The sequence below is a fragment of the Lolium rigidum genome, chromosome 7, assembly GCF_022539505.1.
Source record: "Lolium rigidum isolate FL_2022 chromosome 7, APGP_CSIRO_Lrig_0.1, whole genome shotgun sequence".
Classification (NCBI taxonomy): Eukaryota; Viridiplantae; Streptophyta; class Magnoliopsida; order Poales; family Poaceae; genus Lolium; species Lolium rigidum.
Window position 1 is genome coordinate 61,836,986 of NC_061514.1, and position 52,981 is coordinate 61,889,966.

The following is a 52,981-nucleotide window of genomic DNA, read 5'->3' on the forward strand; positions in this document are numbered from 1 at the left end:
ATACTCCGTTACATTTGACTTACATTGTGCCCTCATTGGCAACGCCTTGTCCTGTTTCCATTTACACAAGCGTATTTAGATATTTGTTTAGTCCTAACAAGTGAGCTGAAAACTGTGTTAAAAAAGTGTAATCAAGTCACACGTTGAAGCAGACAAGAGCAGCACGGGGCCACGGGGTCATGCTACTACTATATGGATGACAGCCGCCTATGCACGAATCGAAGAAGGCAGGTCCCAGCAGAAAACTCCACAATGTCGACACTCTGCATTTGGCACCTTTTCCTGAGGTGAACGTGAATCTCTGCACTCGTGACAGCACCGCCAATACGAACGAGGCAACAGTGAAATCATCAAAGAAAAAAAGGATTAAACGACACGCCCACGGTACTGCGTGTTGCGCCCACTGGTGCTCCGTCAGACACGGCTGAAAACGACTGGCAGCAAAATATGTTTCCGTCAAGCTTGGCGATGAAAATGATAGCACCACCGATGTCTCTTTCGCCCCATACAAAAATATTACGGGAGCAAGAAAATTAGTACTTGCTGAAATAAAGGAGCCATTTTTATTTCCGTTCTGTAAAAGGAACCGTTTTATTATTCGGTGAGTGAAGTAAGCTTGCAAGAGATTTTAGTTTGTGTGGGGGAGGTAGCAAGGAAAAATTGACCAAGCAATTGATACCGCTAAGTTAAATAATGTCGAAAAATTGAGATCGTTAACATGAGAACCTGGCTACCCCCACTTGATATTGTAGGTGGTTTGATGACTCGGAACTGCTCCGGATTTCCAATTTAAATGTGATGATTGGTGCTTCTAGTTTCTATAGTACTATTCATAGGGAGTTTATTGTGAGTGGTTCTTTTTAAATGCGAGAGGCCAGTGTATTGGGTGTCAAAGAAAGCGACTCCATTGACAGGGCCATACCGTATCCATGATTTGTGAGCACTCCTACAGTCCTTGAACATTTATGTGAAGACATGTTACTGAAATAGAATGTATGCACAAGCAAGATATATATTTTTGTATTTTCGAAATAAAACAATGCATAAATTTAAATGGTAACAAAGTGAAGTAAAAGTGTCTCCTACGATAAAAGGTGCACGGGCTTTCATGGCATCACTTGACTACTCACTCATAAATATGGCGGGTTGTAAAACAAGATAATCCTATGCAAATTTTTATTATAGGTTATTGTGTTTGACATGTATTCATTGATATGGTCATCGCGTCTTAACATACAAATAATGCAATATATATCTCTATTACTCCTCTAAGTAAGCATACTACCACATACCTAGAATTTAAGTGGATGACTACTACCTCAAACAAAGGAGATCATCTTTTTCTACCACTACATGAACAAAACACACCATATCTCATTCTCCCTAGTGAGGTAAACATAAAAATGTAAAAAAACCATAGTAGTTACCAAATTTATGTCGTTGTCCAGTTGCTACTACCAGTTTTTATACACATCTTTCCCCTTTCGCGTCCTATCACACTAGTTTGATCAGATCATGTAAACATAAATAGGGTAATAATATGCAGCTCAAATACAACAAACACAATTTGAAAATATGCATCTCAAAACTTATCTCATAAACGAAAGATCCACCATACGAATTACATCTATAATGTGGTAATCATGTGGGGCAGCTCACACAGACTAATAAAGTGATAACACATAGAGACATATATAGCAAACTACTGCCATAAACTAATAGTCAATAGGTGTACTACTTACTTCTCATAATGGTGGCATTGAACGTTGGATAAGGCAGAGGAGCATCCGGGGGTGAGTCTAGAAGTTGTTAATACAAGGATATATAGGTGGTCTTAGGTCAATACGGAAAGATGAGCGAACAAATAGAGGCAATTGAAAGATGGAGGGGCCGGAACCATGGAGGGGTTCTTGGTCTCCAGAATGTGTTTTCTATGTGCAGTTGTGGTTAGGGTATAATTTAGTTTTAAGCCTTGCAAATCTTACACGTGATTGGTTGTGTGTCGTCAACTCACCTCGACTCTAGCGCTCTATCCGGGTCAGCGATCTTGTGTCACATCATGTTTTGACCATCGATCACAACGTCTTAGACATCGAGCAGGTCCGTTCGGGCTATTAACTCTCGTCCTACACCTTCACTCTGTCACACGTACGTCCCGGATCGAAGATCCCATCAAGGCCGGTCCAAGTTTACTTCGAACTGAAGGCAAAATAAAATAACTTTAATCTGTACTAAACTTTTTTACTCTTTATGACTTATTTTTTGTATACTACAATAGTAAATAGTACTATATTTTTTTATACTAGTTACTTGGAATATTTAAATATATCGAAATCTTCCTAGCAGGCTATAGCAGCTTGATCAGGTTGTAAGTAAATGGATTGCCCCGCTATAGGAGATTTGGAGGGTTGTTGGTATTTTCTACAGCCTATAAAACATATGTTGTAATATTCATTGTTATACATTTGTAATGAATAATTTCAAATAAAGTTCCTTTGCTAATATTAGACCGTCTTATATAAGGAAAGTTCTTTCTTGAATTATGTTAATACAATTTCATAATTCATGCAGTATTTACATATTTGTGTTAAAAATCTCTAAAGAGCACGACCTAATAAATATCTTACTAGTGTTATGTCTAGTACTAAAGAAGTATTATAACTTCTAAGGAGTATTATAACTAGGTAAATAGGTAACCATATTACAGAAACATCTTAGAACGAGTTAAAGCATTGGAAGAACACCAGTTAAACCATATTACATTGTTATAATTCGGGTCATTACTAAGTTCACAACCTCTGAATGCTACGTTTGTTCTGAAAACATACATTATATATAGTTATCCACAATGAACAAAAAAATAGTGTGGATTATATTTCGTTTGCAGACATATAGTTCAGTTAATTATAATCATACATGAAACACCATGGTAGAAATCTAGTTGGCACATATTTCAGTACAACATAACACGACATCACCCATCTTAAAACCCAATTCATCACTATGTACGTTGTGCTGGGAGATCCAAAATATCTAATGTTTCCAACGAAGAGTAGATGATTCTATGCCACTTGTCTCGTGCCTAGATCTCAGGTTAGAAGCTACCAATTCAAATTGATCGCTCGTTTGTTGAGCTGTTGTTGAGTAGTCCCGGCAACTATAGATACTCCTGATGCAATGCAATCATGCACCAGTTGCATTAGCACACACTTCATACGTTCTCTACTTAGCGAGTTGCATGGCGCGCCTGAAAAAGTAACACGCCATCAACAGCACATCGCACACGATACGTGTAACATCAGACGACAAGATTAGCCGCAATTTGGTTTCATCTTTCTACTAAACTAATTAAGCTTAGCCGCAATTTGCAGCCCCGGCCGTGGCTTGAATCCCATCGAGCAGGATTGTCGTCAAATCAAGCAGCGGCCGTACCTACCGCGCCCCTGTTTTCTTTTTTCTATTGGCCGGTTTAGTTTACATTACGAGGGATCCATGGAGCCAACCACTGCTCACTGCGCTTGCGAAAAACCAAAGGGATGGTGGGAAAAAAGATTCAAAGGGGGGAATAAATGAATAAACATCGATCGAACAGTTGGTTGGGCACTGCTGATTCATGATTCTCCTCGCAGCAATAGTGCCACTACTCCAACACCACGTGCACCTGTTTTGATTTGGCGCTCAGCGACCTGATTAGCAATCAAAGAGCACATGACAACCAGCTTATGTGCTTTGCAACTTGGTTTAGAGAAAAGTGCTTGTGCGTGGCCCGGTGCATGTAGGTCCTAGGGAAAAATGTTTTGCCCAAGGGGGAAGATTTTATCAAGGAAAATAAAAATCATACTACATCCCACTTGTGTTCACCAAATATTGGATTTGGCACCCGAGGTTTTGTGTTATTGTGTATGACGATGGAAAACACCATCATTAAAGATAAACTTTATAGAAGAAAATACCGTTGTTTTATACTGATGTCTAGCTAGTCTATAATACTTGGAAGGTTAAACACATATGAAGACCTTCTCGACCTTTGCTTGTTTGCATTGCCAATAACAATTTTTTGATGGCGAACGCATGACCATTTTGTTGCTCAAAAAGCAAAAATTATAATTCTCAGTGGACATTCAAACATCAACACGTTTGACTATATTTAGAGAAGACATTTTGAATAAGATGCTTGTAAAATTTTATTGTATTGTATTCACCATATACATTATGACTATGTAGGCCGTGTAAGAATATTGTCTTTTTTTCTAGAATATTATTAGCATCATTCTTAGGGTTTAGACAATCATAACCTTTGATTGTCGCTACCACGGAACAAGTTGAATTAGAAGAGAAATTTTGACAATCATTTAATGACCATTGTCTTACCAAGGACAAAAAAGTTGACAATTATCGATAAATTTATATATTCCACCAACAACTTTGACAATATTTAGAGAATGCATTTTTACAGAAGACCCGTCTAGGGATAAAAAGGTATGGCTAGTTCTCGGTATATCTAGGATCTAGAACTAACTTAGTTCACGATTACCGTGTAATGAGGAAAAAAGGATGTGCAGGAAGCTCAAAGCAAATTTAGTGGCTTTGGAGTTGACCCAAAAGGCCCAAATTAACTTAATCTCTGGTTAACCTAGAACTAACAGAAGGGTAAAAATATATGCATTTACATAGCAACTATATGAACACTACATAAAGCAATGTGAAAAGGCAAATAGCCAAAGTTTCGTGGAATATAATTAGGATCATTTTGGGAACTCAGAGCATCGACAAAGGAAATATATTAATATCGAGAGATACCAATTACACCTAGCCTCTACAACAACGCAATACCCTAATGGCAGTACGATACACATTGCCAAAAAAGGAAAAGAAAACTAAGAAAATCAAAGTTCCCCTTCGGTATCCGGAGCCCTAGCAGCAATAATACATCCAACACCAAGACAACACATGAACTCCGGGCTCTCCAAAATCGACATCTCCAAGAAGGAAATGTTGCATAAGTGTAGTCGTCACCCAATCAAAGATCTTAAGTTTTCACACTGAAGATAGTCTCCGCTCTCAAAATAATGCCTTCCATAAGGTCATTGCTAGGCACAACAAAGGTGAGACCTTGGATTTTCATCATGAAAAATACGACTCTGAACTTCATCTGTGTTGTTGTCCGCACTTGCATACTGCTGCTGCGAAATCCATAACATCAAGAAAGTCCATCAACAACGCAGAGACTCGGACCTCTATTGCTAGTTTTTCAATCCGGTATTCATGGTATTCTCTGTCTCTAACTTTATCATGGACCGAAATGTCTCCTAATGGCAAGCTTCCTACAGAACCAAACGGTTAGAGTAAAAATATGGATGTGCACGACCGAATACCGCGCGATTCAGTAAACTCAAGGCATATGGTGGGCTGCTACATGGTTCCTACACTGTTCTTAAGAGTTGATTGTGGGCGCTTCTTTCTTAACCCTAGAGGTGTCGTATAGTGTATTGGGTGTCAAAGAAAGCGACCCCATTGATAGGGCCATGGTGTCGGTACAGATATATACCCAAGCCCCTTCAACAAACTCAACTCGCTCGCTCCCCTCTCTACCTCCCCGCACCAAAAGCATCAGACGCGCTAGGAAGCTCAGATCAGCTCGCCTTGCCCGAGAGTCACACGCTTACACCATGGCGGCATCACAAGCCTGTTCCTCCATCTTCTTCTTCGACGCCGAGCGGCTCGGCGAGGCCGGCATGCCGGCGCTGGACGCGTGCGCGCTCTGCACAAAGCCGCTGGCCGGTGACAGCGACATCTTCATGTACAGAGGGGACACCCCCTTCTGCAGCGAGGAGTGCCGCGACGAGCAGATGCAGCTCGACGCCGTTCGCGCCGGGAAGGCCGCCCGGCGGCTGCGGCAGTACGCTTCGGGTACGGAGGCGCTGCGCGGGCACCAGGAGTCCAGGAAGGTGTCCGTCGTGAGCTGACCGGCGACAGCGAAGCCCGTGGCCGTGGGCGCGTAGACCTGAGCTTAGTTTTGAAACCAACGGTGTGTGAAGAATCGCCGATCGTAGCTTGGAGTGATTTCTGTCCGGTAATCTCGTCTGGGACGGAGATGCAGTGAAGGATGCGAGGATGTGCTGAGGCTCTGGCCACCTGGTCGCCCGCCGGACGCGTCCCCTTTTTCCCTCTTTTTGTGTGCGCTTGTTTGAGGCTCTGAGAGGCGCCGTTGATTCCATGCCCATATGTAAATTGAAACCATTTGGAAAGCCTGATCATGTTGACACAAATTTTGCGCGAGACCATGAATTGTGTGAGCATTTTATTTTCTGATTGCCGTTGATCTGTGGATCACTGAATCTAGGCGCTGTATCTTTGAATCTCGCCGAACTATTGTACAAACTTAAATGAGAGTTTAACAGAAAGAGTGGTAGAAGTCCGCACCGGGCAGTCGACTTTTATTGTCCAACGACACGGAGGGCATGAACTAGCTTGCCTAAGATTTCATAGTTTTTGAAAGGAAAAAAATTGACAGTCAATACCAAGCTAGAAAACTTACAGTAGCGACCTTTATCGAAAAAATATATATTTAAAGTGATAAATATTACATGGTAGAGATATAAAAGTTGTCTTCAAAGATTACAAAATAAAGTATAAAACAAACGAGAAAATCTCTTAAGTCTTTCGACTCCGTTTTGTTCTTTCAAGTAGTTTTCATCCGGTTTGCGTCTGACCTTTTTTATTTCTGCCGTCCAAAGGACTGTTTTGGCCACCGTCCAAGACCACACCTTACTCGTGCATCGGTGTTCCCTCGGCCGCACCCGTGCATGTGGCTGGACACAGACGTCAAGTTAACCGCATGCTTCCAAGCCGTTGTCGATCGTGGTACGATCGAACTCCCCATAGGTGAAAACGTCAGCATTTGTTTATCACGACAAGTACGTAGTAGCCAGTAACCTTGCAACAAGGCGGCAGTGCTTCAGCGTGAAGGTTCGTTTATAAAAACCGGGGCGCAAATCTCAGCAAAGCTAGAGTACGTGCTTGCTTCCTGGAAATTAAGAGGTCTCTCGCCGGCGAAGAGAGATGCTATTGGCTCCCCGATTCTCTATCACTCCAAGTGGACGGACGACGCAGCTCACGAGGGCGGCTAAGTTATTTATTAACGGCCAAATCTTAGTACTAATTAAATTGGCAAGTAGGCAAATTTATAACATGACATGATATTAAATGACGAAAGAGATGGTTGGGTAACTAGCTATATTACCTTATACGGCTTAACACTCTTGTAAGGTAGAATGAGCCCACAAGCTAACTAATACTATCTCCATCTCAAATCATAAGGCTTATATTTTTTTAAAAAAAGTCAAACCAAATAAAATTTAACCAAACATTTAGAAAAATATATCAACAAATATAATACTTTTTTAATACCACACGAAATATATTTCGTTATCTATCTAATGATATTGATTATATATTTTACATGTTAATGATTTTTAATAAAAACTTAGTCAAACTTGATATAATTTAACTTTATAAAAATAATATAAGCCTTAATCTTTAGGATGGAGGTAGTACACTCATACGTGATGCTACATCTAAAGTACTATGCATTTTAAAGGTACTAATGTGATATGCATGATAGTTCCTGCTATGACTAGTCTAAAGCGCAAGCCTGTGGCCGGCTACTGTGACGGGAATCCGCGGATTCGTCAGGCGTGTCATCTCGACCCTCACAGTTCGCAAAATGTGGTACGTGTTAAGCTTCATGCACTAGCCACTTCAACCAAAAGTCCGAACTGATGGAAAGGGCTAGGCAATCTACTTATACACTTTAACACCCCCTCTCACGTGTGACGGAAAGACGAGAAGACAAGTCAACACGTGTAGATATGCAAAGAGGTAGCGGGAGTCCGGGCGCGGCAGGAGGCTGCGGGGAATTTAGAATAAATTGTGAAAGTCAGGACTCGAACTTGAGACCCTGGGTTTTGATACCATGGTAAGTTTCATGCACTAGCCACTTGAACCAAAAGTTCGAACTGATGAAAATGGCTAGGCAATCTACTTATACACTTCAACACCCCCTCTCACGTGTGACGGGAAGACGAGAAGACAAGTCAACACGTGTAGAGAGGCAAAGAGGCAGCGGGAGGTCGGGCGCGGCAGGAGGCTGCGGAGAATTTAGAATAAATTGTGAAAGACATGATTTAAACTCGAAACCTGGTGCTCTGATACCATATTAAACTTCATGCACTAGCCATTTAAACCAAAAGTCCGAACTGATGAAAAGAGCTAGGCAATCTAGCTACTTATACACTTCAACAGTACGTACAAGGCGTGCTCGGTGCGCCAACCCGGGCCATGATTCCTCCGGCCACAGAAAAGAGAGAAGCTTAATTATTCGATCATGGTCCTTGATATGGCGACCGTTAGTATTTTATGCCTAATCATGTGGCGTGTGTTGCGATCTCATAGGTGGGCCGAAAGGCGTCTATGATTAGTGACAGTACTGTGGCAATGCTGCTCTAGTTTAGCTTAAATTTCTAGAGAGGCTGTCTGATGTAGGTACGTTGGAGCACATGATGGTTCCATCCAGGTGCGGCGAATGCTGGGGAAGCAGCAGCTTCGCAACAAAGCATGTGAACAATATCGGGATTAATTTGTGTGCAAGTAAAGAAACGGATTGGTACAAGTTTGACGATTAAACGCCTTGCTGTAAGCCGGCCAGTACTCGTGTGAAGGTTGGACATGCATGCATGCATGTGCACGCATAGGTACGTCCTCGTCAGCCATGACACGTACACATGCACACGTGTATTTGCCTCGGCAAGGTCGCTGGACACAATGTTCTTCAGGAACAAACACCACCTGCAGTTTGTTTGCTTCGTGCTAGACTTTGTTGGGTAATTAGACTCATACAGCTAGAGAAGTCAATGACACCAGACCTATGGGCGATGCTTAGTTGAACAATGCCTTCGTTCACAGTTGAAAAAAAAAAAATACTTCGTTCATTTCTTCGCCTTGTCCACTAACCACTGTGCTTCCATGCCATTGTTATTTGGAACTTCATGTTCAGTTTATAAGGTATGCTTGTAGTTTAGGAAAAAAAATTGACCACTAATTTGATTAAAAAATATAAATGCTACGCCAAAACATACTATTATTGTAAACTTATTTAGAATTTGAAAATAATGATATATCTTTTAGGCAATATATCTCATGTTTTCTTGACCAAACTAATGGTTAAAGTTTTCTTAAATTACATGTATATCTTATAACCGGATGAAGTAGTCTTCTTGTTTCAACAACTTAGGGCCTGTTTGGAACAAAAGAAAAACATATGAATTTTATGGGATGTGATTTCTATAGAAAAATTTCCTATGGCGTTGTTTGGAGCGAAGGAATATGAATCCAAGATTTCTTTGATAGTCCTATGGAATAGGCATTTTCGTACGAATTTTGGAGGAGAACCAACCTCGTGTTTTCATCTACTAGTGTCTAAGATTTATTTGTTTTTCATGTGTGACATCCAAACGATGTTTTCGAAGTTTTCGTTTGGTTTTTGGTTATGCGGAAATCCAAGATACATGGCATCTCAATTCCTGCAATTTTCATATTCTAACGTCTTTTTAGTTCCTACAATCCAGACATCACATGGAAATTGGGGATATTGTGGATGCCATCACATGGAAATTCACCACACCACGATCTTACACAACGGCGGTGGCTTACAAGGCTCCTACATGCTAGAGGCCGTGTGGAAGAATTGGCCTCCACCAAAGTTCAAGCTCTTTGCTTGGCTTATTCTCCAAACTATGTTTGGACGACCAACCACCTCTAAAAGTGTGGGTTGTCCATTGCGGCGTGTGTTAGCTTTGCAAAAGGGAGACCGAAACTACGGTGCATCTCCTCTTCAAATGTCGCTACTCCTTCCGGGTTTGGAACTCTATTGTCGCTTGGCTAGGCATTACCAATATGGACACTTCGACTTGGAGCAATTGTGAGACGGTCAAAGAGTGGTTGCTTAGCTTCATCTACACCAAGGGCACCAAGAGGAAGTCCTTTCCTCCCTAATCATGCTCACCTCTTGTAAAATTTGGATTGAGCGCAAGGTGAGAGTTTTTCAAAATGTTTCCACAATGTTGTAAATAAGATTAAGGGGGAGGTGGCTCTTTCGAGCATGGCTGGTGCTAAGCACGGGGGGTTCAATTATGCTTCCAGAGTGATTATTTTGTGCCGCGGAGCTTCGCTCGGGGTGGTAACAAATTTCAAACTTTCTCCTAAATCAATGGATGAGCTTTCACCCCCTTTGAAAAAAAATCCAGCAAACCCTTAATGTGGAGTATAGTTATATTCCCTATTTGTCAATGCTAAGTTGGTATCTTGACTACGTGAGGTAGCAGCATGCGGAATTTCTTCATGTTCATGCTGGTTGGTTGAGAGTTTAGACTTTAGACACCGAATCCACCGTTTCAGGACTAGAATTCTTCTGACACTTCTTAACCACGAAAATTTATGTATATGGCCTGCCGGGTGGACTCTCGTGCCTTCTTGCAGGGGCTACCGATCACCCATTCTAATTTGTTTTCCTGCACGAATCTTTATCTGCGACACTTGGATTCTCTGGAGTATATTTCTTTTCTTGTGTGCAATATAAGAAGAGACGATATACTTAAATATGTAGGTCCCGTTTCCGTATGCTGGTAGTAGATAATGTTGATTGCTGCTGCGTCGTGTCAGGCTTCTGTGGCTGATATTCGTACGAAAGGTTCTTCATTGCTTTTCTATTCCTCTGGGGAGAACACATTTAGGTTCCTTTCTGCCCAATCTAAGAATCCTTTCTTGGTCATCCGTGACTAAGCCAAACGTGCATTTATTTTCTGTGTTTCTTATACTGTATATTTTCTATTTATTTCTGGAGTGGAATCTTGTTACAGTATTCTGGTGATGGGCAATTGAATAATTGATGCAACTGTTGAGTCGAATAGTCATCGATGTTACATTATTCGTCTGACCAGGCTAAGTCAAGCGCGGCTGTAGGCAGCGAGCAATTTTTTTTAGCACATCACGGTGCTGTATTTGACCGAGGAAATCAGCCGGTTTCAACGTCTTTGGACCATTGATCTCTGATATTTTCACCGATGGACGACGAAATAAAGTCTTACGTTTGACTACCTTCTGCTCCCTTTCGCAACGCTTGGTCCTGTTTACTTTTAATTTTATTTAGTCCTAATTAGTGAGCTAAAAACTGTGTTAAAGAAAAGCGTAATCAAGTAACGCGTACGTTGAAGCAGACAAGAGCAGCACGGGCCACGGGGTCATGCTATGTACTAGTACTACAGTATGATGCCAAGAATTGACAGCCGTCTATGCACGAATCGAAGGAGCCAGGCCCCAGCACAAAGCTCCACAATGTCGACACTCTGCATTTGGCACATCAGAACGGCGCTTTTCCCTGTGGTGAACGTGAATCTCTAGCAACAGTGAAATCATCAAAGAAAAAGGGATTAAACGACACGCCCACTGCTGCTCCGTCAGACGCGGCTGAAAACGACCTGCGAGTGGCAACAAAATACGTATCCGTCAAGCTTGGCGATGAAAATGATACCACCACCTACGTCTCTTTCCTCCCATACAAATATATTACGGGAGCAAGAAAATTGGTACTTGCTGAATTAAAGGAACCATCTTTATTTCAGTTCTTTAAAAAGGAGCCATTTTCTTATTAGCTGAGTGAAGTAAGCTTGCAAGAAATCATATTCTGTGTGGGGAGCTAGCTAGGAAAAATTGACCAAGCAATCCCTAAGTTAAATAATGTCGAATAATTGAGATCATTAACATGGAAACCTACCCCCACTTGATGTTATAGGTGGTTCGATGACTCGGAGCTGCTCCAGATTTCCATTTCTAATGTGAGGAACGGTGCTTCTGGTTCCTATACCGTTCCTATGGAGTTGATTGTGAGTGGTTCTTTTTAAATGCGAGAGGTACCATCCAGTGTATTGGGTGTCAAAGAAAGCGACCCCATTGACAGGCCATACTGTATGCATGATTTGTGAGCATTCGATACAGATTTTGAAATGGTGACGTTTGACAGAAAGAACCATGTCATTTACATATCTGTGTATGTCTGGTTTATTTGTGTTTCTACTCCTACATTAGTCCTTCAATATTTATGTGAAGACATGTTACAGTATTAAAGTAGAATGTATATCCAAGCAAGACAAATATATTTTTTATTTATAAAATTAAATAGCGCATAAATTTAAATGAATATAAAGTGAAGTAAAACTATTTCCGATGATAATAAGTGAATCGGGGTTTCAGGGCATCACTTGACTACACACTCATAAATATGGTGGGGGTTGTAAACCAAGATAATGCTATCACTAGTAGAGAAACCCCCTTTAGTACCGGTTCCAAAGGGCATTTAGTACCGGTTTTGGAACCGGTACTAAAAGCCTCCCACATTTATACGAACCGGTACTAAAGGTGCCTCCACGTGGGCACGGAGGAACCCGGGAGGCAGGAAACCTTTGGTACCGGTTCGTAACACGAAACAGTATTAAAGTCTTTTTTGTTTAATTTTTTTATCCATTTTTTCTAATTATTTTTCACACCCTCTTTTATTTTATTTTTTTCACTCCCTTTTTTTATTTTTTTTTCAGAATTTCTAGTATTTTCGTTAGTCTCTAACTACACTTAATCTCTAGTCAAATTACTTACCCGTGGTCAAATTTCTCGGTCAGTCACCCATCCTCACACTACTCCCGCAGTAGCACGCTTAACTTCCAAGTTCCATCCCGTTCCATTTCCAAGTGCTTCGCACGACTATCATATCAATCCTGTTAACATGTTGTTCGATGTCACACTTCTTTATCGTTTAAATTCCAAATAATTCTTTTAATAAATAAAAGTAATGATGTAATAATAATGTTAAATAAATAAATTAAATTAACTTTTTAATTATTATTTTTAAAATCATTTTTTAAAATTTTAATATTTTTTGCAAAACCTAAAACTTGAAAATTTGAAAATCTTATAATTTGCTGAAAGTAATAGTAATATGTTAGGACTCAAAAAATCTTATAATTATTAATTTTAATTTTAAAAAAATCAAAAATATATAAAATTCTAAATTTATGGAAAAAAACTAAAATCTTCCTGCTTTCATATTTTCATTTGGAATTTTGAGAATCTAAAAATTGTCTAACCGGGTAAACCGCGGTGAATTCGGATGTAACTTTTTCCCACGTTGATTTTGATATATTATACGTTTTTTTCCGACGTCGTACGCAAAAGTTATTGCGGTTTTACCATTTTTTAATTTTTTTTGCAATAAAAGTGAAAAATAGAATTTCTTAATTTCTCCGAATAGTAGGTTGCATAACATATAAGAATCCAAAATCATTTTATTTTTTGAATTTTCTATCATTTTCTTTTGTATTTTACAAAGCAAAAAAGGCAATCCAGGGGGGTGTGGAGGTGCTTGGGAAGCCGGAAAACCTTTAGTACCGGTTCGTGACACGAACCGGTACTAAAAGTCTACCCTTTAGTACCGGTTCGTGTCACGAACCGGTACTAAAGGTTTTTCAGCTGACGCTAACCCTTTAGTACCGGTTCGTGTCACGAACCGGTACTAAAAGTCCTTAGGAACCGGTACTAAAAACTTGGGCAATGCAACCGGTACTAATGCACCCTTTAGTACCGGTTCGTAAGGAAACCGGTACTAAAGGCCTGGACGGAAGCCCCTTTTTCTACTAGTGTATGCAAACCTTTTTTCTAGGTTGCGTTTGATAGGACGGAGATTTTTAGCTCCTGGGCATGCTCCTGATGTTTTAAAAAAATCACATTTATGAGTTTCAAGAAAATTAGGAAAAAAATCACGATGTGGCCAATGATTTATCCCACAAACCTGCAAATTTTTAATTTTAAATATTTGGTATTCTGGGGCTACACAAAAATGACAAACATGTGGATCTAGGTATGCATATTTGAAATCTCCAAATTTCAACATATTTTGTCGTTTTTGTGTAGCCTACAATATAAAGAATTTCACATTAAAATTTTACACGCATCTAGATTACGTCATTGACTATGTCCATATTATTTTAAAAATAATATATACGGTTTTTAAAAAAAACAACATGAGCACGGGTGCCCAGGAGCAAAAGACACTTTCTGGTGTTTTATATGCATTCGTTGATATGATCATCACATCCTAACATGCAGATGACGCAATATATATCTCTTATACACCTCCAATTAAGGATATTACCACATACGTAGAATTTAAGTGGATGACTACTACGTCAACAAAGGAGATCATGTTTTCTTGCCACTACATGAACAACACACCGTATCTCATTCTCCTTAGTGAGGTAAACATAGAAATGTAAAAAACCATAGTATTTACCAAATTTTATTTCGTTATCCAGTTGCTACTATAAGTTTACTTCAACTAATACGCATGTGCACCCTCTCGCGTCCTATCTGAAAGTGCATGGAGCCCCCATGTGTGGTTTTGGTAATTAATGACAATCCCTATGGACTAATGTTTGCATTGAGTTATATTTGTAGGAGTTGTCCATAGGCAATTCTTGAACCATATGTTGGCTTCAAGGTTGCAATAAGAAGAATTTGATGAAGGATATCAAGTGTCAAGTATGTCTTGAAGATGAAGATGAAGTGAGCCCTCAAGTTACTTCAAGACATCAATATGATGAAGAATGAAGAATGAAGTGCAAGTTCAAGATGAGCCAACTCGAAGAGTTCATAAGCTTGAAGCTTGCCATGGAGAAATGAAGTGCAAGTTCAAGATGAGCCATCTCGAAGAGGTCCTTTGCTTGAGTCTTGCCATCCATATGGTGATCATGGATATGTGAAGATGCGCCGAAGAAGAAGCTCTCCCATGGTGGATTATGGGGGAGCAATCCACATGGTGGTCATGGTTATGTGAAGATGCGCCGAAGAAGAAGCTCTCCCATGGTGGATTATGGGGGAGCAATCCACAAGACTTCGTCAAGCAAACACAAGCAAGAAAGGCGTTCCATCTTGTTGAGGTCAAGATCGTCGTCATCAAGCTCAAGTGGAATGCGCAAGTATAAGGTTTGCTCTTGATAGGGTTTCTTTCTCACCGGTCTCATAGTGTAGTTGGAGACCGGTTTATAGTTTAGTTGCCGTACTATCAAGAGGGCTCTCGAGTGAGTAACTCGATCGTATCGTTCGGAGAGAGCTCAAACCTTTGCATCCTTGCATCATATTTCTTGGTTGTTATTTGGACCTTATCCATGTGATGTTTTAGAGCTTGTGCTTATTCTCATGACAAGCTCTAGTTCATCGAAAACGGATTTCGCATAGATCACTTGTTGCGTTTTCGAGTTTGGTTCATCATCTTTCTTGGTTTTATTTGGATCTTATCCATGTGATGTTTTAGAGCTTGTGCTTATTCTCATGACAAGCTCTAGTTCATTGAGAATGGTTTTTGCATGGGCAACTTGTTGCATTTTCAAGATTGGAGGTTTTACCGGTATGTCTTTTTTAGATAGGTCAAACCTTTCATCATTTGTTTCTATCCTTCCTTGTTGGACTATGATGGTTTCCTGCATGATCTTGTAGAGCTTGTTCCTAGCTTTAAAACAAGCCCAAGATCATCGAAATCGGAGTCCGGATGCAAAAGTTATGCCCGTTTTAGTTTTGGTATTTCTGCAGTTTGCTTAGGCCGGATATTTCGGAAATATCCGGGCCAGATTATCCGGGCCGGATATTTCGAAAATATCCGGCCCCCCCGAAATCGGCTAAGGACCCGAAGAAAAGCAGCTCTGGATAGGGGCTGGATTTTTGGCCGGATTTTGTCCAGGTTTTGTCCCTGAGGCCGGATAATCCGCCCCCCGGATAATCCGGCCCTTACTTAGGTCGGATTATCCGGCCCTGTTTTTTTCCCAACGGCTCGATTTTCTTGGGGGGGTATAAATACCCCCCTTCTTCCTCCTTGGGCTGGGCTTCCTCTCACTCTCTCTCTCCTCCATTGTTGAACTAGAGAAGCTTGCACTATCTCTCAATCCCTCCATGATTCTTGCCCCCATTTGAGGGAAAGAGAGAGGAGATCTAGATCTACACTTCTACCAATCAAATCCATCTCTTTGTGAGTGGAACTCTCTAGATCTAGATCTTGGTGTTCTTTGTGAATTCCTTTGTTCTTCCTCTCTTATTCCCCCAATAGCTTTTGTAGCTTTGTTGGAATTTGAGAGAGAAGGACTTGAGCATCTTTGTGGTGTTCTTGCCATTGCATTTGGTGCATCGGTTTGAGTTCTCCACGGTGATTCGTGGTGGTGAAAGCAAGAAGGTTATTACTCTTGGGTTCTTGGAACCCTAGACGGATTCTAGGCCTTTGTGGCGGTTTGTTGGGAGCCTCCAATTAAGTTGTGGATGTGTGCCCCAATCTTTGTGTAAGGCCCGGTTTCCGCCTCGAAGGAAATCCCTTAGTGGAACCGTGACCTAGGCCTTTGTGGCGAGGGTCACCGGAGATTTAGGTGAGGCGCCTTCGTGGCGTTCGGTGTGTGGTGTGAGTACCGCATCTTGGGGTGAGGCCTTTGTGGCGTTGGTGTGCATCGAGCAACCACACCTCAAGGTGAGCCTCTTGTGGCGTTCGGGAGCACTAAGCAACCGCACCTCTCCACCGGAGATTAGCACTCGCAAGAGTGTGAACTCCGGGATAAATCATCGTCTCCCGCGTGCCTCGGTTATCTCTATACCCGAGCTCTTTACTTATGCACTTTACCTTGTGATAGCCATCGTGCTTGAAGTTATATATATCTTGCTATCACATACTTGCTTGTATTGCTTAGCATAAGTTGTTGGTGCACATAGGTGAACCTTTGCTTAGCATAAGTTGTTGGTTCACATAGGTGAACTCTTGCTTAGAATAAGTTGTTGGTGCACATAGGTGAACCATAGTATATAGGCTTTGGGCTTGACAAAGTAAACGCTAGTTTTATTCCGCATTTGTTAAGCCCATCTCGTAAAAGTTTTAAATCGCCTATTCACCCCCCCCTCTAGGCGACATCCGTGTCCTTTCAATTGGTATCGGAGCAAGGTCTCTCATTCTTAGGCTTCACCGCCTTGAGAGTAAAGATGTCGGTTAGGGGATTAGCGCACAATAACTTGTTTATATTTGATGGCACAAATTATGATCTATGGAAAATTTATGTGCTTAATATTTTGCGGGGTATTTCCCGAACATGGAGCAATTTCTTGACATGGGTTTTTCTTCTCCTAAGGATCCCCAAAATTTATCTTATGAGGAGAAGAAAAACTCTTGTCTCGATGCTCTTGCTTCTCATGTGTTTTCCATTGTTGTGAGCAATGTAGTTACTGAAAGTGCATGGAGCCCCCATGTGTGGTTTTGGTAATTAATGACAATCCCTATGGACTAATGTTTGCATTGAGTTATATTTGTAGGAGTTGTCCATAGGCAATTCTTGAACCATTTGTTGGATTCAAGGTTGCAATAAGAAGAAATTGATGAAGGATATCAAGTGTCAAGTATGTCTTGAAGATGAAGATGAAGTGAGCCCTCAAGTTACTTCAAGACATCAATATGATGAAGAATGAAGAATGAAGTGCAAGTTCAAGACGAGCCATCTCGAAGAGATCCTTTGCTTGAGTCTTGTCATCCATATGGTGATCATGGATATGTGAAGATGCGCCGAAGAAGAAGCTCTCCCGTGGTGGATTATGGGGGAGCAATCCACATCCACATGGTGGTCATGGTTATGTGAAGATGCGCCAAAGAAGAAGCTCTCCCATGGTGGATTATGGGGGAGCAATCCACAAGACTTCATCAAGCAAGCACAAGCAAGAAAGGCGTTCCATCTTGTTGAGGTAAAGATCGTCGTCATCGAGCTCAAGTGGAATGCGCAAGTATAAGGTTTGCTCTTGATAGGGTTTCTTTCTCACCGGTCTCATAGTGTAGTTGGAGACCGGTTTATAGTTTAGTTGTCGTACTATCAAGAGGGCTCTCGAGTGAGTAACTCGATCGTATCGTTCGGAGAGAGCTCAAACCTTTGCATCCTTGCATCATCTTTCTTGGTTTTTATTGGACCTTATCCATGTGATGTTTTAGAGCTTGTGCTTATTCTCATGACAAGCTCTAGTTCATCGAAAACGGATTTTGCATAGATCACTTGTTGCGTTTTCGAGTTTGGTTCATCATCTTTCTTGGTTGTCATTTGGATCTTATCCATGTGATGATTTAGAGCTTGTGCTTATTCTCATGACAAGCTCTAGTTCATCAAGAATGATTTTTGCACGGGCAACTTGTTGCATTTTCGAGATTGGAGGTTTTACCGGTATGTCTTTTTTAGATAGGTCAAACCTTTCATCATTTGTTTCTATCCACCCTTGTTGGACTATGATGGTTTCCTGCATGATCTTGTAGAGCTTGTTCCTAGCTTCAAAACAAGCCCAAGATCATCAAAATCGGAGTCCGGGTGCAAAAGTTATGCCCGTTTTAGTTTTGGTGTTTCTGCAGTTTGCTTAGGCCGGATATTTCGGAAATATCCGGGCCGGATTATCCGGGCCGGATATTTCGGAAATATCCGGCCCCCGAAATTGGCTAAGGACCCGGGGAATTGCTGCTCGAGTATAGGGGCCGGATTTTTGGCCGGATTTTGTCCAGGTTTTGTCCCCGAGGCCGGATAATCCGGCCCCGGATATCCGGCCCTTACTTAGGCCGGATTATCCGGCCTCGGTTTTGCCCAAACGGCTCGATTTTCTTGGGGGGTATAAATACCCCCCTTCTTCCTCCTTGGGCTGTAGCTTCTTCTACTCTCTCTCTCCTCCATTGTTGTTCTTGAGAAGCTTGCCCTTTCTCTCTATCCCTCCATGATTCTTGCCCCATTTTGAGGGAAAAGAGAGAGGAGATCTAGATCCACACTTTGACCAAACCAAATCATCTCTTTGTGAGTGAATCTTTGGGATCTAGATCTTGGAGAATTTTGTGTTCTCCTCTTTGTTCTTCCTCTCCTATTCCCCCAATAGCTTTTGTAGCTTTGTTGGAATTTGAGAGAGAAGGACTTGAGCATCTTTGTGGTGTTCTTGCCATTGCATTTGGTGCATCGGTTTGAGTTCTCCACGGTGATTCGTGGAGGTGAAAGCAAGAAAGTTGTTACTCTTGGGTTCTTGGAACCCTAGACGGATTCTAGGCCTTTGTGGCGGTTTGTTGGGAGCCTCCAATTAAGTTGTGGATGTGTGCCCCAATCTTTGTGTAAGGCCCGGTTTCCGCCTCGAAGGAAATCCCTTAGTGGAACCGTGACCTAGGCCTTTGTGGCGAGGGTCACCGGAGATTTAGGTGAGGCGCCTTCGTGGCGTTCGGTGTGTGGTGTGAGTACCGCATCTTGGGGTGAGGCCTTTGTGGCGTTGGTGTGCATCGAGCAACCACACCTCAAGGTGAGCCTCTTGTGGCGTTCGGGAGCACTAAGCAACCGCACCTCTCCACCGGAGATTAGCACTCGCAAGAGTGTGAACTCCGGGATAAATCATCGTCTCCCGCGTGCCTCGGTTATCTCTATACCCGAGCTCTTTACTTATGCACTTTACCTTGTGATAGCCATCGTGCTTGAAGTTATATATATCTTGCTATCACATACTTGCTTGTATTGCTTAGCTTAAGTTGTTGGTGCACATAGGTGAACCTTTGCTTAGAATAAGTTGTTGGTGCACATAGGTGAACCATAGTATATAGGCTTTGGGCTTGACAAAGTAAACGCTAGTTTTATTCCGCATTTGTTAAGCCCATCTTGTAAAAGTTTTAAACCGCCTATTCACCCCCCCCTCTAGGCGACATCCGTGTCATTTCAATTGGTATCAGAGCAAGGTCTCTCATTCTTAGGCTTCACCGCCTTGAGAGTAAAGATGTCGGTTAGGGGATTAGCGCACAATAACTTGTTTATATTTGATGGCACAAATTATGATCTATGGAAAATTTATGTGCTTAATATTTTGCGGCGTATGTCCCCGGACATGGAGCGATTTCTTGACATGGGTTTTTCTTCTCCTAAGGATCCTCAAAATTTATCTCTTGAGGAGGAGAAAAACTCTTGCCTCGATGCTCTTGCTTCTCATGTGTTTTCCATTGTTGTGAGCAATGTAGTTACTTCTTCAATCATGCCTTTTGGGAGCGCTCATGAATTATGGACAAAGCTTCAAGATAAATATGATGTGTCCAATATCATTGAGGATGATTGTTTTGCTTCCACTTCCGGCCGTGATGAGTTCTCATCTTCATCCACTTCACCAAAGTGTGGTAAGACACAAGGTAATGATATGGTGAGTGGTGATGAAAATTGCAATGTTGATATTGAGCTTACTATTGATGATTCTTCATCTCTATCTCATTGCAATGCTTCATCTTTGGACTTTAACACATCTAGCACTAGAAATGATTTACATGCTCGTGTTGATAGTCCTTGCATATCATGTGTAAGTTGCTTGAATAAATCTCATGATGATATGCTTGATTTGTCTTGTGGCCATGATAAAAATGCTTCTATTTCCTCTAGTTGTTGTGTGGGTAACAATGTAGAGGAAACCAAAGATTCTATTGGTCAAGACAAGATCTTGAAAGGAGCCTCAAGTAACTCCTCATCTTTATCTCACGGTCCTCATATATGCCTTATGGCCAAGGGTTCCACGGTACCTCCTACCATGGAACCTAATATTTCTCGTGGTGATAAGGATGAGGATCAATATGAAGAAGAGGATTGGGTTGTCTCTCTACGCGATAAAGGTGAGAGTGTATTCAAGGTTATTTGCAAAGATAAAATTGCTAGCACTCACTTCTTTGAAATCTTGACTACCGCTATTGAGAGCCAAAAACTTATTTGGATGCATGAGAACACCATTGATAAAAAGGGTGCTCTTGAACGAGAGTATGCCTGATGATGTAGCATCACTAAAGAATGATCTTGAAGAAGAACAAGAGACCGTAGCCTCTCTTGAAGAGCAACTTGAAACCCTTGAAGTGTCTCAAAATGAAATAGTTTCTAAACTCACTAAGGAAAGAGACCATGCTAAAGCTCAAGTAAAATTGCTTAAAAAGGAAAATTCCAAAGTTGGTGTTGGTCATGATAAACTTGTTAAGGATCTAGATGATCTAGACAAGGCCCACAAGGTCTTGGAGAGCGAACACTCTATCCTCACCAAGTCCCATGAGCAACTTCAAGCTTCCTATTTAAAAGAGCATGCTATGTTACCATCTCTTCTTAATATGTCTTGTGATGATGCTTGTGCTACTAACTCTACTTCTTGTGAAGCATCTATCTTGAAGGAGAATGTTGAGCTAAGGGCTCAACTTGATTTGCTAACTTGCAATTATGGAAAATTGGAAGAAAATCATGGAAAGCTTTCTAGCTCCCATGAGGATCTTCTAGCCTCTCATGATAGGCTAAAGTTAGCGCATGAGGCTATCATATCTAAGGCAACACCTTGTGAGCCTCATGTGGGTACTAGCACTACTACTCAAAATGTTATATTGCCATGTGCTAGTCCTAGTAATTCATCCACTCATAATATTGCTAAATCTTGTGATGAATTATCTTCCTTGCCTTGTTGCTCTAACAATGAAGGTCCTACTTCCTCTAGTACTTGTGTTGTTACTAACCATGTAGAGGAAATCAAAGAGCTCAAGGCCCAAGTCTCTTCTTTGAAGAACGACTTGGTAAAGGGTCATGAAGGGAAATGCAAACTTGATAAGATGTTAAGTGTGCAACAATCCCCCAATGACAAGAGTGGACTTGGATTCAACTCCAACAACAAGATCAAGTCCAAGAACAACAAGAAGAAGGGCCAAGTACAAGTCAAAGACCCGGCCAAGATTGTTTGCTTCAAGTGCAAAATTGAAGGGCATCATGTTAGATCTTGCCCTTTGAAGAAGAAGCAAAAGGGAAGCGGCCTCAAGCTCAAACTCACATTCAACCTCAAGTTGAAGAAATGCCACTTCCCAAGAAGATACAAGCCAATGCTCCCATTGTGGAGAAATCTAGTGAGAAGAAGGAGAAGAAAAGAACTTGCTACATATGCCGTGAGAAGGGCCACATCTCCTCCTTGTGCACTATTGGTACCTCATCCAACTCTATCACCATTGATGATGTTTATTCTCTTCGTAAGGATGAGGGTGGCAATGTGTTTGCCAAATATGTTGGTGCTCAAAGTGGTGTCAAGAAAAGAACCATTTGGGTTGGCAAGCCTATTGTGACTAACCTCTTAGGACCCAACTTAGTTGGGGACCAACAATCCAAAATTTGATCAATACGTGCTTGTTGGAGGGCATTGGAGACTTGGCTACATCATGAAGAATTAAGGGATCTTCATCATTTATATTATCTCAAGCCAAGTCTTGGTTATCTTGCTTCTATCATATATCCAATGTTCCTCCTTGCGGTAACATGTGCTCAACTCATTTATATTGAAAGTTACTCGCCCCTTTGCATGTGTTAGTTTTTGTTCCTAACATGTTTTTGTATATGTTGTGATTCCTATTTGCTTTTCTTGAGAAATCAAGTCTATGCATGTTGGGTTGCACACCATGTATTTGTGTTTGTGTATGAGCCACTTTGCATCTTGTTGTATCTTATATGGCTCTTATGAGCGATTAATGGACTATCCCATTTTGGGGGAGTGATATTTCTTTGGGAATTTCATGATCCTAACAATGTGTGTACATGAGGAATATCACTTAGAATTGATATTGCAAGATTATCTAGTCTCTATGTGGTATGTCATCTTCATGAGAAATTCAAATTCTAATGTCCATTAATATCTCTAGTTGGATCTTATTTTCCTCTTGTGAAAATAAATTCCTTATCACATTATGGGGGAGTAATAAGCTTTGTGCATATTACAAGCCTAAAAAATGTGAACATTTGAGGTTGTGTCACATAGGATTGATACCTTAAATTATCTCTCTCCTATGTGGCATGTTTGCTCAAACAAGCTCCAATTTGCTTAAATGGCTTCATTGCTAATATCTTTGTGGATCTTATTTGTGAAAGTTTTTCTTAGCATGGTTTTTTTTCACAACGTGTCCCTCAATACATTTTTGGAAAACCTTGTGCTTCAAGTCATACTATTAATTGCTTTGCATGTTGGTATGAATACTATTAATTGCTTTGCATGTTGGTATGAATACTATTAATTGCCTTGCATGTTGGTATGACTAAATGAAGCTATCAAGAAACTATTTTTGCATGATGGTTAACTCTTATCTTTTACCATATGCTTTGTTCGTTGTAAATATGATCTTATGTATACTTACAAACTACCACCGGGAAATATTTCCTAATACCTCTTGTCCTAGGACAATTGGTAATCAATTATGAGGTAGATATTTATTGATCATATCTACATTGGCTCTTGTATTTATATTGCCTTATTTATTGCCATGAATTTGTTGTGCTTTGACTCCCATGTGTCTTCCTTGCATCTTATGGATCTAATTTGTCTATTCAAACTTTCTTAGCATTTTTAGTAGATATAGGTAGCGTGATGATCCTAGTTTTGTGCATTTTGTATCCATATTCTAAATCCTAGATAATGCACTAATCTTGGGGGAGCTCTCCTATATTTGTTATAATGCTTAAACTTCTCTTGATCTTTATCAAAAAATTGGTTTTGGGAGACATAAATTTTCTTTTTGGTACTTTGTGCCATCATAAAAAGTGTCGAGGGTTTGGTTTATTTGTTGGAACCTTGCTCTCTTGGGAGTTGGTTATCTCATTCCTTTGTGCTTAGGTTTAATTAGCTTCTTATAATGAGATAAGTCTTTGGAGTCAATCTTGTGTTGATTTGATTCTTTGATATAATTTGGACAACCATTGTCTCTTGGTTTATTTGGTGTTTTGTCCAAATTGTATCTTCCTTTGGTTCTTGAAAGTATTGTGCATGCATATTTAATATATGTATATCTTATGGCATGTGTCACTTTCTTTGATCCAATATATAGGGTAAACTCCATCAAATCCTAATTTGACTAAGATGTGCATGAAATTCAATTTCATATCTATATGCACATAGAATTGTGGAGTTTGTCCTATATGTTGTAGTGTGTCTAACTACTTCGGACCCAATTAGTTTGGGGACCATTTTGTACTTACCTTTGTGTTATAGGTACAATGGATATGCATTTAATGCTTGTCTCACTCTTGGAAAGAAGTGGTGACTCAATGGTAACTTGAGGCAAGCTAGGATGATCAAACGAACACATATCTACTACATCCACACCAATGCTATCTTGGTAACAAGTATCTTCTCATGCATACTTTTCTTGTATCCAACCTTATGGTTGCATCTTGGCATGAATCTCTTGATTTGCAAATGTTGTGCTTCTTGCAAAAGTCTTTATGAAACCTCTTTATTGTGAATGTGAGTAATTTGAGATGAGTGCATTTGTTGGGAAGTATTTTAAATCATGCTCATGATTCATCCATCCCAACTATGCCTATTTAGCAATTTTGTTGCATATCAATTCCTCAAGGCTCTCACATGTGCAATATAGATGAAAGTGCAAATTTAGTTACTTCTTTTGGTATCCCCGTTTGTGATACTTGTTGCCTTTCTCAAATGCATCCCAACTATCTTCTATCCCTTGTTGATATTTATGATGTATTTTAGTTGTTTGTGGTTGAAGTTCATGAATGTACAATAAGATAAAATTGAGCCTTTGGCCATGCTATTAAGCAAAAATTCTTATTGGTATATTGCATGACTTCGTCTTGGATATCATACTATTTTTCTTGCGTATCTATTTTATGTGTGCATGTTTCTTTGTGGATAAATATCTTTGTGATATTGCCCACTTAGAGAAACTTATACACATAAGAGATGATACATCTCCTTTTGATATCTTATTTATTTATTGTGTGTTGATTGGTTATGCTAAGCAATATAATTCATTGAAGACTATGATGATGCTTTTTGCTCATCCTTGTAATAGTCTTATAATATGCTTTATCATGCCTTTCACATATCATCTTGGTTGAGCCTTTTATTATGGTGCCTCTTTCTTGTTGCTCAACTATTAGTTTGTTGCAAGTGTTAAGCTTATTTTTCTATCTATTATCTATTGCAAATGTTTGTGTTTTAAATGGTAATGAGGGATTGAGGATTCCATTTTATGCATATTGTATTCAAATACAACATTTTAATTTATGCATGTACCTTGGGGAGCTTCCTCATCTGATTTAGAGCACTATCTTTTGGTGATCATTAGAGTTTGATTCACTTGGTATCTTTTGTTTTTTTAATGATATTATGGGAGTGATGATTCCATGTTTGTGCACTTTATACTCCAATGCAAGTTGTCTAGTTTTGTGCACAAACCTTGGGGAGCTTCCTCATATTATTTAGAGTAATCTTCTTGATCTTATCATAATATCTATCTTTCTTTTGGTATCTTCTTTGTGGTTCATTTGGTTGCTTGCTTCATTTGTTGAAGCTTCTAGACTTTGTTATCTTTTTGCAATCTTTGATCCTATCTATAGTGTGATTCCTTCCGAATATTCGTCATTGGATATGTGCATTTGATTCCACTCAAATTATGAGAAATGCACACACTATGGAGTAACTCTCACTATATCGGCCTTCTAAAATTTTCACCCATTTCGGCAATTGGTGCCAATGGGGGAGAAGTTTGGAGGGTTTAAGGGAATTTGGTTATGTCTTTGCTTTGTGCTTAAGCATGTGCCTTTATTGCATTGCATCTTGTTGCTTTGCATAGTTGAATATTTAGAGGAAACTCCACTAGGCTTTGAATGCCAATATATGCAATGAAAGTCAATATCATTCACACATGCATATATTATGGGGGAGTTTGCTTTATATATTCAACTTATTTGTTACTTAAATTCCTTATATAAACCCTCTCAAAGAGATTGCCATCAATTACCAAAATGGGGAGATTGAAAGTGCATGGAGCCCCCATGTGTGGTTTTGGTAATTAATGACAATCCCTATGGACTAATGTTTGCATTGAGTTATATTTGTAGGAGTTGTCCATAGGCAATTCTTGAACCATTTGTTGGATTCAAGGTTGCAATAAGAAGAAATTGATGAAGGATATCAAGTGTCAAGTATGTCTTGAAGATGAAGATGAAGTGAGCCCTCAAGTTACTTCAAGACATCAATATGATGAAGAATGAAGAATGAAGTGCAAGTTCAAGACGAGCCATCTCGAAGAGATCCTTTGCTTGAGTCTTGTCATCCATATGGTGATCATGGATATGTGAAGATGCGCCGAAGAAGAAGCTCTCCCGTGGTGGATTATGGGGGAGCAATCCACATCCACATGGTGGTCATGGTTATGTGAAGATGCGCCAAAGAAGAAGCTCTCCCATGGTGGATTATGGGGGAGCAATCCACAAGACTTCATCAAGCAAGCACAAGCAAGAAAGGCGTTCCATCTTGTTGAGGTAAAGATCGTCGTCATCGAGCTCAAGTGGAATGCGCAAGTATAAGGTTTGCTCTTGATAGGGTTTCTTTCTCACCGGTCTCATAGTGTAGTTGGAGACCGGTTTATAGTTTAGTTGTCGTACTATCAAGAGGGCTCTCGAGTGAGTAACTCGATCGTATCGTTCGGAGAGAGCTCAAACCTTTGCATCCTTGCATCATCTTTCTTGGTTTTTATTGGACCTTATCCATGTGATGTTTTAGAGCTTGTGCTTATTCTCATGACAAGCTCTAGTTCATCGAAACGGATTTTGCATAGATCACTTGTTGCGTTTTCGAGTTTGGTTCATCATCTTTCTTGGTTGTCATTTGGATCTTATCCATGTGATGATTTAGAGCTTGTGCTTATTCTCATGACAAGCTCTAGTTCATCAAGAATGATTTTTGCACGGGCAACTTGTTGCATTTTCGAGATTGGAGGTTTTACCGGTATGTCTTTTTTAGATAGGTCAAACCTTTCATCATTTGTTTCTATCCACCCTTGTTGGACTATGATGGTTTCCTGCATGATCTTGTAGAGCTTGTTCCTAGCTTCAAAACAAGCCCAAGATCATCAAAATCGGAGTCCGGATGCAAAAGTTATGCCCGTTTTAGTTTTGGTGTTTCTGTAGTTTGCTTAGGCCGGATATTTCGGAAATATCCGGGCCGGATTATCCGGGCCGGATATTTCGGAAATATCCGGCCCCCCCGAAATTGGCTAAGGACCTGGGGAATTGCTGCTCAGTATAGGGGCCGGATTTTTGGCCGGATTTTGTCCAGGTTTTGTCCCTGAGGCCGGATAATCCGGCCCCGGATAATCCGGCCCTTACTTAGGCCGGATTATCCGGCCCTGGTTTTGCCCAAACGGCTCGATTTTCTTGGGGGGTATAAATACCCCCCTTCTTCCTCCTTGGGCTGTAGCTTCTTCTACTCTCTCTCTCCTCCATTGTTGTTCTTGAGAAGCTTGCCCTTTCTCTCTATCCCTCCATGATTCTTGCCCCATTTTGAGGGAAAAGAGAGGAGATCTAGATCCACACTTTGACCAAACCAAATCATCTCTTTGTGAGTGAATCTTTGGGATCTAGATCTTGGAGAATTTTGTGTTCTCCTCTTTGTTCTTCCTCTCCTATTCCCCCAATAGCTTTTGTAGCTTTGTTGGAATTTGAGAGAGAAGGACTTGAGCATCTTTGTGGTGTTCTTGCCATTGCATTTGGTGCATCGGTTTGAGTTCTCCACGGTGATTCGTGGAGGTGAAAGCAAGAAAGTTGTTACTCTTGGGTTCTTGGAACCCTAGACGGATTCTAGGCCTTTGTGGCGGTTTGTTGGGAGCCTCCAATTAAGTTGTGGATGTGTGCCCCAATCTTTGTGTAAGGCCCGGTTTCCGCCTCGAAGGAAATCCCTTAGTGGAACCGTGACCTAGGCCTTTGTGGCGAGGGTCACCGGAGATTTAGGTGAGGCGCCTTCGTGGCGTTCGGTGTGTGGTGTGAGTACCGCATCTTGGGGTGAGGCCTTTGTGGCGTTGGTGTGCATCGAGCAACCACACCTCAAGGTGAGCCTCTTGTGGCGTTCGGGAGCACTAAGCAACCGCACCTCTCCACCGGAGATTAGCACTCGCAAGAGTGTGAACTCCGGGATAAATCATCGTCTCCCGCGTGCCTCGGTTATCTCTATACCCGAGCTCTTTACTTATGCACTTTACCTTGTGATAGCCATCGTGCTTGAAGTTATATATATCTTGCTATCACATACTTGCTTGTATTGCTTAGCTTAAGTTGTTGGTGCACATAGGTGAACCTTTGCTTAGAATAAGTTGTTGGTGCACATAGGTGAACCATAGTATATAGGCTTTGGGCTTGACAAAGTAAACGCTAGTTTTATTCCGCATTTGTTAAGCCCATCTTGTAAAAGTTTTAAACCGCCTATTCACCCCCCTCTAGGCGACATCCGTGTCATTTCAGTTACTTCTTCAATCATGCCTTTTGGGAGCGCTCATGAATTATGGACAAAGCTTCAAGACAAATATGATGTGTCCAATATTATTGAGGATGATTGTATTGCTTCCACTTCCGGCCGTGATGAGTTCTCATCTTCATCCACTTCACCAAAGTGTGGTAAGCCACAAGGTAATGATATGGTGAGTGGTGATGAAAATTGCAATTTTGATATTGAGCTTACTATTGATGATTCTTCATCTCTATCTCATTGCAATGCTTCATCTTTGGACTTAAACACATCTAGCACTAGAAATGATTTACATGCTTGTGTTGATAGTCCTTGCATATCATGTGTAAGTTGCTTGAAAAAATGTAATGATGATATGCTTGCATTGTCTTGTGGCCATGATAAAAATGATTCTATTTCCTCTAGTTGTTGTGTGTCTAACAATGTAGAGGAAACCAAAGATTCTATTGGTCAAGACAAGATCTTGAAAGGAGCCTCAAGTAACTCCTCATCTTTATCTCACGGTCCTCATATATGCCTTATGGCCAAGGGTTCCACGGTACCTCCTACCATGGAACCTAATATGTCTCGTGGTGATAAGAATGAGGATGAATATGAAGAAGAGGATTGGGTTGTCTCTCTACGCGATAAAGGTGAGAGTGTATTCAAGGTTCTTTACAAAGATAAAATTGCTAGCTCTCACTTCTTTGAAATCTTGACTACCGCTATTGAGAGCCAAAAACTTATTTTGATGCATGAGAACACCATTGATAAAAAGGGTGCTCTTGAACGAGAGTATGCCGATGATGTAGCATCACTAAAGAATGATCTTGAAGAAGAACAAGAGACCAGTAGCCTCTCTTGAAGAGCAACTTGAAACCCTTGAAGTGTCTCAAAATGAAATAGTTTCTAAACTCACTAAGGAAAGAGACCATGCTAAAGCTCAAGTAAAATTGCTTAAAAAAGAAAATTCCAAAGTTGGTGTTGGTCATGATAAACTTGTTAAGGATCTAGATGATCTAGACAAGGCCCACAAGGTCTTGGAGAGCGAACACTCTATCCTCACCAAGTCCCATGAGCAACTTCAAGCTGCCTATTTAAAAGAGCATGCTATGTTACCATCTCTTCTTAATATGTCTTGTGATGATGCTTGTGCTACTAACTCTACTTCTTGTGAAGCATCTATCTTGAAGGAGAATGTTGAGCTAAGGGCTCAACTTGAATTGCTAACTAGCAATTATGGGAAATTGGAAGAAAATCATGGAAAGCTTTCTAGCTCCCATGAGGACCTTCTAGCCTCTCATGATAGGCTAAAATTAGCTCATGAGGCTATCATATCAAAGGAAACACCTTGTGAGCCTCATGTGGATACTAGCACTACTACTCAAAATGCTATATTGCAATGTGCTAGTCCTTGTAATTCATCCACTCATAGTATCGCTAAATCTTGTGATGAATTATCTTCCTTGCCTTCTTGCTCTAACAATGAAGGTTCTACTTCCTCTAGTACTTGTGTTGTTACTAACCATGTAGAGGAAATCAAAGAGCTCAAGGCTCAAGTCACTTCTTTGAAGAATGACTTGGTAAAGAGTCATGAAGGGAAATGCAAACTTGACACGATGTTAAGTGTGCAACAATCCCCCAATGACAAGAGTGGACTTGGATTCAAATCCAACAACAAGAACAAGTCCAAGAACAACAACAACAAGAAGGGCCAAGTACAAGTCAAAGACCCGGCCAAGATTGTTTGCTTCAAGTGCAAAATTGAAGGGCACCATGTTAGATCTTGCCCTTTGAAGAAGAAGCAAAAAGGGAAGCGGCCTCAAGTTCAAACTCATATTCAACCTCAAGTTGAAGAAATTCCACTTCCCAAGAAGAATCAAGCCAATGCTCCCATTGTGGAGAAATCTAGTGAGAAGAAGGAGAAGAAAAGAACTTGCTACATATGCCGTGAGAAGGGCCACATCTCCTCTTTTTGCACTATTGGTAGCTCATCCAACTCTGTCTCCATTGATGATGTTTATTCTCTTTGTAAGGATGAGGGTGGCAATGTGTTTGCCAAATACGTTGGTGCTCAAAGTGGTGTCAAGAAAAGAACCATTTGGGTTGCCAAGCCTATTGTGACTAACCTCTTAGGACCCAACTTAGTTGGGGACCAACAATCCAAAACTTGATCAATAGGTGCTTTTTGGAGGGTATTGGAGACTTGGCTACATCATGAAGAATTAAGGGATCTTCATCATTTATATTATCTCAAGCCAAGTCTTGATTATCTTGCTTCTATCATATATTCAATGTTCCTCCTTGCGGTAACATGTGCTCAACTCATTTATATTGAAAGTTACTCGCCCCTTTGCATGTGTTAGTTTTGTTCCTAGCATGTGTTTGTATATGTTGTGCTTCCTACTTGCTTTTCTTGAGAAATCAAGTCTATGTATGTTGGGTTGCACACCATGTATTTGTGTTTGTGTTGGAGCCACTTTGCATCTTGTTGTATCTTATATGGCTCTTATGAGCGATTAATGGACTATCCCATTTTGGGGGAGTGATATTCTTTTGAGAATTTCATGATCCTAACAATGTGTGTACATAAGGAATATCACTTAGAATTGATATTGCAAGATTATCTAGTCTCTATGTGGTATGTCATCTTCATGAGAAATTCAAATTCCAATGTCCATTAATATCTCTAGTTGGATCTTATTTGCCTCTTGTGAAAATAAATTCCTTATCACATTATGGGGGAGTAATAAGCTTTGTGCATATTACAAGCCTAGAAAATGTGAACATTTGAGGTTGTGTCACATAGAATTGATACCGTAAATTATCTCTCTCCTATGTGGCATGTTTGCTCAAACAAGCTCCAATTTGCTTAAATGGCTTCATTGCTAATATCTTTGTGGATCTTATTTGTGAAAGTTTTTCTTGGCATGGTTTTTCACAACGTGTCCCTCAATACATTTTTGGAAAACCAAGTGCTTCAAGTCATACTATTAATTGCTTTGCATGTTGGTATGAATACTATTAATTGCTTTGCATGTTGGTATGAATACTATTAATTGCCTTGCATGTTGGTATGACTAAATGAAGCTATCAAGAAACTATCTTTGCATGATGGTTAACTCTTATCTTTTACCATATGCTTTGTTCGTTGTAAATATGATCTTATGTATACTTACAAACTACCACCGGGAAATATTTCCTAATACCTCTTGTCCTAGGATAATTGGTAATCAATTATGAGGTAGATATTTATTGATCATATCTACATTGGCTCTTGTATTTATATTTCCTTATTTATTGCCATGAATGTGTTGTGCTTTGACTCCCATATGTCTTCTTTGAATCTTATGGTTCTAATTTGTCTATTCAAACTTTCTTAGCATTTTAGTGGATATAGGTAGCGTGATGATCCTAGTTTTGTGCATTTAGTATTCATATGCAAAATCCTAGATAATGCACTAATCTTGGGGGAGCTCTCCTATATTTGTTAGAATGCTTAACATCTCTTGATCATTATCAAAAATTTGGTTTTGGGAGACATAAAATTTCTTTTTGGTACTTTGTGCCATCATAAAAAGTGTTGAGGGTTTGGTTTATTTGTTGGAACCTTGCTCTCTTGGGAGTTGGTTATCTCATTCCTTTGTGTTTAGGTTTAATTAGCTTCTTATAATGAGATAAGTCTTTGGAGTCAATCTTGTGTTGATTTGATTCTTTGATATAATTTGGACAACCATTGTCTCTTGGTTTATTTGGTGTTTTGTCCAAATTGTATCTTCCTTTGGTTCTTGAAAGTATTGTGCATGCATATTTAATATATGTATATCTTATGGCATGTGTCACTTTCTTTGATCCAATATATAGGGTAAACTCCATCAAATCCTAATTTTGCTAAGATGTGCATGAAATTCAATTTCATATCTATATGCACATAGAATTGTGGAGTTTGTCCTATATGTTGTAGTGTATCTAACTACTTCGGACCCAATTAGTTTGGGGACCATTTTGTACTTACCTTTGTGTTAGGTACAATGAATATGCATTGGATGCTTGTCTCACTCTTAGAAAGAAGTGGTGACTCAATGGTAATTTGAGGCAAGCTAGGATGGTCAACGAACACATATCTACTACATCCACACCGATGCTATCTTGGTAACAAGTATCTTCTCATGCATACTTTTTCTTGTATCCAACCTTATGGTTGCATCTTGGCATGAATCTCTTGATTTGCAAATGTTGTGCTTCTTGCAAAAGTCTTATTGAAACCTCTTTATTGTGAATGTGAGTAATTTGAGATGAGTGCATTTGTTGGGAAGTATTTTAAATCATGCTCATGATTCATCCATCCCAACTATGCCTATCTAGCAATTTTATTGCATATCAATTCCTCAAGGCTCTCACATGTGCAATATAGATGAAAGTGCAAATTTAGTTACTTCTTTTGGTATCCCCATTTGTGATACTTGTTGCCTTTCTCAAATGCATCCCAACTATCTTCTATCCCTTGTTGATATTTGTGATGTATTTTAGTTGTTTGTGGTTGAAGTTCATGAATGTACAATAAGATAAAATTGAGCCTTTGGCCATGCTATTAAGCAAAAATTCTTATTGTTATATTGCATGACTTCGTCTTGGATATCATACTATTTTTCTTGCGTATATATTTTATGTGTGCATGTTTCTTTGTGAATAAATATCTTTGTGATATTGCCCACTTAGAGAAACTTATACACATAAGAGATGATACATCTCCTTTTGATATCTTATTTATTTATTGCGTGTTGATTGGTCATGCTAAGCAATATAATTCTTTGAAGACTATGATGATACTTTTTGCTCATCCTTGTAATAGTCTTATAATATGCTTTATCATGCCTTTCACATATCCTCTTGGTTGAGCCCTTTTATTATGGTGCCTCTTACTTGTTTCTCAACTATTTGTTTGTTGCAAGTGTTTAGCTTACTTTTCTATCTATGATCTATTACAAATGTTTGTGTTTTAAATGAGGGAGTGAGGATTCCATGTTATGCATATTGTATTCAAATGCAACATTTTATTTTATGCATGTACCTTGGGGAGCTTCCTCATTTGATTTAGAAAACTATCTTGTGGTGATCATTAGAGTTTGATTCACTTGGTATCTTTTGTTTTTGAATGATATTATGGGAGTGATGATTCCATGTTTGTGCACTTTATACTCCAATGCAAATTGTCTAGTTTTGTGCACAAACTTTGGGGAGCTTCCTCATATTATTTAGAGCAATCTTCTTGATCTTATCATAATATCTATCTTTCTTTTGGTATCCTCTTTGTGGTTCATTTGGTTGCTTGCTTCATTTGTTGAAGCTTCTTGACTTTGTTATCTTTTTGCAATCTTTGATCCTATCTATAGTGTGATTCCTTCCGAATATTCGTAATTGGATATGTGCATTTGATTCTACTCAAATTATGAGAAATGCACACGCTATGGAGGAACTCTCACTATATTGGCCTTCTAAATTTTTCACCCATTTCAGCAATTGGTGCCAATGGGGGAGAAGTTTGGAGGGTTTAAGGAATTTGGTTATGTCTTTGCTTTGTGCTTAAGCATGTGCCTTTATTGCATTGCATCTTGTTGCTTTGCATAGTTGAATATTTAGAGGAAACTCCACTAGGCTTTGAATGCCAATATATGCAATGAAAGTCAAGATCATTCACACATGCATATATTATGGGGGAGTTTGCTCTATATATTCTACTTATTTGTTACTTAAATTCCTTATATAAACCCTCTCAAAGAGATTGTCATCAATTACCAAAATGGGGGAGATTGAAAGTGCATGGAGCCCCCATGTGTGGTTTTGGTAATTAATGACAATCCCTATGGACTAATGTTTGCATTGAGTTATATTTGTAGGAGTTGTCCATAGGCAATTCTTGAACCATATGTTGGCTTCAAGGTTGCAATAAGAAGAATTTGATGAAGGATATCAAGTGTCAAGTATGTCTTGAAGATGAAGATGAAGTGAGCCCTCAAGTTACTTCAAGACATCAATATGATGAAGAATGAAGAATGAAGTGCAAGTTCAAGATGAGCCAACTCGAAGAGTTCATAAGCTTGAAGCTTGCCATGGAGAAATGAAGTGCAAGTTCAAGATGAGCCATCTCGAAGAGGTCCTTTGCTTGAGTCTTGCCATCCATATGGTGATCATGGATATGTGAAGATGCGCCGAAGAAGAAGCTCTCCCATGGTGGATTATGGGGGAGCAATCCACATGGTGGTCATGGTTATGTAAAGATGCGCCGAAGAAGAAGCTCTCCCATGGTGGATTATGGGGGAGCAATCCACAAGACTTCGTCAAGCAAACACAAGCAAGAAAGGCGTTCCATCTTGTTGAGGTCAAGATCGTCGTCATCAAGCTCAAGTGGAATGCGCAAATATAAGGTTTGCTCTTGATAGGGTTTCTTTCTCACCGGTCTCATAGTGTAGTTGGAGACCGGTTTATAGTTTAGTTGCCGTACTATCAATAGGGCTCTCGAGTGAGTAACTCGATCGTATCGTTCGGAGAGAGCTCAAACCTTTGCATCCTTGCATCATATTTCTTGGTTGTTATTTGGACCTTATCCATGTGATGTTTTAGAGCTTGTGCTTATTCTCATGACAAGCTCTAGTTCATCGAAAACGGATTTCGCATAGATCACTTGTTGCGTTTTCGAGTTTGGTTCATCATCTTTCTTGGTTTTATTTGGATCTTATCCATGTGATGTTTTAGAGCTTGTGCTTATTCTCATGACAAGCTCTAGTTCATTGAGAATGGTTTTTGCATGGGCAACTTGTTGCATTTTCAAGATTGGAGGTTTTACCGGTATGTCTTTTTTAGATAGGTCAAACCTTTCATCATTTGTTTCTATCCTCCCTTGTTGGACTATGATGGTTTCCTGCATGATCTTGTAGAGCTTGTTCCTAGCTTTAAAACAAGCCCAAGATCATCGAAATCGGAGTCCGGATGCAAAAGTTATGCCCGTTTTAGTTTTGGTATTTCTGCAGTTTGCTTAGGCCGGATATTTCGGAAATATCCGGGCCGGATATTTCGAAAATATCCGCCCCCCCCCGAAATCGGCTAAGGACCCGAAGAAAAGCAGCTCTGGATAGGGGCCGGATTTTTGGCCGGATTTTGTCCAGATTTTGTCCCTGAGGCCGGATAATCCGCCCCCCGGATAATCCGGCCCTTACTTAGGCCGGATTATCCGGCCCTGTTTTTTGCCCAACGGCTCGATTTTCTTGGGGGGTATAAATACCCCCCTTCTTCCTCCTTGGGCTGGGCTTCCTCTCACTCTCTCTCTCCTCCATTGTTGAACTAGAGAAGCTTGCACTATCTCTCAATCCCTCCATGATTCTTGCCCCCATTTGAGGGAAAAGAGAGGAGATCTAGATCTACACTTCTACCAATCAAATCCATCTCTTTGTGAGTGGAACTCTCTAGATCTAGATCTTGGTGTTCTTTGTGAATTCCTTTGTTCTTCCTCTCTTATTCCCCCAATAGCTTTTGTAGCTTTGTTGGAATTTGAGAGAGAAGGACTTGAGCATCTTTGTGGTGTTCTTGCCATTGCATTTGGTGCATCGATTTGAGTTCTCCACGGTGATTCGTGGTGGTGAAAGCAAGAAGGTTATTACTCTTGGGTTCTTGGAACCCTAGACGGATTCTAGGCCTTTGTGGCGGTTTGTTGGGAGCCTCCAATTAAGTTGTGGATGTGTGCCCCAATCTTTGTGTAAGGCCCGGTTTCCGCCTCGAAGGAAATCCCTTAGTGGAACCGTGACCTAGGCCTTTGTGGCGAGGGTCACCGGAGATTTAGGTGAGGCGCCTTCGTGGCGTTCGGTGTGTGGTGTGAGTACCGCATCTTGGGGTGAGGCCTTTGTGGCGTTGGTGTGCATCGAGCAACCACACCTCAAGGTGAGCCTCTTGTGGCGTTCGGGAGCACTAAGCAACCGCACCTCTCCACCGGAGATTAGCACTCGCAAGAGTGTGAACTCCGGGATAAATCATCGTCTCCCGCGTGCCTCGGTTATCTCTATACCCGAGCTCTTTACTTATGCACTTTACCTTGTGATAGCCATCGTGCTTGAAGTTATATATATCTTGCTATCACATACTTGCTTGTATTGCTTAGCATAAGTTGTTGGTGCACATAGGTGAACCTTTGCTTAGCATAAGTTGTTGGTTCACATAGGTGAACTCTTGCTTAGAATAAGTTGTTGGTGCACATAGGTGAACCATAGTATATAGGCTTTGGGCTTGACAAAGTAAACGCTAGTTTTATTCCGCATTTGTTAAGCCCATCTCGTAAAAGTTTTAAATCGCCTATTCACCCCCCTCTAGGCGACATCTGTGTCCTTTCACTATCACACTAGTTTGATCAGATCATGTAAACATAAATAGGATAATAATATGCATCTACAAATACAACAAACGCAATTTTAAAATATGCATCTCATAAATGAAAGATCCATCATACGAATTATATCTATAATGTGGTAATCATGTAGAGCATCTCACACGAGCTAATAGAGTGATAGCACATAGAGAGAGATATATATATATATATATAGCAAACTACTGCCACAAAACCCATAGTTAATAGGTGTACTAATCCCTTTTTATAATGGTGGCATTGACGTTGCATAGCCATGGAGGCATACGGGAGTGAGCCCACAAGTTGCAAATATAAAGGTATATATGCGGTCTTAGGTCAATACGGAAGCATGGGTGAACGAATAGAGGCAATGGAAAGATGGAGGGGCCAGAACACCTCCATCGCGCATCTGCACCATCTCGGTGCGCCGTGTAGAGGTTCTAGGCCTCGAGAATACTTCCTATGTACTACTTGGTCATAGTATCCTTGTTCACGATAAAATAAAATATAACAAAAATCTTAGGTCCAATTGGGTTGGGGAAGGTTTCTAAAAGTAAAAACAAAATATTAGAAGAGAAAGGTATGCTCTATAGAGCTGGATTTGTGTCGATGTATGCTTTATAGGGCTGGATTTGGGTCGCTTAGCTAATTTGGCCAGTTGTGGTTAGGGTATAATTTAGTTTTAAGCCCATTGTCACTCTTACTCATGCTTGGTCGTGTGCTGTCAATTCGACTCGACCCCAACGCTCTATCTAGGTCGGCAGTCCTGTGTCAGTTCACATTTTGATCATCGAATAACGTAGTCTTAGACCTCGACCATGCCCATTTGGGCTATTGACTCCAACACATCATCCTGCACCTTCACCCCGGCACACGACCCGGGTCGACGATCCCATCAAGGCCAGTCCAAGTTAAATTCGGACCCAGGGCAAAATAAAATAAATTTAATTTGTACTAAACTTTTATACTCTTTAGGATTTATTTTGTGTATAATACAATATGAAATAGTACATTTATTCTACTATACTTGAAATATTTAAACATATTGAAATGTTCCTACTAGGCTATAGATGCTTGAGCAGGTTGTAAGTAAATGGAATTCATGTAAGTTGCCCTGCTATAGGTGATTTGGAGGGCTGTCAGAATTTTCTACTGCCCGTAAAACATATGTTGTAATATTCATTGTTATATACTTGTAATGAATAATTCAAAATAAAGTTCTTGTGTTAAAATTATATTTTCTTGTATTATAAAAGTTCTTTCTCGGATTATGTTAGTACAACTTCATAATTCATGCAGTATATACATATTTTTGCTAAAAATCTCTGAAGAGTCAGACCCAAGAAATATCTTAATTGTACTATGTCTAGTATATAACTAGGAAACCCATATTACGGAAACGTCTAGAGAATTAATAAGCTAAAGCATTGGCATGGTTCTTTACCCTAATTTTCCAGTTATGATGTAGTATCTTACAAGTTACCGTTGGCTTACTACTAAGTTGATAACCTGTGAATGCTACTTTTATTTAGATATTGTTGCTTATATAGTTATCAGAAATGAATAATATACACAATATTTTGGATTCTATGACGTTTGCGAACATAGAGTTCAGTTAATTATATTCTTACATGAAACATCGAACATGGAAATCTAGTTAGCATATATTTCAGCATAACCTAACACAACATCACCGGTCTTAAAATCCGATTCACTGTGTATGCTTCGTTGGGAGATCAAAAATATCTCATTTTCCCAACGAAGTGTATCATTATATGCTACTTGTCTCGTGCCTAGATCTCAGGTTAGAAGCTACCAATGCAATTTGATCGCTCGTTTGTTGAGATGTTGTTGAGTAGTCACTCCTTGGTACTCCGTACCTATCTCCGGCAACGATAGATGCTCCTGATGCAATCATGCACCAGGTTGCATAGCACACACTTCATACCTTCTCTACTTGACGAGTTGCATGGCGCTCGTGAAAAAGGAACACGGCAGACGATACATGTAACATCAGGCGACAAGATGAGGGAGACGATGAGGAGGCCTTGGTTCAATTCTCTCGAGTAAATTAACTAAGCTCATAGCCGCAATTAGCAGGCCCCGGCCGTGGCTTCAATCCCAATCGAGCAGGATTGTCATCAAATCAAGCAGCAGCCGTACCTACCGCGCCCCTGTTTTCATTTTTCTATTATCCGGTTTAGTTTACATTATGAGGGATCCATGGAACCAACCACTGCTCACTGAGCTTGAGAAAAATCAACGGGATGGTGGGAAAAAAGAATCAAAGCTGGGAATAAATGAATATAAACGTCGATCGAACAGTTGGTTGGGCACTGCTGAGTCATGATTCTGCTCGCTGGAATAGTGCCACTACTAGCAATGGTGCGGCCATGGTCCACTCCCACCATGCGCCCCTGTTTTGAGTTGCCGCTCAGCAACCTGATTAGCAGCAATCAAGGAGGACGGGACAGCCAGCTTGTGTGCTTTGCAACTTGGTTAGCACGGCCCCTAGCTTCTAGAGAAAAGTGCTTGTATTAGTGGCCCAGTGGTATGCTATGTGGGTCCTAAAGAAAAAGTCTTTGCAACATGGGGAGATTTTATCAAGGAAAATAAATATCCTACATGCCACTTGCGTTCACCAAATGTTGAATTGAGCACAAGAGTTTGTGAATTATTGTGTATGACCATATAATCACACTTACCAAGAGCATCTCTAGCGGACACCTTAAAATATCACGGCCTTTAAAATAACTATCGATTAAAGGATTTAGACGAAAAAATCACCCCAACTTGGTACATTAAAACCGATGGACTCTTAATTTTTCTTTTAAATGGGGTGGAAAATTCAACGCCCCAAATACTAGACACGTGTGTTCCAGGTCCAACCCATTGGTGCCCATTATAGCACAGAAACCCTTGGCCGGAGGGACATTTTAGCCCGCACACTTCCTACCTCCTCCTCCGCCGACACCTTCGACTTGGGCATCCTCTCTTCAATTTTGGCCACCGAGAAGTCGTTTGTTGTCTGTCGCAGCGATTCGTAAGTTGATTCAAGTCAGCAAAAAAGAATATAATTGCTTGGTTGATAGGGCATCTCCCTTCGAGTTTTTTTTCCATCCCGTACTGGTTAGAAAGATTTACACGGTTAGATCGAAATTTCTTATTATCGACACAAATTGGTAATTCCTTCTACTGATTGGAAAGAAAAGAACAAGCATATCGCTTGCAAAGATTCCGCACCTGTCAAAGCTCACCATTGGCAATTCGTCGGAGCTTGATGTCCGCCAAATCGGTTGTGCCATGGAGCTAGGCACTCCGAATCGGCCGTGCCGGAGGGGTAGCCGCTGCCCATTATAAGAATTTGGTGGCACCGTCCCAAATCAACCTTGTATGTCTAAATCTAAGACAAGAAAACCCTGAACAACATCATGACGGCATATTTGATTCTCCACAACATGATCGCGGAGGATGAGGAGATTTTTTACGTAATGTTGGTAGCAATGTTAAGCCAATAAGAAATCCGGATCACACATCTAAGCATTTGTTGAGATGTATGGGCAGATTGAAAACTCCGGCAAGTATAGGAAGCTTTAACATGATCTAATTGAACACCACTACAGTTGCATAGGCTGGCTGCCACTTCTATTCCTTTAATTTCATATTCGTTCATATCTCATTTAAACCATTATTTGTATTTCGGACCATTCATTTTTTGTTAATCATTTGAATTTAAACTATTGATCTAATTTGGATTATTGTCATATTGTGTGAAGTTTTAAACATTTATAATTTAGTTTATCCTCTTGTCATATTTACATTTATTATCCTAAGTCACACATGTGTTAAAAAAAACTATTTTAAGGTCAGCACACTTCAATGTGACAGATCTGACAAACGCAAACGGTAAGATCGAAGATATTCTCGGCCCAAGCCCGTGCGAGAGCTTATAATGGAATTTCTGCAGTACGTATACATGTTCTAATGGGCGGCAGTTTAAAGGGGTCTTCTAGAGATGCTGTAATATTAACTTAGACCAAAATATTGTGTTATTATCTACGACGATGGAAACAAGATTACTAAGGTTTAAGTTAGATTTAAAACAACTAACGTTTCACTATTATGTGTAGTATAACGATGGAAACATGATTTCTAATGTTCAACTTAGACCAAAATACCGTTGTTTCATGCTGATGTGTTACAACATGTGGGAATGTTGATCATAGGTGAAAAAACAATCTCAACCTTTTATTGTCATCGCCATGGAATAAATTTAATTAGAAGAACAAAATTTTCAATCAGTTAATGACCACATTGTTTAGTGAGGACATCTGTTTTTTTTTACTACTACAGATAAATTTATAATTCAAACAATAACAACTTTGACAATATTTAGAGAAGCCTTTTTTTTCAAAAGACTGGTCTAAAAGTATATGCATTTACATATGTCCTATATGCACACTATATAAGCTGTATAAAAAATAACCAAATTTCCGTAGAATGTAAATAGGATCATTTTGGGGAGTTCGGAACATCGACAACGTTTTTTTGCCAAAAATGTTTCACGGCTAACCAGGCACACAAAAATAACAACGCCAACTTCGTTGTTTATTTCGCTAATAACTACGAGACCGGCTTTTGTGAACTTGGGTGTATGTGAACCCACTTTTTCAAAAGTGGGTTTGTGATGTCAAAACATGTTTCAAAAATTGAAACACAAAATGATTGCAAAGATGATCTCAAACATGTGCCCTGGACATGAGTTTCGTTCCGAAAAAAACATTTTATTTTGCCTCGGCAAAAAAGTGAAATTTTACAGGGCTATATAGTAGTATATATGTTACGTATTTTGTCTTTTTTAGATTCTGAAATAAAAAAAATGGTTTCTCCGCGAAAACTTTCTACGCATACATGAAACATGCATACGTACCCCGATATTTTTATTTCAGAATTTTTTTACATTTCGAAAATGCATTTCCAACCTGAGTTCACGTGCACCCAGGTTCAACTGGGGCTTTTCCTAATAACTACAACATACACAGGGTTTAGAAAACTGAACATCCAAATACATATGGGCCATTGTGCTTAACAATTTGGTGATACACTGAATTTCATTGAACATGGAGGACCAAAACGGAAAAGTACCCCACTCCCTCCGTCCCTCCCTCCGAAATATAAGGGGGTCTCTTCTCCACGCTCCTCCTCCACCACTCCTCCGTTTTGTTCTCTCCCAGCTGAAAAACAAGAAGAGAAAGCATTACCAATTTGCCGAAGAAGCCAGCCCATCGATCTCCATATGGAAGTCTACGGCGACCTCGAAGCCGGCTGCCTCAGCCACTCCGTCTCGCCCGTGAAGCCGGCATCCTCGCCGCGGAAGCCTGGCCGCCTATTCTGCGACCCCTGCGACGACGCCGACGAGCTCCTCGGCCACCACCACTACCTGGACATCTGCTTCAGCTGCCGGAAGCTCCTCGCCGGGAACAGAGACATCTTCATGTACAGGTGAATACGCACTACCAACCTGGTACCCTGATCTATATGTCCTCTTCAGTCTCAAGTCTGAACTACCTTCGCCAAAGAATAGTTTCTAATTGCGATTTGCTTCTTTTGTATTGCAGAGGCGACATGCCCTTCTGTAGCGAGGAGTGCAGGCAGGAGCAGATCGAGATCGACGAGGCGAGCGAGAAGCGGTCGAAGCAGACGGGGCGGGCGGAGGAGCAGCAGCGGCAGCGACAGCAGCAGAAGCAGAGCCCCCAGAGGATCCCGGTGTGGGCGTGGTAGCAGTTTTCCGGCAACCAAACGTAGGATTTTTAGCAGCAGTATGTTCAAGAACAAAACTACAAAAGCTTGACGAGTCGGACACTCCAGATCCAGCCGAGAGCACGGCTGGATCGTCCGTTCGACGGCATGGCGAGACGAGGGGAGCAGCAAATCGATCGGCTGCGTCTTTTGATCTCCGAAGATGGAGACGAAGAGTTAATTTTGTTTGTGAATTACCACTGGGTTTTTGTTCCTTCTGCTCGGTTGCTCGTAACTGAAAAGAGTGTGTGCGTGCAACCGGTGCCGCTTTCCTGTGTCGTCCAAGGTGTATAACAACCTGTCGATATGAATATGAAAGAAGTGAGAGGCATAACAAAAGTTCTCTCAAGTTCCTCATCAAGTTCCTCACCTGTTATTGTTCTTGTTGTTCCATGCCCCAATGATTCCGCGTCATTACTACCACAACCGAAACATATGATTGTGTTGGCACAGCTATTTTCGGCAGCATTAAAAGTGGCAATTATTTAGCTCCTGGCAAGAACAGAATTCCCGTTGCGTGTTCTGAAAATTTCATGGCCGTTGCCTGCTAAGTACTGTGTACAAAAAGCAGACAAACCAACCAACGGCTCTGTTCGATCTTGGAGAAGCAGGGCAGGGATTCTCAGAAAGTCCAGAAGCAACCAATGATGCCTTCAGCTTCATCAGTTTCTTATTACTGACGGAAATTGTTGGCCGTGAACGAGTTTCTATTGTTAATTGGAGTATTGGACGGTTGCCCCACCGAGAAAAAGTAAAGATGCAATATGCTCAGATAAATAAACCAAGATCTATTTTTCCGGCAGAGCACAGCTCGGGATTTCATTCTTGGAGCGCTTCTCGGAAGCTTACAGGCAAGAGCTCGCAAGTCGCAACTGGGAGAAATTTTAATAGGGAAACATTGTTAAGTAAAGCTCGTTTTAACCTCACCGTCTTCCATTAACCCTGTCCCTGCGAAATGTGGCCCCTGGAAATGCACCTTCGATGCACGTAGCAGAATAATACTTTCCTGGAATAGGCTGGCGTTCCGCTTTATAAAGCAACGACCATACAAAAGTTCACACACACTAGAATAATACTTTCCTAGAATAGGCTCTCGCCCAGCTCTACAAAAAAAGCAACAACCATACAAAAGTTCACACACAAGAAAAGCTAGAAAGCAACAAAAAAATGCCAAACAAAAGGAAAAAAGATACAACTCAAATATTGCATGGATGATAGTGACAAGACTGTTGAATATATAAGCAAATATCCATATGAAATAATCCGTACAAGTAATTGATAAACCATGACTACGAAAATAACAAATAAACTAATCATGCAGACTAGTAAGATAGTTGAACATATCACATCTAAACAAGATAAACTGATTGCATCTACCACACAAACTAGAAGAAGAAACTCTAACAGAAACTGAAAGAGTGTTGACTGCCAAAACCCACCGGCGGGCAGCGGCCTTGTCAACACCGTAGAGCCGGGAAGAGCCTAGAGCTGCGGCTGGCTGAGACCCCTCCGAGCGACGGCCCGCAATGCTCTCCTGGTCACACGCGGCGTTGCGAAGTGCAAGGGCGTGCCACGACCTATACCGGCCGGGAAGGTGATGGTGATGCCTCGCTTAGTTTCTGCCGGGGCACACATGTAAACATTAAATACGAGCCTCGATCGGCTCTCGGGTTATCCTGTGGATCGGCTCAAAGAGCCGATCCACCCATGATTCGTACGGGGTGCACGAATACTTGGTGGTCCTGCTTGATCAAGATGAAGCTAATGAGATCTACGACGATTTAGGGTTTTCACCGCATAATCGGATCATCCTACTCCGGAGTTGGGCCTCGCGGCCACGCACGGTGCTCGTAAGCCGATCCTAAACAAGGCCAAAAAACCAACATGAAGTTGATCCTCGGAACATCCCGTTTAGGACTTGCGAACGCCACCCTACGTGCCACTGGATCCTCCACCTTTGTAAGGCCTAACTATTGCGGATATTAAACTAATCCTTGCGAAACAAGGAGCAATCGTAACGGATCAGATCTACTAAATAATGACCAAGCGGGGTGCCGCCCCCACGCCTAAGATAGGCGTGAGGGCGGCTAGATATGCAAGGGTTGCACTACGTAAGCATGCTTAAACGAAGAACAATGCTAACCCTAACACATCTAATGATAACTACGTTGCTCGCCATCAAAAGCGCTTCGGTACGAGCAACGCATGAACAACGTGGGGCTTGTGCTGCCTAGATCGCAAGATGCGATCTAGGCGACATGTCGCTACACGATAGAAACCCTCGAGACGAAGGAGTTGGCGATGCGCCGAGATTGGTTTGTTTTGGGGTTGAACGTGAGTTGTTGTTTATTCCATAAACCCTAGGTACATATTTATAGTCCAGCGGACTTTCTAAAGGGCGTGCACTAAACCGTGCACGAGATAAACTCTAACTTTTAATCTAGATACAACCTATCACAATTAACGATACACGGGCAACTTAGCCCAAATTCTCCGTGTAAGGCCGCTTCGTAGATTTTCCATGTATAATCTTCCAAGCCCATCTTGATCGCGGCCCACCTCCTGATTTAGCCAAAATCCGGTGATAACACATGCCCCCCTGGTTTTGGAAATGATATTTCCAAAATCATTATACTCTTCTCTCGTCGGGTCATGTCATGGCAGAGTAGGGCTGTTGCAGTATCCGTTATCATTACGCCCCGTCTTCTCAGCTTCTCTGCAAAATTCGATAGCTCTAGCGTCATTTCCTTGGAAACTGTAATGACAATAAATTTCCACCAGGCTCCTCATTATTTAACTGTGCCGATCGATTAGCTTTCTTCATCCCCTTCCTCTGCTCCAGCCATCGGCAACCAAAAAACCCTCTTCTCCCCCAACTATGTCTTCCTCTTCCTCCTCCTTCTCAAACCTCTTCCCCCCATTCTCGCCGAAGAAGGACGAGGACAAGCCTCATTCCGAGGTGAACCCCCTCTCCTCTGATAACGAGAAAAAAGAAGGAGAAGTAGCGAAGGCCAAGACCTTCCCCTTCGCCAAGCTCCCTCCAAAGAAGCGCTCCCGCACGTGGGCGGACAGCGAGGATGAAGATGACGACGAAGATGAAGAAGAGGAGGAGGAAGATGAATCTTCCTCTTCCGCCGGGTACCCGCCAACCAAACGCTTCCGTTCCTGGGCGGACATCGAGGATGATGATGATGACGAGGGGGAAGAGGCTCCGGCCAAGGGCTGGGGCAGCAGCGACGAGGAGCTCCCTGGGAGCAGCGCCGACGACGTCGAGGGAGGCGATGACGAGGACAGCGACGACTAGTAGTATAGGACCAGTAGCAGCAGTGCACTAGGCACCAGATCCCCCTTTTGAGAGCCATCGGCTCCTTCTTGTAAAGCCGCTCCTTGGCATTAATGAAATTGTTCTTTTCATTCATCCTTTAATCGCTCCAATTTCACTCCTTCCGCCGGCCATGCCAAGACCGATAGCAATGTATCGATTTTTTCCTCTTTTGGATGCCCATGAAGCCGGACTTTCATGTCGATCAGCCCGTAGGCCAAGAACTTCTCAATTTCGAGCTGCGATTTGGTATCGACCATAATTTTCGCAATCCCTTAGCCGATGGCTACCCATCGGCTATTTTGAGAATCTAGTCCCTCTCCTTCTCTTGCAGCGACAGGACGGTCCAAACAAAAACCGACGGCCCCTTATCCTGATTCAGAGGAGATCATAATGTAGGGCCCGTCGATGCGCCTCCCATCGGTTTTCCAAAAACAGAGCAGCCACCAGGCCAGCTGCCCCCCGAGTCTGAATCGAAGCGAGAACAGTAACGGATCAACCGAATGTACCGCCTATGGAGAGTTAGCCGATTTCAACAAAATCGGCTTTCCAAAGCAGAGAACCTTCAGGGTGAGTTGCCCCCCGAGTTTCTTCCGGCGCCTTGCCAGTTAGATCGGCTCTTTTCCTTTGGTGGATCGGCACGTCCAGACTGCTCTTGGCCTTGTTCCTGAAGGGAAGATCCGAGCTCTTATTTCTCTTGAGTCGATGGCCATGCATCGGCTGTTATATCCTTAAGTCGATGCCTGCTGCATCGGCTGTGCTCGAAAAATTTCGAATTTTTCAGATTTTTTTTTACGGCCGACTAGTGCATCGGCCCCCTTATTCCAATACCTATCACCAGAAGATGAGATGCTTCCGTCGCATATCCTCGTACTTTCATACACCTGGGTGCCCCCCCGAGCCGATTCTGTCAAGAGAATTGATGGTATCGGCTCTGTTGGACAACATGTTTGAAACCAGGCAGAATGGTGGGTGAGGATAATTTTGGCCGATTGCTGGAATCGGCCTCCACATTGCTTGCTCGTTGAAGGTTTTTGTAAACTCCCTTCATAAATTTTGGGGCCGATCACAAGGACCAGCCTTGCCTGATTTGCTCATTGGTTTCATCTTGCTATTCGGTTAGGCTGGATAAAACCAACCCAACCTCTGATTTGATGCGCTTGCTGTCCACCTTGAGTGCACCGTACAGTCGTGGAGTACTACGCTCTGTTGGCAAGACGAGTACCATGTTTGTGCCAGCCGATGTTTCATCATCGGCTTTCCTCGGTTTGGGGCGCCACTCCATTTTTCGGGGACGACCCTCTTCATCCAGGGTTCGCTGAACCTTCGCAGCCGGATCGGGCCGTGCCTTCCTTAGCGTATGCAGGTATAACCTCTCGGCCTCCTCCGGGCCGCGCAATCGGCTGAACCCTGCGCTTTTGGGAACGGCTAAGTCCGTCGGGGCACCACCTTGGCCGGTGGTACTGTCTTCTTCCACTTCTTGTCCCTCGTCTTCGAATCCTCAAGTTACGCCCAACGAGGTGACTCGGCGCGTTTGCTTTGTGGTGGGAGAGGCCCTAGGCGCTCGAACACGGATACGTTGGCTGCCTCCTTCTTCTTCTGGTTGCATTCTGGGCAATTGCCGATTGTGGGCAATCGGCTCATTCCTGAATCCCAGCAGTGTCTGAAGAAAGGGCAGTCCCAGTGTCTGGCGTTGTCATCTTGCTCCCTTGACTTGTCTGTGGCACAGCGCTCATGTTCCTCCTCATCGCGATCGTGCCGACGATATCTTCTGGCTTCTCCAGCCAGACGATCTCCTCTATCATCGCAATCGGACCGTCGGCGTTGGTCATACTGACTCACATATTTGTTGAGGAGGTGATCAGAGAGGGGTCGCTGATATCTTATATTATTCACTTCTCCCTCTGTGACGTAGCGCTTGCCATCATGACGGAGCCGATCGCGTGGAGCGGCCTCCTCTGTATCCTTGCTATGAGAGCAGCTGCCCTCATCTCCATCTTTGCCAGGGTGGTTTCCAGGCCCTACCATGTTGATGCTGAACGAGGGACCCGGCTGGCAACCTTCAGGGTAGGTGATTTCCACCATGTTAACGGCGGGGAAGGGTTGGGTGTCGACCTTCATGGCGTGCGGTTGAAAATTAACCGCCCCTTCTCTATCGCCGCTTGGATGTGCCGACGCCACACCCGGCGAGTCGTTGGTGGCATGGGAAAGCGAATTGTGGAATTTGCGGTATGGCTTTCCGTTTAGCTCCTTTGCCGTGGGGAACTTGAGACCTTCGAGAACCGTCAAGCTTGTTTCTCCTTGAGCGAGGAGGTCGAAGATTTGCTCGGTCTTGGTCACATCAAAATCAAATCCCACGGGCGGCCCTGGTGGCTTTACCCATTTGCGAGGCCACGGGGTTCCCCCACGGGTCCACTCAGCCACTCGCTATCTCTTGGTCTCCCGCGGAGCACCTCATCTTCCTCTCGTCCCGACCATGACTACTGCACGCTTGAACTTGTCTTGGTACGGAGTCGGGGTGGCGCTGTTCATATGCTGATAGTTTCGAACCATGTGCGCCGGCGAGGATAATCTGCTTGGGAGGCCATGTCCTTGAGCGGTGTTGCAAGGCCCGCTACGCCAACTCGACTGCTTCCTTTCGGTTATACGAACCGAATAACATCGGTTCCTAAGATTCTCGAAGCGGCTGGATGTGATTCGTCACCGTTTCCCCGCGCTTCGACGTAGTTGTGCTAGATCGGCAATGCCAGATTCGGAAGCTTCGAATGGTATTGCATATGGAACTGTTCTTCCAATTGCTTCCAAGGCTCGGATGGAGTTCTGCTGGCAAAGAGGTGTACCATCCAAAAGCCGATCCCGTGAGGGACTGTGAAAAGAGCCTCACGCGTAGTTGATCCGACAACTGAAGCCGGTCCTAGTTGAGCCAAATATCGGGCGACGTGCTCGATGGAGCTGGAGCCATCCGATCCACCGAACTTGGAGAAGTCGGGGAGCCGATATTTAGGTGGCGACGGGATCATCTCGTAATCGTCGGGGTACGGCTTGGAATAGCCAACTGCCCTTCTCTTCGGCATTATGCCGAACTGGTCTCTCGGTATGGTGTCGATCCGATCCGTCGTGCTGGCCGTAGGAGTTGCACTCGAAGATTCGCCGGGGTGGCGTACTTGGCCAGCCATGTTTGCTTTTCCGGCTACGAGCCAGCTGCGGAGAGCTGGACCCGGGAGTTTCGTCGGTGTGGCGCATTTAGTTAGCCACGTACGCTTCTCACGCTCTGTCGCCGACGTTCCTCCTGTGTTCGCCGGAGTCCCCGATGTGGTGGCCTGGTTTGTGAGTGCCCAATCACCACAATCCGGCACATACATGCACGCGTATCCATGAGGGATCTCCTTAGGCGCCTCCATTAAGAACCGGTAGTCACTAGGGTCGCCACCAATCCTGTAGACGAGGAATGCCGGTGTAGTTGGCACTTCGGCGAGTGCTGCCAACGCATATGGCAGCGGTGGACGGGACCGGAGTGGAAATTCTCCTTGATGAGTCCCGAGAGCTGGTCCCGACGGCGAGTACGGTGGCTCATGATCTCCTAGATCACGCGCGAGCGACACGCTCCAACACGTTGACCAAGTTCTCGAGTGGCGGTGTAGCGAGTGAGCCACCGGGTAGTTGATCTCTGCCGCCGGACCCCGGTGCGTTCCTCCGACGGGGTAGAGAGGTCTATCCCATCGAGCGCACCTTGCGGTGAGAATCCCTTCCATCCGATGCCATGGGAACGGGTTCTGCGAAAAGAGCCGATGAGGTCGGCTTCGAGGGTGGCCTTGATCTCGTTGTATTGCTTCTTGAGGTCGTCGGGCGGATCCCCGTAGGTGACCGGCGTGCCGTCCGCCGCCATCTCGGATGTAGATGGCGATGTGGTTGATGTAGACGATTGTCCCACCGGGCGTGCCGGAATGTGTTGACTGCCAAAACCCACCGGCGGGCAGCGGCCTTGTCAACACCGTAGAGCCGGGAAGAGCCTAGAGCTGCGGTCGGCTGAGACCCCTCCGAGCGACGGCCCGGAATGCTCTCCTGGTCACACGCGGCGTTGCGAAGTGCAAGGGCGTGCCACCTGACCTATACCTGGTCAGGAAGGTGATGGTGATGCCTCGCTTAGTTTCCGGAGGGCACACATGTAAACATTAAATACGAGCCTCGATCGGCTCTCAGGTTATCCTGTGGATCGGCTCAAAGAGCCGATCCACCCATGATTCGTACGGGGTGCACGAATACTTGGTGGTCCTGCTTGATCAAGATGAAGCTAATGAGATCTACGACGATTTAGGGTTTTCACCGCATAATCGGATCATCCTACTCCAGGTTGGGCCTCGCGGCCACGCACGGTGCTCGTAAGCCAATCCTAAACAAGGCCAAAAAACCAACATGAAGTTGATCCTCGGAACATCCCGTTTAGGACTTGCGAACGCCACCCTACGTGCCACTGGATCCTCCCCCCCTTTGTAAGGCCTAACTATTGCAGATATTAAACTAATCCTTGCAGAAACAAGGAGCAATCGTAACGGATCAGATCTACTAAATAATGACCAAGCGGGGTGCCGCCCCCACGCCTAAGATAGGCGTGAGGGCGGCTAGATATGCAAGGGTTGCACTACGTAAGCATGCTTAAACGAAGAACAATGCTAACCCTAACACATCTAATGATAACTACGTTGCTCGCCATCAAAAGCGCTTCGATACGAGCAACGCATGAACAACGTGGGGCTTGTGCTGCCTAGATCGCAAGATGCGATCTAGGCAGCATGTCGCTACCGATAGAAACCCTCGAGACGAAGGAGTTGGCGATGCGCCGAGATTGGTTTGTTTTGGGGTTGAACGTGAGTTGTTGTTTATTCCATAAACCCTAGGTACATATTTATAGTCCGGCGGACTTTCTAAAGGCGTGCACTAAACCGTGCACGAGATAAACTCTAACTTTTAATCTAGATACAACCTATCACAATTAACGATACACGGGCAACTTAGCCCAAATTCTCCGTGTAAGGCCGCTTCGTAGATTTTCCATGTATAATCTTCCAAGCCCATCTTGATCGCGGCCCACCTCCTGATTTAGCCAAAATCCGGTGATAACAAAGAGAAACGACAAGATCACATACTTTGCAGCAGCGTCGTTGTCGCCCATGTTGAGGTTGCCGAAGAAGTCGCTGAGGTCCAGGAAGAAGTTGTCGGTGTGGAGGAACTCGTCGTCCGATGACGACGTCGTGATGCCAGTAGTCGCGCCGGAGTGCTCCCCAAAAACCTGATTGCCCCTCACCCGTACAGGTTCACGAGAGGCAGGGTTCCGGAGGCCTACTGTCCCGGCAGTCGGTGCACGCTGACGGACGGGATGAGGAAGACGAAGGCGGCGGCGCAATGAACTGGAAACATGTAGTCGCGTATGTGTCTCGTTCCGGCGGCTAGGGTTGCGCAGGGTCTTATATAGTGCGGTTCGGGAAGGTCGTGGGGCGCAGCCCATGTCCGAGTCGGCACAGCCACGATCCAGAAAAACCGGAAGGTAAAACGGCTGAGTAACGCGTCCGTTAATGACTCAAAATTGATTACACAATTAATTTCCCAAACAGCAAAAAGATAAGCTCGGCTCGGCGAGATTCCCGCAAACCGCGGCGTGTCGTGATGTGTCGAGGCGAGGCGAGGCGGGCGGCGGAGGAGGAGGAGTGCGCGAGGGCTCTCTCTCTTCTCACTCACTCACTAGGACTAGAACAGCCCACCTTATATACCACTCCAACTCCCTCCTAACTAGCAATGTGGGACTAAACTTCAGCCCCCACTAGTGCAGCCACTGATTATTGAAATGGGCCATGTGAGTTTCAGAATTTGATAATGGGCCATGGACCAAAGGCCAAATGCCCAAAATTCCAGCAATTCCCCACAAACTCTCAATGGCACTCATCAATAAGTTTCCAGAACATTGTTTTATATACCGGTATGTCGTGGAGACTGTTATGTTGAACTTCCACTTAAAGCTTCATATTACACTAGATTGCAACTTGGATAGTGGACTATGCCTTGAACTACAAGTTTTCTGCGCTCTAGCTTCATACAAAGCCTAGACCGATACTAGGCTGCCGCGAGGCTTCCTCGCGGTTTGGAGCTTATACGTCATACTCCAGGGCTTTTCATGAGTTTACTAGAGAGCACCCAACTCTCATAGATTACGACGTTTAACAATCAGACTCATATATGTGTGTTCTTCAAAAGATGTTCTGCAAGATAACATCTCTGCTAAAATAAGCCACTTAGGACACATTAAGATAATTATCAACATGTCATGTAGATTAGGAGAGTATTGCATCCTACGGAGTGGTAAAATTGCTATAGGGATATATACTCTCCTCCCAGCTGACGAACAGCTTGTCTCCTAGCTCTAATTCACGGGATCTCCGATCACATAAAGTGGGTTACCACCGTGGGCAGCTCATAGTGTGGGTCCCATACCCATCTCCCTCGATGCATTTTCTATCACATTTCGTGATAGTCCCTTTGTGAAAGGGTCTGCCAGGTTTCTAGACGTATGGATATAATCCAACGCTATAACACCGGAGTTTCTCATTTTCCTGACAGTTTTCAGTCTCCTCTTCACATGCCTTGATGACTTCATATTATCCTTAGAACTGTTTACTTTGACGATCACGGTTTGATTATCACAGTTCATAGGAATAGCGGGTATTGGTTTCTCAACCACAGGTAAGTCCATCAAGAGCTCACGAAGCCACTCTGCTTCAACAGTGGCTGTGTCTAATGCTGTGAGTTCTGCTTCCATAGTTGTCAAGGAGATATGCCCTAGAGGCAATAATAAAGTGGTTATTATTTATATCTTTGTGTTTATGATATATGTTTATATATCATGCTATAATTGTATTAACTGAAACATTAGTACATATGTGATATGTAGACAACAAAGAAGTCCCTAGTATGCCTCTTAAACTAGCTTGTTGATTAATGGATGATTAGTTTCATAATCATGAACATTGGATGTTATTAATAACAATGTTATATCATTGTAAGAATGATGTAATGGA

General features: G+C 42.3%; 2 protein-coding genes across 2 annotated transcripts; both read left to right on the forward strand.

The window, feature by feature from the left end:
- Window positions 1–5,587: 5,587 nt before the first annotated feature.
- On the forward strand, window positions 5,588–6,291 carry LOC124678724 (FCS-Like Zinc finger 2-like). The gene has a single exon (XM_047214589.1). It carries the CDS (start codon window positions 5,670–5,672, stop codon window positions 5,964–5,966), a length of 297 nt encoding a protein of 98 aa, XP_047070545.1. The 5' UTR covers window positions 5,588–5,669; the 3' UTR covers window positions 5,967–6,291.
- A 35,719-nt stretch (window positions 6,292–42,010) lies between these two features.
- LOC124675609 (FCS-Like Zinc finger 2-like) lies at window positions 42,011–42,953 on the forward strand. The gene is made up of 2 exons (XM_047211679.1): window positions 42,011–42,295; window positions 42,412–42,953. The coding sequence occupies exons 1-2, from the start codon at window positions 42,090–42,092 to the stop codon at window positions 42,572–42,574; spliced, it is 369 nt and encodes a 122-aa protein (XP_047067635.1). The 5' UTR covers window positions 42,011–42,089; the 3' UTR covers window positions 42,575–42,953.
- Window positions 42,954–52,981: the final 10,028 nt, after the last annotated feature.

Coding starts and splice junctions, on each gene's coding strand:
- LOC124675609 (XM_047211679.1), top strand. CDS start 42,090: ATGGAAGTCTACGGCGACCTCGAAGCCGGCTGCCTCAGCCACTCCGTC. Junction 42,296..42,411: donor AGAGACATCTTCATGTACAG/GTGAATACGCAC, acceptor TTTGTATTGCAG/AGGCGACATGCCCTTCTGTA.
- LOC124678724 (XM_047214589.1), top strand. CDS start 5,670: ATGGCGGCATCACAAGCCTGTTCCTCCATCTTCTTCTTCGACGCCGAG.